The following is a 72089-nucleotide window of genomic DNA, read 5'->3' on the forward strand; positions in this document are numbered from 1 at the left end:
AATAGTGAACATTCTGTGTTCTAAAAATCCAACACCATATATTTTTGTAATTTACATCTTAAATCATTTCACCTGAAAATCATCCATATATAGAAATACATCTTAACATTTAGAAGGTGCACCGAAGATGGGTGCAACCACTACTTTCCCTAACATTTATCTATGCTGGACTAAGCACAGTGTGCCATGCTGAAAATATTTGAAGTTTTTGGTTTGTCCTAATCAAACTTCTTCAGATTTGATCAAATCTATACAAAAAATATATCAACATCTACGACACTAAATTACTTGCATTTGATTCATCATAAAGTATATTTTCATAATATTTATTTGAATTGCCGTACTAGTAAACTACTCCCTCCGTCCCATAATTTAGTGTCAAAAAACGTCTTAAATTATGGGACGGAGGGAGTAGCATGTACATGTCGTTTGAGGCCATCATCCCAATATATAGCCAAACAATCACTACAACATCGATGGACAAGCCGACAATCTTGCTTGACACAAAATATGCACCGTCATAGCCTGCGATCGGTAGACACAAAACATGGTAATAAAGCCCGCGGAAACAACTTAGAACCCAACACGGAGACGGAGGAACCAATCTGCAGCAACTCGCCATTGTTTAGGAAAGTGTATGCTGTTGAAAGGAAGTCTCGATCGAAAGTACCTGTGCCCATCGATCGACTCGTCTACATAAGCCCACGAAGGCCCTCCCTCGTCAGCCATAGCCATTAGCCAGTGCCAGCCATGGAGATGGATGAGCAACAAGCAAGGACGCCACCTCCGCCGGCAATGAAGAAGATGGATGCGGCTGCACCTGGCGTGGTGGGACGAGGAGGAGGAGGAGACCCTTCGCGCTGTTTCCTATGTGTTGTCTTCTGCGGCCTCATCTTCTTCACGACATGTCTCACACTCTTGGGGATGTGGGCGGAGATGACGTACAAGGACCCAAACTACTCCGTCGCAATCGCGGGGGTCTCGGGCCTCGACCCGGCGACGGACCTCGGCCACCGGCCCGTGCTGGACCCGGAGTTCAACATCACCGTCCGCGCCGCGCTGCAGAGCATAATGATAGTACGCCCCTGCAACGGGCTCGCCACAACGGTGCAGGTGAGCTACCACGGCTTCCAGCTCGCCTGGGCGACCGCGCCGCAGGTCTGCGAGCTCGCGGGTGGCGAGCAAAGGAGCACGACCGTCGTCGCGCGTGGGACGCGGGTGTGGCTGCCGGAACCGGTGCTGGATAGCCTCGCGGCGGATATGCATAGCGCGGCTGGGGTTTTCGACGTGCACATCACGGTCCCAAACGATGCGTACGCACGACGGCGGCACGCCGATGACGGGCTGCTGGTGTCGTGCAGCGGGAGGGGCGTCGGCGACGACGGTAGCGGGGCTTTCTGCGATGTGTGTCCGGTCTACTACCAGAGAACTGAGCTTTGACATGATTTTTTTGAGACGCACTCTGACAAGACTTGCTTCAGTTCGTGTTGTCAATAGAATACTCACGGTGCCTCGTGGGTTAAATTTTATCTGCGCCTGCAATAAGCATGGAGCGCCATGCTTTCTCCGTTTCAAAATTATTTAGTGTTTTAGGTTTTTCTAAGTCAAGCTTCTTTAGGTTTTTGATCAAATCTATAAAAAAAATCAATATCTACACCACTAAATTACTTGCATTAGATTCATCATAAAGTATATTTTCATGCTATATATATTTGAGTTCATACTGCATGTACATATCGTTTGAGGTCATCCTCCCAATATAGCGAAACAATCACTACAACATCGATGCACAAGCCGACAGCCTTGCTCCGAAAGACTCATAAGAAGAGGTTGTCGAAGAAGATATGCCTGTGCTAAAACTATGGCAACATTGGACGCAGCCAATTAAGGACATGGTTGTACATGTGTACACCCATTAATTTAGGAGAAGAGGTCAAAGAATTAAGAAAACCTATAAATTAGTGAGTAAAACATTTGCTTCAGGCTCCCTGTACACCCAGTACAGCAAGCCTGCTCCTGCCAATTGCAACATCAGGCTTGCCCAAGGCCACATCAACACCCACCTCCAAGCATACCCTCTCCGGTGGATATTGGGTGCCCCCTTTGCGATGTGCCACTATAATAGGTCGTTCATTTGATCTTTGGCTTCCCTCACGCTCGCCAATTCTGGTTGATGTTTACCATGGCTCTCCCCAACGACGCTCATTTTGATGAGTCAGACAATGCAACCAACATGGTACTAATTTGCAACAGACAGACTGTACCTCCTGATGCCTAACATTTAACCATTTAATTGGACGAAACTGAATGTAACCATTTAAAATTTAACCATATCTATCTACTATAAAGTTACTAAGCTTCATAGGAATGCTGGGCTGTAGTGGCTTGGAACTTTGGGGGTCATTGGTGAAAACCGTTTATCAGAGCACGCTTCACTTCCTGAGGGTATGGGTCTACTCACAAGTACTCGTGGATCATGTGAGCACCGCTGTTGGACACCGGTGATGCAACATGTAGCAACATCACAACGACCCACCCAACAGTTCTCTCCACAAAGAACATGACATACCACATATACCAAGTAAGGCCATACTGATAAAAAGAAACAACACAACCACCCAGTACAGCTGAAACACACGACAATCCAACCATAATTGACTACACATAGAATAAAAATGTCAGAGTTAACTCACAAATGAAGACCCCATGACAAGGTGCGCATCCCACTGTAGTTAAGATAATAAGCTCCTTGATTTTCGAGCTTCCTGGTGCGTCGGAGGTTGTGGGGTCGCTATAGGTTTCTCTTGAGAAGGATGTGGCTCTCTGGTTAAGAGTAACATACCTATATAGCTGTTATGAGTCAGCCTGTTTTCTCAGTTTTAGGAAGGTTCTAGAAGGTATTGTTTTTTCCATTCATTTTGTGTTTTCTCTACTGGTTTTACTATTTTTCTTTTCCAGTCAGCTTTCCTTTTTCTTTGATCTCTTTTATTTTATTGGTCCACATGTATTAAACTTCATGAATATTTTAAAAATCATTAATATTTTTTAAAATCCAAGAATGTTTTTAAAGTTCATGAACATTTTGAAAATTCCAAACTTTTAATAATTTGACGAACACGATTTGGAACTCATGTGTATTTTTTAAAATTGGAAACATTTTATAAAATTCATGGTCTTTTTAATTAAGAAGATTTTCCAATCCAATATTATTTAAAAATTAGGAAACATCTTTTGTTTTCATTAAGTGTTTCAAATAAGAAAATGACAATACGTTTTATTTTAGCTAGCAGTGGAGCGAGTGAAAAGAAAAGCTAACGAGCGAACCGAGCAGGGAATCGAGTTAAGCAAGTGGGAACTTTGTGCCGACGCATGTAAGCGTTATATCAGCAATTCCACGGTTTCACCACGTAAATAGGAGCTTTCAAGGGTTTCACGACGAATATGTAAGGACTACACAACCAGAGAATGAACAACTCCACTATATATGCTCTTAGAACAAATACTGTCTCCAACAACAGCCCAACGGGATACATGACTGAATAAACACCGAGATCACAATTAAAACGCAAGTCAATGCAGATAAACCAAAACAAAACAACCTACTGCAATAACCTACGGACTGGGGTGGGTAGCCGTTAGAGGGGCAACAACCATGGAAGTCATGGATCCATCACCAAATCCATGGACTGGGGCGCCGGAACGAAGCGGTGCCCATCGCATCGTCGGCGTGGACAAGGGATGGACAGAAGTGGTCACAGATGGAAATACATCGATGGAGGGGAGGCGACAGTGTGGGCGACAAGAGCAACATGATGGGGGTAATGTCGCTCGTGCCAAAACCGTCCTCAGATGAGGGTGCACAAATATCCCCCACATCCGCCAAATATGAGACTAGCATGCTTGATGGCCTCCAAATTTTATGTTGATCGTGTGTGGGATGGCAACTCTACTAGACCACCCTTTTCAGCCAAAATTGCCAAACACAAGGATATTATGGCGATCGACCACTTATGACGACTCTGCTATAGTTCCTGATAGGTCTTTGGTTTAAAAATAACAATTTCTCATTAGAGTTGCACAATGTTTTTTGTGCAACACAGAAAAATTAATAAAAATCAGATAGAAGTTATAAAAAACTCAGATGACAATTTCAATATCAAAATCACCTTTTCTCCTGTTACTACGAAAATACTTCCTCCATTCCTAAATATAAGTCTTTTTAGAGATTTCATTGCGAACTATATAGGGAGCAAAATTAGTGAATCCACACTGTAAAATATGTCCATATACATCCGTATGTAAGGTCTTATTGAAATCTCTAAAAACACTTATATTTAGGAACGGAGGCAGTAACAGCCAAGCAGTGTAATTCTCTATTGTCCCATAATACGAGATGTCAAGCAGAGTATGGACTGCCTTGAACAAATATACCGCAAGAGCATGGATATATATGCTCCGCGTAGTGGTGCGATAACATGGCAAGTACCCGCACGGAAACAGCCTCGTATCGACCCCAACGCGGAGCAATCAATCCTCGACGCGCAGTTGATCTATCTCTCTGGAAATAGGAATGTATTTTTGAAATTAAGGAAGGCGTCGATTTCCAACAGAACCTGTAGCTCTCTCTCTCTCTCTCTCTCTCTCTCTACATATAGACTAGACCGCAGGGAGATTATCATCGTGTCTACGGCGCCCCTGGAGATGGACGCGCCTCCTCATCCGGCAACGGAGATGGACACGAGCGCACCTCACGTAGGAGGCCCTTCAGAGGCACCCGGAGCGGCGGAAGGTCAACAGCCGGCCGGTAATTGCTTCACCCGTTGCTGCAACTGCAAGATCACACCATGCAAGATGGCCATGATCCTAGCGGTGTGTTGTATCGTCGGCCTCGCGATCTGGTTTTGTGCCACGTACGAGGACCCGAACTACTCCGTCGTGATCGCCGGCGTCTCCGGCCTTTGACCGCCGGCCTGCGATGGAGCCGCAGTTCAACCTCACCTTCAGCATCACGTTTCGGAGCTCCTTCGGGCTCGAGTGCGACGACCTCGCCACGACGGTGCAGGTCAGCTACCATGGCTTCCAGCTCGCCAGCGCGGGGGCGCCGCAGGTCTGCCAGACTGCCTGCGACCACGCAAAGAAGGGCAGGACGGCGCGGGTCGGCGTTGTCGCGCGGGGGACCCGAGTGTGGCTGCCTGTACTGGATAGCCTCGCGGCGGACCTGCGGCGCGGGGCCAGGGTTGTCGACGTGGTGCTCACGCTCCGGGATACGAGGCGCGGGCGTGGCCGAGACGAGGACGGGCTGCTCGTGTCGTGCATGGGAAGGCCGGTCGGGGACGCCGGTGACGGAGCTTTGTGTGACGTGCGCCGGGTGGAACGGAGCCGCTGACTTACGTACGTGCATGATGCAGCACGTACGTCCAGGAATGAATTAAGCTTAGATTTGTGAGGCCAATTAAAGCTTTATACACTTTAAATAATCTCTATTTATTGTGTACTCCCTCTGATTCATAAGACCATAATAAGTGTCGCATTTTTGAACTAAGGTTGAACTAACCTTAATTCAAAACCGCGACACTTATTTTCGATCGGGGGTGTACTTTTTTTCAGTCTCTAGTTACTAGTAAACTTGCACGTGCAACACACGTCTCAAACGTTGACCTCATGAATGGATACATAGTGTTTGGATGTCACTCAAATTGTATTTTCCATACCGAGACATCACTATGATCATGTTGTTGCATATAGAGACAAATAATATGTTGTTTCTGTGATGAATCAATGTATGAATAGTAACTGATTGCTTTATTGATCGATGGACTACATGCATATATATCCCCTGAAGGGACACGCCCCACAGATGCGACGTTTGGCAGAGACGCATCCAAGCGTCGGTTGCCCAAAGAATAGGAGGGGACGTGTGCAGGCACAACACGTCGGTTACCTGTGGGGCGTGTCCCTTCAGGGGATATATATGCATGTAGTCCATCGATCAATAAAGCAATCAGTTACTATTCATACATTGATTCATCACACGTTATCAGCACATGATAGACTCTACCACGAGAGCGAATTTGGCGGCGCTTGACTCCATCACGCACACTGGTGGAGCAATTTCATCGTCCAGCCAAGACGGGTGGCGCGCGGGCCTATCCCGGCGACCTCCGGCGTGGCTGCCCGCGACGTATGGCCCTTAGGAACAGCCGCGGCATCTCATGGTGCGTGGCACATTTATAGTGATTTTGGGAATACTTGTTCATCAGTCCACATTTATCCAAAAGATTGTTGAAAGTTCAACATGGATAAGTCATATCCATAAAAAAAACTGTGGTTTTGAGATCTTTGGATTACTAGAGATAAGGACCCATTAAGTCCTAACGACACTGATGAAGAGATATTCGGACGTGAGTTTCCATATCAGGGTGCAATGAGAGCACTGATGTATCTAGCAAATTGCACTAGGCCTGGTATGTCATTAGCAGTGACTTTATTGGCTAGATACAATGCATCACTGATTAAAAGGCATTGGGTTGGTGTGAAGAATATTTTTGCATATCTTCTGGACACCAATATCTTGGTTTATTTTATGATAGAAATCAAGATATGACCATGGTTGGATATTGTGATGCTAGGTATATATTTCATCCCCATAATCCTAGATCATGGACTGATTTTTGTCTCCTCGAATGAAGGTGTGACCTTCTCTGGGAAATCGAGAAGACATATTTTAGTGCCTGCATCCACTAGTCATTCTGAAATCGTAGATTTGTATGAAGCATCACATGAATGTATGTGACTTCACGGAATGATGAACTTTGTTGAAAGTTCAAGTGAGATTGGTTGGTAGGAACCACCCACCATTATCTATGAAGATAATATTGTTTGTATTACACAGATACAGACAGGTTATAAAGAGCAAAATTAGAATGTGTATTGCTCCAAAATTATTTAGCCCCATAAGTTGGAAAGATATGGGGGAGCTAAATATCTTGCAAATAAAGTCGTGTGATGATCTAGATGATTTGTTCACGAAGTCTTTATCAAGTTCTTCATTGTAGAATTATGTTAATGGATTTGCTATGACATGACTTTGTGAATGCAAGATTCAGGGGGGGTGTACTCCCATATGATAACATGTTTAGAATATTTGGATCTTAGATATTGTAGATATTGTACTATTTTCCTTTATGAGTTTTTTTCCTGAATGGTTTCTCATAGAAGGTTTTTAATGAGGCAATAGTAATACAAGCATTGTGATATGTCATTTTCTCCTTATTTTCCCACGGGGTTTTTGGAAGGAGTTTTTCATGGCATGTTATGCATATCTCCTCATATTTTTCCCGCAGGGGTTTTGGAGGAGACTATTTCAAGGATGATCAATCACAAAGACAAGCGAGGATTAGGGGGAGTGTTAGGATTTAATTAATGTTGTAATTAAGGAGATAATCCTCTCTTTGTGTAACTGCACGTGAGTTGCCAATCTAGCGACAGTCACGACAATTCCCTCACTCCCCATCGAGCGGGCGCGGCTGTTCACTTGCGTCCCCTCCAGTTGTATATAAGGATTGGTCATCAATGAAATTGATAGTGATTTTGGATTCATTTGCAGTCTGTCTTGTAACAGTTTCATTCACTCAGTGTTCTGATACGTTGTAAAAGAAAGAGAACAGGTTATTATTGGAAATCAGCCTTGCATTGTGTTCCGTCTGTACAGATGCAATACTGCAATTGGTCTTGATATCATGGTGTAGGCAATTAACAACTAAAATGAGGGAGATAGAGAAAATCAAGGATAGTTAGATCAACGAATAGTTCATACTCCCTCTGATTCTTTATATAAGGTGCATTTGTTTCTTTTGATAAAATTTCGCAATGTAAGGTGCATTTCTTCTAATTTATCATAATTCGTTTTAGCCCTCTAGAAGAAAAAATAGTATCACTCTTTCGATTGCATGTACATCTTCTTCTAGAGGAGAGAATGAGAGTATATCTCTCCTAATTGCCAGTATCTTCTCCTTTACTAGCCGAATTGATTTATTTGTCATTAACCACTGAATTAATCGAGGGTAATTTCGTCCTAAATTTTCTATAATTTTATGACTTGGTCACCGTGCCAAAACAAATACACCTTACACAAAGGAACGAAGCGAGTATATGAGATTGCTGGTATATTAACCTGCATGCCTTGACAATGTACTATGATCCCCGCAAAAAAAATGACAATGTATAGGTTGCCTCTTGGTTTGCGATAGGGTGCCAATCTAACTTTGGACAATACTGAATCCGGCAGTGTAGGAGCGGTGGCCAGGGATGATGTGGGGAGATTCATGGCGGCATGCAATGAGAGGGTCGTATATGCAATTGATGCGGCAACAACTGAAGCTATGGCTGTTAGACGTGGACTGACATTGGCAAATGAGCTGGGTCTAAACAGAATTATAATCCAATCGGGTTGTCTTGAAGCCATCAAGATACTTCAGGCTGGAGGGTTCTCTTCTACATCGGCTGCTCTATATTATGATGATATATGCATTCAGGCTACTATTTTGGCAAAGTTTGTTTTAGTTTCTGCAATAGGGATGCTAATTATGTTGCTCATCATCTAGCTAAAGAGGCTGAGATTAACCCCTGTGTTTGGGTTGATGAGCCTCGTAGTTTCATAGTACCTTTTCTTGTGGATGATGTAACTACCATTTGAGTTCAATAAAGTGAGCCATGATGGCATTCTCTAAAAAAAATTGGTGTAGTAAAGAAGCAGCGATTTCTATGCTCCTCCACAATGCAAGAAAAAAAATCACGGGGAAAATCTAGGGTGCTCGAGAGCAAGAATTGAAACCAAGGGAGTTTACCCAGAGGTGGAACGATTCGCGATTGGCTAGTACGCTTTGGGGCAAATGAAGCACGATGGAGGGGCATGGTGCTGCTCCTCAGGAAATGGTGGATAAGGGACGACTGCATAGGGAAATCAAGAAGCACAAGGCACGTTCGGTAGCGGCGTTCTTACTACTGGCGGTGGAGACTGGAAGAATCAGGAGAAACCATGCCGCCGATGCCCCGCCACCTTGCACGGGGACGAGCTTCTCCTCGATCGCACGCGGCCTCCGCGTGTGCCCCCATAAGCCGTCGCTGATGACCCGGGCGAAGAGGAGATGGAGGGAGGGGGGCGCCGGCCGGGAAAACGGCGATGGGCAGGGTCCGAATGTGGGCGCAACCGGGGTTCGGAAGATGCGCACGGCCGGGAGGATTTTTATACTGGAGTAGGGCGGCGAAGCGGTTACATGAGGTTTGACCAGACACATGGAAAGGAGAGGGGATCATGAAATATCTGCAACCGATCAGCTGAACCGACGTAAAAATATTGAAATGTGGCCATCAAAGAATTCACCAGTCAAAGGCATGGGAACGTGCGTCTCACGGAGACCAAACCCACATAAACCGGCAACCGCCAGATTAGCGTGCAAAACGCCCGACCGGGTAAAAAGGATCAACCGTATTTTTTTTCCTTAAAAAAACAGGGAATTTGAGCCCTTAATGGCCTAAAGTCTTAGTTATTTGCATGTGCTACTGCATGTGAGAAATTGAGAATAAGGGTGGATCTTATTACTACTCCCTCCGTCCGAAAAAACTTATCAAAATGGACAAAAAGGGGTGTATCTAGAACTAAAATACATCTAAATACATTTCTTTTTATTCATTTTGATGACAAGTATTTCCGGACGGAGGAAGTACTAAAAAGGCTAAGAGTTTTGTGTGCTTCAGCAATGATGTACCTCCCGATGCAACATTTCAACCACTTAACAGGAACTGAACGGAACTGGGTGTAGCAAAGGTTTTAATGTACGTACGTATCTAATCAGAAGTCCATGCTATACAAATCCAAGCGTGGATGCATGCAGCATGCACGGCCTTTCCTCACTTGATGGTGGGGTCAAGGACGTGCCCCGCGAACAGGATCACACCGGACTCCTCGACGACGAAGAAGGCAAAGGGATGGTCAGCAACAAAGTCCACACGCGGCGCTGGGTTCCCTGCGCATCCGTAGCCCATCGTGTAAGTGGCCGCCGTAGCCTCGGTACCTTCCTCGTTCACCTCGATGACGGCCCTGTGGATCACCTGCTCCAGCGCCAGCTTCCTCCTTGCACCGTCCTCCGCCATGCATGTCGGATAGGTCGGCCTTCCCCAGCTCGAATGCCTCCTTGACGCCCATGTCCCGGAGAACGTCGTTCATCGACATGCCAAAGCTGGCCTTGAACTTAGGCAGCCGGAAGTCGCCGGCCTGGACCTTGCTGGTCGGCAGGTGCTCGCGCACAAACTCGGGGTTGCACGCGATCTTGTCGGTGAGCCGCCACAGCCCATCGCGCGCGTCGGGGAGAAGACACACATCGAGTAGATCGGCGCCGGCGTCCGCACTAGCTGGGGCGGCAAGAGGCGGCGCCCTTCCTCGTAGCGGAGCTGGAGCACCTTGAAGCCGTCGTGGCAGGCAATGCTGTGTGTGCCGAAGCCGCGCATGAAGGGCGCGTAGACGGTGCTGCCGTCGAGGCGGTGGAACTTGTCGTCCTTGGTGTCCTTCTTGTCGAAGGGCTTCGCCCACTTGCCCTTGAAGTAGATGGCGTTGGCGAGCACTAGGTCGGTGAGGTTGGACAACGCACCCCGGCCGACGAGGGAGGGGATGAGGCCGTTCGTCGACGCCGACACCCATGCGTTGATCTGCTCCCTTGCCTCCTCCGGCTGCACCACCAGCATGCATGCACGTTGGCGGTGGCATTGATGATCGATTGTATACAGAATTATAGATCACCGAATACAGATCGGTCATGGGGAAAACGGAAGATGCTGTTGCACTGACCTTTTCGTGGAAGTTGACGGCGCGGGCGACGGCCTTGAAGGACTTGGCGGCATCGCGGTAGGCGAGGCGGATGGGCATGGTCCGGTCATGCCACACGCCGCACGCGAAGCTGACGCGCGGGCCGCCGGTCCGGGACCGGCCTGCGAGGACCTGCTTGGTGAGCGCCCGGACGTGGCCGGCGAGGAAGTCCCGCGACGGCGCGCCGAGCACACCAAGCAGCTCGTCGAGGGTGTGGTCGCGGGCACCAGCGGCCACCAGGGAGAGCGCCGCGTAGACGGACAGCGGTGAGAAGACCAGGTTGCCGCTCCTGCCGGCATCGTCCGCGAGCCGCTTGTTCACGCCGAGGGCGAAGGCCGTCGCCGGCGGCGGCGAGGTCGACCTCGGCCTCCCTGCGGAACCATCGGCCTAGCTTCTGGAAGCGGCGCTGGGCGAACTCCTTCACAGATTCCATCATTGCCTTGCGTTGATGCTTGCGGATGGGGATTTATTTCTCTTGCGTTTTGATCAAGTCATGCAGTACTTTATAGCCTGACACTAGAGCCAGTTTGTGCCTTGGGTCATAAGTCATAACATAATCGAGCCCATTCTGACACTAAAATTTTAAGAAAACACAGCTCAAGAAATTAAAACAATAAATTCAGCAAAATGTTAGACTTAGGGCATCCCCAAAACCGACATTTGTGTCATCCAACCCGGGTCTGTATTGATCCGCCGAATGGTCTTGATATACTTTTTCCCGCAATCCCGAGACAAACTATAGGGGGCTTTTCAGGCATCCGGAATGCTGACACGTCTGCTCCTGACCGCCCTGGCCCAGCAAAAAAACCTTCATCGCTCGTGCTCGTTTCCTGCCCGAAATGTTCAGTGCTGCTGCATTCATGCCCAGCCAGAGCAGACGCGACCTCTCGCTGCCGCCGGCCGCCGGCACTGAAGCGATGCGTCGGCCGAGAGAGCGTCGCCCGCGCCGCTTCCTGGTGTGCGCGACCGCTCTGTGTTCAAAAGACACCATGGCCGTCTGCCACCCACATTAATGACATGTGGTTTTCGAGGAACATATTCCAACCCCACCCGTCTGTTTGTCTGCCGCCAACCATCGCCATTCGACCATAGCCGCAGTCATCCTCCTCTCGTCCTTTTCTCCTCTCCACACCACCCCCACCGTGGCCTCCTCGCGCTCCAAAGCTCTCTCGAACGGATGATCGCCGAAGCAGAAGAAGGAGATGACCGCCATTGCTACCTACTGGCATGACAACCGGCGGCTGATGACGTCCCAATGGAGGACACGACTGAGAACGAGTCGGCGTCACCATCCTCACCGGCGTCACCCCCACTGGTGCATTGCACCATGACCATTACATGGACATGATGCGGGAGGAGCAGTTCCGGGAGGCGCAACCCAACACGGCCTACAACCTCCAGCTCCTCCACAAGCACCAACAGGCGGATGAGCAGCTCGCCGCCGGCAGGGCGATCGCGCCGGACATGGAAGTGGAGGAGCAGGTGGCGATGCTCGAGTCCTATCAATCTGCCCGCGAGATCCGGCTCCCCCACTGGTGGTACCACCAATGCCAGGAGGAATTGAAGGCTGACTAGAAGGAGTTTGATGAGGCGATGGACGCGGTGTGGGGTAAGACCGACGACGAGGAGGACACCACCAAGGTCGCGCACCGCCGCCACGACCACAAAGCCGGCACGTCCGCGGGCGCCGCCGACAGTGAGTAAGAGTAGTGCATGGTAGGTCGCCGCCGCTCGGGTTTGAAGAAGCCCTCTTCTCTTCCCCTCCGCCTGAAGTCAAACTTGGCGGGCTGACAATCATCAGCCTATTAGTCACTCAAGCTGCGGTGGCGATGATTGCGAAGGCAGAACTGGAGAGCGCCGAGGTGCAGCTGAAGAAGGCGAAGGTAAGTGCCGGAGCTTCAGTTCTTGGGGCTCATGGCCAAACATGGGAAACTAGTGTTTACTTTTAAGCTCACGTAGGTGTAGCAAAACTCTAAACTCAGCCCTTCGTGTTAATGGGCCCAAAGCGCAGCCCAATGAAAATAAACACTATTTTCACAAAATGAATTATCTGTTCTTTTTGTTCTTGAGCCCGTCGAATTAAAATTATAAAATGTATGTTCATACCTCCAAGCTAGATTATTTTCAGATTTTTCATAAGTCTTAACTTGTCCCTTTCACTTTTTTGTGCCAGCTAGCTCAACATATTAGTAGTAAATTAGTATGCACTAGATTATCCACTCAAAACCCTTGTGAGTAAATTTGCATAACCCATCACAACAATATTTGTTGTTCCATCAACCAAACACAAGCTAAATTTTGAGTTCATCAATCACACACCACACCAAGTTGATGCAAACCCAACACGATCTAATTATAAGCAAACACGAATTAAATCAACGTATATCAACTAGGTTCCATGTTGGGAGGGGCAGTTCCATGTCTTCGACTAGGCATGCAACTACATGTGTCTCTCCCGACAGCAACAGAATGTCTTCCACGCGGAGTGCAACTTTGTGGTGTTATTTCGGGGAGTCAACAGTTGCATGTCTGCCACAAGGCACACAACTGCAAGTGTCGCCCCCGACTACAACTTAGTGTGTTTGAGCGGGAGGTTCGTAATTGCATGTCTAAGTTTAGGCATGCAACTGCAAGTGTTGCCCTGGACTGCAATCGTATGTCTTCAACGCGGCTGCAACTCAATCCTGTTTTGTTTAGTGAGGGGAGGGGGTGCAGTTGCATGTCTGCCTCTAGATACACAACTACAAGTGTTGACCTCGACTGCAAATAAAGGTGTTTTAAGGTTTTTTTTTTATCTAGGAGAGGAGGAGAGCCATTGCATATTTGTCACTAGGCACACAACCGCAAATGTCGTCTTCGACCGCAACCCTATGTTGTTTTGTTAGGGTAGTTTCATGCTTGTCACTAAGCATGCAACTGGAAGTGTTGGCCCCGATTGTAGATGCATGTCTTCAACAGGATTGCCACTCAGTGGTAATTTGGGACGGTTGCATGTCTGCCACTACGCACGCTATTGCAAGTGTCATTTCCGGCTGCAATGACATGTCTCCAACGCGACAACACCTCAGTGGTCTTTTTGTCGAGGGAAGGCGGGCAGTTGCATCTCTACCACTATTTCTATTTTTTGTTTTTGTTTATTAGGTTTTTATATTTTCTAAATAACAGTGTTTTTTGTTTTAAAAAATGTCCCACCTAATTGCGCATCGTTGACATATACAACTGCAGTTGTTGTAACTGCATGCGACACTAGTAAGCGTGACTAGGGATGATTCGGTGTTGAGTTGTTTGGACGGTCCGATATGTGTGTTTTGAATTTTTCATGTATTTATATTCTATTTTTTCTTTCAAATTTATTTTTGAGTTTTGTATTTTGTGCTTTTTTCATAAATAGTGGTACTTTAGATTTTGCTTTTCACAGCGCCGTCCGGTTGCTCACATGTTTGTTGCACGGGGTTGAATGTCCGTCAGACACGCGCAATTACATGTAATCCGCGTGCAACTTACATTTTTTTCCCTTTCAAAATAATTTTTAACCAATTTGCATTCTCGTCCGCCGCACATCGTTGCAAATCCGTCTGCAACATGCAACTAAATTATTTCCTTCTTTTCATTTTGTTATTTGTTTATTTTAGACTTTAAAAATTCATTTTGTTTTTATAAAATATATGAAATGATTTTTGAAAGATTTTTTTTTTGACTAAAAGAGGTTTTCCCCTCCGATTTCCATTAGAGAAACCAAGCCAAAGGTTCAGAGCTAGTAGTCTATGACATGCCAGCCAGCAACCAACACAAACGATTTATGATAGAAATGATAAAAGAAAAGAGGAAGCAGGATGACACGAAGGGAAGGAATGAACCATCAGTGACGCTAGTGACAAAATCGGAACACTTAGTAGTTGATTAGAAAAAGCAACATGAAAATTAGACGCACAAGAACTCAGCCAATGACAGACAAGCCATATATAGAAAGCAAAAGACCACAGAAACTGAGCCTACAAAAAGCCAACAAAGAAAAATCACAAATGATAGGGCAGCAAACGTGCCGACGCATGCATAGTCTCAGTGAGTAATGCCAGACATACGAAAGGCTAGGTTTGGAAGTGGGGGGTGAAGGCGCCCACCCACTGTAAATCAGGAGGGGAGAAGGTTTAGTTGTTAGAAAGTTACGTAAAGCTTTGTAAAATCGTTCGTAGGTCTAGTATTATCAAGTCTCAATCCACTGAGCCTTAGACGAGTAATGCCACACATACATAGGTTTATACGGGTTTTACAAGCATGTGGGTTTTGATTGGAGATCAAGAGAGAGGAGGGGCCCATTCCTATGAAAATCAGGGGTTAGTTAAAAAAGGAATTCGAGTTTACGTGTAATTATGTGTAACTCTTTATACGTTTAGCATTACAAACCCTAAATCAAAAAAGCCCTCCATCACTTGATGGTGGGATCAAGGACGTGCCCCGCGAACAGAATCGCGCCTGACACCTCCTCGACGATGAAGAAGGCAAATGGATGGTCAGCCACGAAGTCCACACATGGTGCAGGCGGCCGCGAGTCCGGTGTGCATCCAAGACGCGTCATGCAAGTGGCGGCCGCCGCCTCTGTGCCTTCCTCGTTCACCTCGATGACGGCCCTGTGGATCACCTTTTCCAGCGCCATCTTCCTCCTTCCGCCGTCCTCCACCATGTCGGACAGGTCTGCCTTCCCCAGCTCGAACGCCTCCTTGACACCCATCTCCTGGAGAACGTCGTTCATCGTCATGTCGAAGGTGACCTTGAATTTAGGCAGCCGGAAGTCGCCGACCAGGACGCTGTTCCTCGGCAAGTGCTTGCGCAGAAAGTCGGGGTTGCACGCGATCTTGTCGGTGAGCCGCCACAGCCCGCGGCGCGCATCGGGGAGGAAGACGCACATCGAGTAGATCGGCGCAGGCGTGGGAGCTAGAGCCGGCAGCTGGGGCAGCAAGGGGCCGTGCCCTTCCTCGTAGCGGAGCTGGAGCACCTTGAAGCCATCGTGGCAGGCGATGCTGTGGCTGCCGAGACCGCGCATGAAGGGGGCATCGACGGCGGTGCCGTCGAGGCGGTGGAACTTGTCGTGCTGGGTGAGATACCCGGCGAATGGCTTCGCCCACTTGCCCTTAAAGTAGATGGCGTTGGCGAGCACCAGGTCGGTGAGGTCTGACAGCGCGCCCCGGCTAAGGATGGAGGGGATGAAGCCGTTTGTCGACGCCGACACCCATGCGTTGATTTCCTTCCTAGCCTCCTCCGGCTGCACAAGGAGCATAGCATGCATGCACGTTGGCAATGACATTAATTCATCGATCGTATGCAGATTACTTACAGGTCAGTCATCATGGGAGACGAGAACGGAAGATGGCGTTGCACTGACTTTTTGGCGGAAGTTGACGGCGCGGGCGATGGCCTTGAACGACTCGGCGGCATCGCGGTAGGCGGGGTGGATGGGCATGGTCCGGTCATGCCACACGCCGCAGGCGAAGCTGACGCGCGGGCCGCCGGTCTTGGACTGGTCGGTGAGGGCCTGCTCGGCCAGCGCGCGGACGTGGCCGGCGAGGAAGTCCCGGGAGGGCGCGCCGAGGACACCGAGCAGCTCATCGAGGGTGCGGTCGCGGGCGCCCGCGGCTACCAGCGAGAGCCCGGCGTAGACGGACAGCGGCGAGAAGACCAGGTTGCTCCTCCTGCCGGCGTCGTGCGCGAGGCGCTTATTCAGGCCGAGGGAGAAAGCCTGCAGGCCATCGCTGGGAACGGCCTGATCGGCGTCGGCGTCGGCCTCCGTGCAGAACCATCGGCCTAGCTTCGGGAAACGCCGGAGGGCGAACTCCTTCATAGATTCCATCTTATCTAGCGTCGATGCTGGCGCATGGGGAATTGATTTGCGTTTTGATCAAGTCATGCAGTACTTTATAGAGGCTGTTTGCCTGCCTTGGGTAATAAGCCACGACAACATTGGGCCCATTTTTTGAAACTAAAATTAAAAATACAGCTCAAGGAAAAAAAACAAGAAGTTCAGCTCGCATAGTGTTAAAGGGCTAATCCACAGCCCAATAAAACTAAGCACTATCCATGAAATAATTTTGAAATGTCTCAAAAGAAAATGAACTAATTTTGAAGCCCATAAGTTGGCTAGGCTAGGTGTCACCCTCCCTCAGGGTAGGCATACTTTTTTCCGATAAAGCACGCTTTTATTAACTCATAATGCAGCATCAAGAGGGTACAAATTATGATGAGCAACACCCGGCCTCTGCATAGTTATGATGCACACAACCAAACACAAACAGTCTGAAAAAACCCAAAAAAAAACTAACATATCGGCACTAGTAGAGTCAAATAGGACCGTCACTATGCGTATGTCGAAGGAGGTGATGGATCGATATGAAGGTTGTGCTGCCAACCATGTTGGAAAAATCCCCTCCATGGCCACTCGCTCCAATTACGTACACACCACTTTGAACAACGCTTGGATCTCCGTACGGTGAAACATAGACCGAGTACGAAGTGATTGTGTACAATGGAAAGTAACCTGCAACAGAGAAGAGTTTTTGTCATTAAAAATTAGATCATTTCAACATAGCCAAAGCGAACATAATAAGGCATACACTCCCATCCTTATTTGCGTTTTGAATCTATAAGGAATACCGTCCAGCCAATGACCAATAATATTGGCAACACCTATGGGTGGATAAAGCTTATATGCTATTTTAATGATTGACCACATAGAACGCGCAAACTTGCACTGAAAAAAGAGGTGTCTAATTGTCTCGTCATGAGTACAAAAGCTGTAGTTCTTGCTTCATTGTCAGTTGCGACGGGCGAAGTTATCTTCATTTTGCAGGTAATTTGTTGCACCCTCTTGCGTTTGGTGAACCCCGGCACAAAGGAGGTCATTTATAGCTTGATCTTACAACCTATGAAGTGCTTCATGCTGCCTATGTTTGCAAAGTGTGTATGTGTTGCAACTTGCATGATGAATAAATTGTTTGCTTGGGGTACCTCTCAACATGACACCATTCTGGCCCCTCCCAGTTCTTGGATCCTTTGGAGGAATATCAATGAGGATGGAATTGTCATGCACATCGAGTAAATTAGCAAGTACAAAAATAAAATCTCGCAAAGATTCATCACCATGCTTGTGTGTGAAAAGTATATCACACAATTTGAGCAAGAGTACCAATGAGTATGAAAGTGCTTTCTCATTCAGTGCCCCGAAGAGGAATGACATTCCCAAGAAGCACCGTCATGTTGATCGTCTGATGAAGGGGCTCAAGATGCTGGGAAGACCTATCATGGTGGATGAGCTCTCCCTCATCCGGGTGGGACCGGTGAGGATGAAGTTTGGATGCAAAGCCCCTGACAAGATGAACGGTTTCGTGCAAGTCTGGTTTAACCATGAGGGATTCGATATCAGGGTTGAGGTGGAGAGGCTCCCAAAGCGCCCTGGAGACGGGCCAGTGGTGCCTGGCTCTGGCAACGCACCCTCCCACCCGGGCGACAAGAGTGTTGGCCCGCCTGGTTCGGGGACCGGGGGGACGGCTGGGCAGCAGCGGACTGATCCCGGGGCCCAGGGAGGGCAAAACATTGGCAACGGTGGCCGTTCTATGGATGTGGACATGGCCTGCCGTGAGGACGATCCTGAGGACAGTATGCCGGACACGTCGATTGACACGGAGGCTTGGAATCAACTAGGCATCAAAGAGCTAGTGCTCTACGCGGGGAAGGAGGGCGCTGAGCCTGAGTCGCTTGCGATTTCGAACACGGCTAGGAGCAGTCCGCCTCCGTCCCGCGCTCTGGTGGGGGTTTTCAATCAGGTTGGTACGTTGGCGCTGCCTGTCGCTGGTCGTGATGTTTCTGCGGTCGCCCCGGCCTCCCCCAGTCAGCTAGGCTCTGACACGGGCATGGTGCTCAATGAACCTTCCATTCGCACCCCGCTGTAAAGCCGCCGTAGCTCGGGGGGCTCCGGACGGGCACCCAAGAAGTCGGTCGGGCGGAAGCCATTGGCCAACCAAGCTGTGATGTCCCTCCCTTCGCCTGTGGCGCCAGCGTGCGTGGATTTGCAGGCTGCGCTGGGTGCTGCGGGCACGTTGACCAAGGCAAGGCGCTCCCGAGCCTCCCCGGTCTCTCAACGTGCTCCAAGTGCTCGGGCCAAGGCGGCGCTGGGTGACCTGTCTTCCCTGGAGAGTGCGCAGCTCCGCCTGGCGGACAAGAATCTTGAGACTTCAGGTAACCCCCTCCCTCCTTTAAGATTTTGAACGCGTTTACAGATCCAAAACTTGTTTCTATCCTAGACGACAGCGGTTTTGAGATAGGTGCGGAGCGTGGTGAGCTTGTTTCCCTTATTCGCGCTCACGAGGATGCCCAAGTGGCTCTGGCTGAGGCAGCTGCAGTGGCCAAGGCCAGGGAGGCCAACGCCACGGCGCTGTCGGCCCTTGGATCTTCAGGGATTGTGACCAACTCCATACCGTTAGTCTTGTCGGAGGGGGCTGCTGAAACCAGGGAGGATGACGCAGCGCCCTCGACGAGTCGCGCCCCGCCTAAAAAAGGTGTGGCAAAACCGGTGACCCCCAGAGGGGTTCGCCTCCGCAATCGTATTATTTGATGCGATACCTATTCTGGAACATTCGGGGTTGCGGGCACTCGGGTCGCCGCACGCAACTAAAAGAGTATATTGCTCGGGAAAGGATTGACGTAGTGGCGCTTCAAGAAACGATCAAAGCTGATTTTTCTTATCGAGACCTTGCGGCATACGCCCCCCTTCATCGTTTCGTGTGGGGCTGGGTTCCCTCCTGCGGCCACTCAGGCGGTCTTCTTCTGGGATGTAATTCTGATGTGTGTGGTGTTGTAAGTTGGGACATGGGCTCGTTTTTCATTTCTGTAACGATCCAGCATAGGGTTTCTTTGGCTACTTGGGCGATTGTTTGTGTTTACGGCCCGGCAGACCACTCGCGCGCGGCAGATTTCTTGGGTGAAATCCAAGACTTGGTCGGGGCCAAGCAAGCCACTGATATCCCCATCGTTCTTGGGGGCGATTTTAACCTTATCCGCTCGGGCACGGATAAAAACAACCGCAACATTGACTGGCCTAGAGTTTCTCTCTTTAACAATGCCATTGCGGCTTGTGCATTGCGGGAAATTGCTAGGACAGGTGCTAGATATACATGGACTAACAAGCAACTCGCTCCGGTGTGCAATGTTCTTAACCGAGTGTTTGTTACGGCAGATTGGGAAGTGATCTTCCCCATGTGTACGTTGGTCGCTGAAACGCGCATCGGATCGGACCATGTGCCGCTGATCTTGGCCTCTGGGGAGGATAGGATCAAGCGAAGCCCACGCTTCTACTTTGAAACTGGGTGGTTCGAGGTAGAGGGTTTCGGCCCCATGCTCATTGCGCGCTGGGAGCAAGCAAGGGCTGCGGCTGGTCGCTCCAGGAGTCCTCTAGACACTTCGGTTTCGGCGGCCGGTGCGCTGCGTGGTTTCCTCTGAGGATAGGGTGCAAATCACGGGAGTGAAGCTAAACGCGCAAGGGAAGCTATTATCGAGGAAATTAAAGCCCTAGACGTGCAAGCTGACTCCAGAACCTTTTCGGAAGCAGAGTGGGCTAACCGTTACGCCCTCGAAAACCAAGTGCTTGCCATCCTCAGGGAAGAGGAGGAATATTGGCGTCGTAGGGCGGCGTCAAGTGGATTACTAAGGGTGATGCGAATACGGGTTATTTTCATGCCTTCGCCAACGGCCGCAAATGGAAGTGCTCGATCTTGAGATTACAGTCTGAGCATGGGCTGCTGGTCAGTCAAGCCGAGATTTCGGCCCATATCTATGGCTTCTTCCTTAACTTGTTGGGAACAGCGGAGGAGAAGTCCATGCGCCTTCGTGCTGACTTCTAGGGGGAAGAGTCACGAGTGTCGCAAGCCGAGAACGATGCCTTGGCCTTGTCCTTTTCCATTGGGGAGATTGACGATGCGCTTGGCTCGATGAAGATTGATACTGCACCTGGGCCGGATGGTTGGCCTGTGGCTTTCTTTCACCGCTTTTGGCCTGCGCTCAAGGAAATTTTCTACGATATTATCAACGGCTTTGCGCTAGGTACGGTAGAAATCTCGCGCCTTAACTTTGGTGTCATCAGCCTCATCCCAAAAGTTAAAGGGGTCGATTCTATCAAGCAATACCGTCCCATTACTCTTATTAACGTGCCGTTCAAAATTTGCTCCAAGGCCTATACGACGAGACTTGCCCCGATCGCACAGCGCGTGATTGATCGTAGCCAGTCGGGCTTCCTCAAAGGCCGCAACATTCTCGAAGGACCGGTAGTATTACAAGAGATTGTCCACGAGCTTAAATGCACAAGGCAGCCGGCCGTGCTCCTTAAGCTTGACTTCGAGAAAGCCTATGACCGAGTGAACTGGGAGTTCATTCGCGAGGTACTGATTCGGAAGGGATTCGAGTCAGGTTTTGTGCACCGTATCATGCAAATATTCTCGGGGGGCCAGACTGCGGTGTCGATCAACGGAGAAGTTGGGAACTTCTTCCGCAACAAACGAGGTCTCAGGCAGGGAGATCCTTCCTCGCCTTTGATCTTTAACTTTGTTGCGGACGCCCTTTCGGCCATGGTGAACAAGGCTAAGGGCGCCGACAACATTCGTGGTGTGGTGCCTCACCTCATCCCCGGAGGGATCACGCACCTCCAATATGCGGACGATACTCTGTTGCTCTTCGAGCTGTTGACTGATACGTCCATTTTGCATCATGCTTTTATATTGATATTTATTGCATTATGGGCTGTTATTTCACATTATGTCACAATACTTATGGCTATTCTCTCTTATTTTACAAGGTTTACATAAGGAGGGAGAATGCCGGCAGCTGGAATTCTGGGCTGGAAAAGGAGCAAATATTAGAGACCTATTCTGCGCAACTCCAAAAGTCCTGAAACTCCACTGAAGTGATTTTCAGAATATATAAAAAATATCTAGCGGAAGAAGTTCACCAGAGGGGGCCCCACCTGGTCAGGAGGGTGGGGGGCGCGCCCTACCCCCCTGGGTGCGCCCCCTACCTCGTGGGCCCCCTGGTGGCTCTCCGATGCCCATCTTCTGCTATATGCGGTCTTTCGTCAAGGAAAAAATAGGAAGCAACCTTTCGGGACGAAACTCCGCCGCCACGAGGCGGAACCTTGGCGGAACCAATCTAGGGCTCCGGCAGAGCTGTTCTGCCGGGGACACTTCCCTCCGGGAGGGGGAAATCATCGCCATCGTCATCACCAACGCTCCTCTCATCGGGAGAGGGCAATCTCCATCAACATCTTCACCAGCACCATCTCATCTCAAAACCCTAGTTCATCTCTTGTATCCAATTCTTGTCTCCAAGTCCGGGATTGGTGCTAGTAGGTTGCTAGTAGTGTTGATTACTCTTTGTAGTTGATGCTAGTTGGTTTATTTGGTGGAAGATCATATGTTTAGATCCTTTATGCATATTATTACCCCTCTGATTATGAACATGAATATGCTTTGTGAGTAGTTACGTTTGTTCCTGAGGAAACATGAGAAGTCTTGCTATTAGTAGTCATGTGAATTTGGTATTCGTTCGATATTTTGATGAGATGTATGTTGTCTAGCCTCTAGTGGTGTTATGTGAACGTCGACTACATAACACTTCACCATTATTTGGGCCTAGAGGAAGGCATTGGGAAGTAGTAAGTAGATGATGGATTGCTAGAGTGACAGAAGCTTAAACCCTAGTTTATGCATTGCTTCGTAAGAGGCTGATTTGGATCCACATGTTTCATGCTATGGTTAGGTTTACCTTAATACTTTTGTTGTAGTTGCGGATGCTTGCAATAGAGGTTAATCATAAGTGGGATGCTTGTTCAAGTAAGAACAGCACCCAAGCACCGGTTCACCCACATATCAAATTATCAAAGTACCGAACGCGAATCATATGAACGTGATGAAAACTAGCTTGACGATATTCCCATGTGTCCTCGGGAGCGCTTTTCCTTATATAAGAGTTTGTCCAGGCTTGTCCTTTGCTACAAAAAGGATTGGGCCACCTTGCTGCACTTTATTTACTTTTGTTACTTGTTGCTCGTTACAATTTATCCTATCACAAAACTATCTGTTACCACTTATTTCAGTACTTGCAGAGAATACCTTGCTGAAAACCGCTTATCATTTCCTTCTGCTCCTCGTTGGGTTCGACACTCTTACTTATCGAAAGGATTACGATAGATCCCCTATACTTGTGGGTCATCATTGACCATAGTGTAGCCTCGATTAAGCTCATCCTCCTCGCTTTCGAGATCATCTCAGGCCTGAAGATCAACTTTCTAAAGAGTGAGGTGGTAGCCATTGGGATGGACTCTCCCCTTGCCACCCGTACTGCCAACCTGCTCAACTGCAAGCTAGGGAGCTTCCCAATTAAGTACTTAGGTCTCCCCATATCGGACAAACACATTTCGATTCTAGAGTGGGAACCTTTGTACGGCAAGGTGGCGAACCGGGTTAGCCCTTGGCGCGGCAGGTTTCTATCTTCAGCGGCCAGGCTAATTCTGACAAACACTAGTCTGTCCTCTTTACCCATGTTTACTATGGGCATGTTCTTGCTGGCCGACGGGGTTCACGCCAAGCTCGACACTCCTCGTTCCAAGTTCTTTTGGGAAGGAACTGGGACAAAAAAGAAATACCACCTGATCAAGTGGGCGGCCTTGTGCTGCCCCAAGAAATTTGGTGGCCTAGGGATCCTAAACTCCAAACTCATGAATGTTGCGCTCCTCACCAAGTGGATTTGGAAACTTTCCCAGAACGAACAAGGGCTTTGGGCGGATATCCTACGTGCTAAATACTTTCCCGTGGGGAATTTCCTCACCTCTAAGGCTAAGGGATCGCCTTTTTGGAACGGGATCCAGGCCGTTATGCCTGCCTTCACGTTAGGAGCCAAGTTCCGCGTTAATAATGGCAACTCCACGAGGTTCTGGCTCGACCATTGGCTCGGTGCGGAACCTCTTTGGCGCAGTCATTCTGTCATTTACCAATTAGCCACTAACGTTGACATTCTTGTGGCCGATGCGCTTAGAACAAATCCTTCCGCCATTTCTTTCAAAAGACCACTCCTCGTCCACGAACGGGCATGTTGGACGGGCTCCTAACTGCTTTGGATGGGGTGGCTCTTTGCTCCGAGGCCAACACGGTCTCGTGGTCCCTTTCGAGCTCCGGGAAGTTTACAGTTCAGTCTTTATACAACAAGCTAACTGAGGGACCGACCCTGGACATAGCTAGGGGGCTATGGAAAGCGTCTATTCCACTGAAGATCAAAGTTTTTCTTTGACAAATGTTTCGTGACCGCCTCCCCTCCTCTAACAACATCGCTATAAGGCACGGCCATTCTGATGGGACTTGTGCATTAAGTGGGGCGCACGAAGATGCTAACCACATCTTCTTCAAATGCCACCTTGCCTGATTTGTTTGGAGCACCGTTCGCGAGGCGTTTGCGCAGAATTGGAACCCGTAATCGGCTTCGGACCTTCGTGGGATCCTTCTCGCTCATAGGGGTCGTTTTGGGCGGGTTCTGTGGAGATGCGTAAGGGCGCTGTGCTGGGCCTTATGGACCACTCGAAATAAGATGACTATTGAACACAAGTTTCCTACTCACCCTGCTGACATTATCTTCAAATATCACTTGTTTCTCCAGACATGGACACCATTGGGGAAACGGCGTGATGCAGACCGGATGACGGAGGCCATGGAGCGGATCCGCATAATTCAGATTGAAGCCTGTCACTAGGATGCTGCTAGCTGTGTTATTTTGGACTGGTTGCTTGGGAGCTGTAGTTTCTTCTCTATCTTTAGCAGGCTCAGTCCGGTTGCATGTACCGTACTTTGGCTACGGCCATTCTCTTCTATTGTAGTACTGCGTTGAACTTGTTGGATGCTGCCTATTGGTGGGCTTTATTAATTTAAAGCCGAACGCTCCCTGCGTTTTCGTTCTAAAAAAAAGAGGAATGACATACATCTTCTATGCGAAAAGTAGATCACCTAGGATTTTATCAGCTTCATTTGTTCCTGAATCATAACAAGACTGTTTGACAGAGGTAGACAGGTCGTACACAACTTATCATGTATGTACGACCTGTGAAGTTGGTGGACTTTGCAATCGGGTCTAATCAGTCAATGTCGGTGGCTGATTAGCAGCGTGGCTGCACACTCCACAAACTTATGTGACTAGTCACGCGCACTTCTCAACATATGTGACAACTTGTGAGACCACAGGTTCCAATATGGCATAACATTATGGCGGGTGATAGGCGCCGGCGGACCGGCCCAAATTTGGGCCGGTCCGCTTACAGCCATACGATTTGGATGATGCTAACCGTACGATGCACTTAGTCTTGATTAAAAACGGGCCGGTACAAAAAAGATTCCCCTACATCTCGTTGCTCCTTTCGTCTGGCCAGCCGCACAAGCTCTCTATTTGCTGTCCTCACCTACCGCCTCGTCGCCGGCCATCTCCCTCGCCGGTGCCGGCTGTCACCCTCGCCGGCGCCGGCCCTCGCCCTCGCCGGTCTTCCTGGTCGTTGGTTGCAGCATCAAATGGTGGGAGAAGTAAAAAACACGGTGGAAGCAAAAACCTGCGCCGGTTCCAGCAAAACAAAAACACGCTGGCAGCAAAAAATGGGACACTTGTTCTAGCAAAAAACATAAAATGTGTGGAAGCAAAGAAACATGAGATGCCGTTCCAGCAAAAATAAAATATGGTGGAAGCAAAATGAGACGCGGTTCCAGCAAAGCCAAGACGGTGGTAGCAAAAATTGGGTTGGTTCCAGCAAAATCTGAAGACGGTAGTAGCAAACATTTGCGATGGTTGCAGCAAAAAACAAACTAGTTCCAGCATTGCACTTCGCGGTGTAGCACCTCCGTCAAGTCGTGGTCACCGCCGCCGGAATGGCCTCCCGCTGGTTGCAGCTTCGTCATGCGTGTTTGTAACAAATCACATCAAGGTTGCAGCTCAGCATCGTTGGAGTGTTGTCGAAAGCACGAGCAAACGCTGGTTCCAGCACCTGAGATTGCCGGTTCCAGCTTCTTTGCATGCGGTTCCAGCAAATGTGACGGCCGGATGCAACACCGCTGGTGAGCAAAAAAAGCACACCAGTTCCAGCAAGTCGCCGCTCCTAGCTCGCAACCGCGCGGGAGGGGGGGAGGCGAGCATAGGGACAATAGGGACAGCCAATGCCTCCCAAGTTGCAAGCAACCATGGCCACAACGGCGGAAAAAATTGACGCCGATGGGGTTTGCAGCACCCAGTGCGTCGCTCCCCGCCGACGCTCGCAGTAGCACGCCGGCGACCGGCAGCTCTCGCATAAAAATCTCAGTAGCGCTTGTGAGGTGAGAGGTTGGGTGAGATGTTGAATGCGGCGTGGTTGGGGGAAGAAAAAAGGATTGGATCTGATGCTAGGTGGAAGAAGATTGTGAGGGAGATAAGGATGGAGCGGTGGGGCAGCTTGTGGGCCACAGGCTCACGTGACGAGCGACGCGAGCGACAGGTTCACACAGTCGTGCGACCGGCGGAGTATTCGTCCGGTCGACCGGGTATAAACATTACCCTAACATTATTCATAATTTCAAATAGATAAATACAGTAAGCGACTACAGAGAACTCAAACTATAAAAGGAACATGGAACCCTGACAATGGAAGCTATGGGAGGACGTACCCAAACCAAAGCTATCTTATTCTTGGCCACATAGGAAGCTGCGCCAACGTGTTCTAATATAGAGGAAAACAAGCGCGGCCTTCAAATAAATAACATAATGGACAAACATGAATCCTTCTCTAAACTGCGATGGGACCATGGTAAATGCGAATTGCATCAAGTGCACCACTAGATCTGCCAAAGAAGCCCACAACACATGTATTTGCCGGCACCATGGCATCAAAACTTGTGCCCTGCACACTTCCGTAAGGCCCATACTTTCTGATGTTGGTGACGAGAACAAGAGAAGTTATAACAGTTTCAGTCACAAGGTTGTCAATTGTCCCAGATATTTGCTTCACAAACTCTTTAGGGCCTAGCTCACACTAGTAGAACACTAGTAGAAAAGGGGGCAACAGTTCAGGCCGGGGCAGCCCATTAGTCCCGGTTCAGTCTAGAACCGGACCAATGGAGGCATTTGTCCGTTCGTGAGCCCAGGGGGCCGGCCGGGCCACGTGGGCCAGTCCCGGTTCATCAGGACCTTTTGGTCCCGGTTGGTGGGACGAACCGGGACCAATGGGCATGGCTCCTGGCCCACCACCATGGGTCCCGGTTGGTGGCCTGACCCGGGACCAAAGGCTTCCCTTTAGTCCCGGTTTAAGCCACGAACCGGGACCAATAGTGCTGCCTATATATACCCTCGCCCGCGAGCAGAGCACTCCAGTGCTCTGTTTTTTCTGCCGGCGAGGGGAGGGGTTTGTGGTGCTCTAGCTCACCTCCTATGCACATGAGGTGTTCGATGAATGCCCGAGCCACACTAGTTAAGCTTTCTCCTCTCGAAGCTCGACCTCAAAGCTCCATTTTCCTCGAGATTTGTCTAGATTTAGCGGTCCGTCACGCCCCACCCCCGTCTTCACCGCCGTCGATCACCCGCGCCGATCTCATCACCGACACACCGTGGTTGAGCCTCTTGTTCTTATCTTCTTTCTGAAAGGAAAAATATTGTTACTTGTATGTTTAAGATAGATACTTGTATCATTTCTTACTTATAATTGCATCTTATATAGGCGATGTAGTGCGATGGTTTTGGTATCCGCCCCCGTCGGCCCTCGTCCTGTCTATGATTCGGATGTGGTATATATATTAATCTTTATAACTATTGGTTCATTTATTGTTTATGAAAATTATGCGGACCAACGTGACATAGATTTTATTTATCTAGGATGTATGTGAACCGGAAATTCCAACCGACCCTATTATCGAGAGGTTAAATTTAGTTGAAGAAGAAAACAATTTCTTGAAGGAAAAGATAAAAAAAATTGAGGAGGAGAAGATGATATTGGAGTTGCATGTTGCGGATGTCGTCGATGATCACAAGATCAAGATGGATGCAATGCGCTTGAAGATTAGAAAGATTAGAAAATATGCCATCCATACCGAGGCTTGGTATCATTATGCCGTTGGAACAATTGTTACCTTGGTTGCGATTATGATCGCCTTTGTTTTCGCATTAAAATGTTTTACATAGTTTCAATGTATGGTTTAATTAATTAGATGCTCTGGAGAGCTATATGTTGTTAGATGAGAACTATGCATGTACTTTGCTTTTAATGTGATGATGAACTTCTATTAATTTGGACACTTAATTATATATAATGCACGCAGATGAACCGGCAATGGATGTACGGTGACAGACACACCTCCGAGTACATTAAGGGCGTGCATGAGTTTCTCGATGCGGCTGAGGCAAACAAGCAGAATGGTTTTATGTGTTGTCCATGCCCTGATTGTGGGAATACGAAGTCTTACTCTGACCAGAAAATCCTTCAAACCCACCTGCTTTACAAGGGTTTCATGCCACACTATAATGTTTGGATGAGGCACGGAGAAATAGGGGTTATGATGGAAGACGACGAAGAAGAAGAGTACGATGACAACTACGTGCCCCCTGAATACCGTGATGCTGCAACGGGGGGAGCTGGTGAAGATCAAGAGGAACCAGACGATGTGCCCAATGATGCTGCAACGGGTGAAGCTGCTGAAGATCAAGAGGAACCAGACGATGTGCCCGATGATGATGATCTCCGCCGGGTCATTGTCGATGCAAGGACGCAATGCGAAAGTCAAAAGGAGAAGCTGAAGTTCGATCGCATGTTAGAGGATCACAAAAAAGGGTTGTACCCCAATTGCGAAGATGGAAACACAAAGCTCGGTACCGTACTGGAATTGCTGCAGTGGAAGGCAGAGAATGTTGTGCCTGACAAAGGATTTGAGAAGCTACTGAAAATATTGAAGAAGAAGCTTCCAAAGGATAACGAATTGCCCGACAGTATATACGCAGTAAAGAAGGTCGTATGCCCTCTAGGATTGGAGGTGGAGAAGATACATGCATGCCCTAATGACTGCATCCTATACCGCGGTGCATACAAGGATCTGAACGCATGCCCCGTATGCGGTGCATTGCGGTATAAGATCAGATGAGATGACCCTGGTGATGTTCACGGCGAGCCCCACAGGAAGAGGGTTCCTGCGAAGGTGATGTGGTATGCTCCTATAATACCACGGTTGAAACGTCTGTTTAGAAACGGAAAGCATGCCAAGTCGATGCGATGGCACAGTGAGGACCGTAAGAAAGACGGGAAGTTGAGAGCACCCGCTGACGGGTCGCAGTGGAGAAAAATCGTGAGAAAGTACTGGGATGAGTTTGCAAAGGACCCAAGCAACGTATGGTTTGCTTTAAGCGCGGATGGCATTAATCCATTCGGGGAGCAGAGCAGCAATCACAGCACCTGGCTGGTCACTCTATGTATGTATAACCTTCCTCCTTGGATGTGCATGAAGCGGAAGTTCATTATGATGCCAATTCTCATCCAAGGCCCTAAGCAACCCTGCAACGACATTGATGTGTACCTAAGGCCATTAGTTGAAGAACTTTTACAGCTGTGGAATGGAAACGGTGTACGTACGTGGGATGAGCACGGATAGGAGGAATTTAACCTAAAGGCGTTGCTGTTCGTGACCATCAACGATTGGCCCGCTCTCAGTAACCTTTCAGGACAAACAAACAAAGGATACCACGCATGCACACACTGTTTAGATGACACTGAAAGTATGTACCTGGACAAATGCAGGAAGAATGTGTACCTGGGCCATCGTCGATTTCTTCCGACCAACCATCAATGTCGAAAGAAAGGCAAGCATTTCAAAGGCGAGGCAGATCACCGGAAGAAGTCCGCCATGCGTACCGGTGATCACGTACTTGCTATGGTCAATGATTTACACTACGTAATCTTTGAAAATGGTCCCGGCGCAGTGGCTGTTCCAAATGACGCTGAGGGACACGCACCCATGTGGAAGAAGAAATCTATATTTTGGGACCTACCCTACTGGAAAGACCTAGAGGTCCGCTCTTCAATCGACGTGATGCACGTGACGAAGAACCTTTGCGTGAACCTGCTAGGCTTCTTGGGCATGTATGGAAAGACAAAAGATACACCTGAGGCACGGGAGGACCTGCAACGTTTGCACGAAAAAGACGGCATGCCTCAGAAGCAGTATGAAGGTCCTGCCAGCTACGCTCTTACGAAAGATGAGAAAGAAATCTTCTTTGAATGCCTGCTCAGTATGAGGTCCCGACTGGCTTCTCGTCGAATATAAAGGGAATAATAAATATCCCAGAGAAAAAGTTCCAGAACCTAAAGTCTCATGACAGCCACGTGATTATGACGCAACTGCTTCCGGTTGCATTGAGGGGGCTTCTACCGGAAAATGTTCGATTAGCCATTGTGAAGCTATGTGCATTTCTCAATGCAATCTCTCAGAAGGTGATCGATCCAGAAATGGTACCAAGGCTAAGGAGTGATGTGGCGCAATATCTTGTCAGTTTCGAGCTGGTGTTCCCACCATCCTTCTTCAATATCATGACGCATGTCCTAGTTCATCTAGTCGACGAGATTGTCGTTCTGGGGCCCGTATTTCTACACAATATGTTCCCCTTTGAGAGGTTCATGGGAGTCCTAAAGAAATATGTCTGTAACCGCGCTAGGCCAGAAGGAAGCATCTCCATGGGCCATCAAACAGAGGATGTCATCGGGTTTTGTGTTGACTTCATTCCTGGCCTTAAGAAGATAGGTCTCCCTAAATCGCGGTATGAGGGGAGACTGACTGGAAAAGGCACGCTAGGAGCGGACTCAATAATATGCAGGGACGGGCATTCTTGGTCTCAAGCACACTACACAGTTCTATAGAACTCTACCTTGGTGACCCCGTATGTCGATGAACACAAGAACAGGCTGCGCTCCAAACACCCGAAGCAGTGCGACGACTGGATTACATGTGAACACATTAGGACTTTCAGCAGTTGGTTGGAAGCATGTCTCAGAGGTGACAACACTGTTTGTGATGAGTTGTACTTGTTGTCCAGGGGACCATCTTTGACTGTATTGATTTACAAAGGATACGAGATAAATGGGAATACATTTTACACGATTGACCAAGATCAAAAGAGCACCAACAAAAACAGCGGTGTCCGCTTTGATGCAACAACCGAGAAGGGAAAGGACACATATTATGGTTACATAGTGGACATATGGGAACTTGACTACGGACAAGATTTTAAGGTCCCTTTGTTTAAGTGCAAATGGGTCAATCTGTCAGAAGGCGGGGTACATGTAGACCCACAGTACGGAATGACAACAGTCGATCTGAAAAATCTTGGGTACACTGACGAACCGTTCATCCTAGCCAATGATGTGGCACAGGTTATCTATGTGAAGGACATGTCTACCAGACCGAGAAAAAGAAAAGATAAGGAAACGAATACATCATACGATGAGCCAAAGTGCCACATAGTTCTTTCAGGAAAAAGGGACATCCTGGGAGTGGAGGGCAAGACAGACATGTCTGAAGATTATGAAAGGTTTCATGAAATTCCTCCCTTCAATGTCAAGGCTGACCCAAGCGTCCTGATAAAGATGAAGATTATCCATGGTTACGGCGCAATAAGCAAATGACACAAGCGAAGAAAAAGTGAAGACTTTCTCCCGCAACTATTATGATGATACCATGCCAAATTTTTAACAGACGAGTATGCTATGCCAACTTTTTAACTATTCGAATTTGAGTTTATAATTTTTCTAAAACTAATGGCACTAACAAAAAGTTTATAATTTTGCTGACCTAAAAGCAAAAAGAATTAAAAAATAAAGCAAAAAACAAAAGAAAATAAATAATAAGAAAGCAAAACAAAAACAAAAGTCCGTCCCTCTCTGCGTTGTTGAGCTCCTCTCAAAGTGAAAAAAATGCCGATAATATTGGTTATGACTAATTAAAATTACCAAATTGAGTATAATGATAAAACACAGTAATATTAAATAGCAGGAAAAACAATGACTCAAAAATCAATTTTTATTGTAAAGTTATTCATAAACTAGTGATTCACACAAATTTTAAAAAATTCAAATTTAAACTATTCTAATTTTAAAACTAATTGCACTAAGAGAAAGTTTATAATTTTTGTGACATAAAATAAAAAAGAAAGTTTATAATTTTTGTGACATAAAATAAAAAAGAAATCACTACAAAACTATAAGTATTTAGTTCTAAGTAGAAATGAAAAAAAGCAAAAAAATGCCACCTACTGGGCCACCACGGCCTGAATACGACTAGAAACCCAACCATGGGCCAGGATTCAGGCCCGCAGCAGGCCCAGTAGGCCCACAGGCATTGCAGTGACAGATTAGGCCCGAAAGCCTGCAGTTGAGAGGAGCTCGAGAGGGTGGGCGCAGCAGCGCTTATAAACCACTCCCGAGCCCTCTCAACTAGCGAGGTGGGACTAAACTTTTGGGCGCGGGGCAGCACAAGGCCATTGGTCCCGGTTGGTGGGACGAACCGGGACCAAAGGGCATTGGTCCCGGTTCGTGGCACAAACCGGGACCAATGCCCCCTTTAGTCCCGGTTGGTGCCACCAACCGGGACCAAAGGCCTGCCGCTTCCCGCCCTTTGGGCTGCTGAAAAGAGGCCTTTGGTCCCGGTTGGTGGCACCAACCGGGACTAAAGGCCTGGGTATATAAGTAGCACTTAGGAAAATTTGACGAACTCATCGCCAGTTGCCCCCAGGCCCGCCCGAACGATGCCGAGCACATCGACGCCGCCAGGCTGCCCCGACGCCGTCCGCCGCCCCTGCCGTCGCCCCCGACCGCGCCGTCGCCGTCGCCCGTGCCTCGCCGTCGCCATCGCCGACGTCGTCCCCGAGCCCGCGCACCCCTGCCCTCGCCCCCGAGCGCGCGCCCTCCGCCGTCCCCGAGCCTTCCTCGTCGCCGACGCCACCTCGCGGTGAGCGCCGCCCCGTTCCCCTGCTCCTCCCCCTGTACTGGCCGCCGACGCCGCCGCGCGCTGCCATCGCGCCGCCGCCCCTGCCCTTCGCTGCCGCCGCGCCGCCCCTGCCTCGCGCGCCGCCGCCGCCCCTGCCCTGCGCGGCCGCCGCGCGCCGCCCCTGCCCTTCGCTGCGCCGCCCCTGCCCTTAATTTTTTTAGTTTATTTTTTTCATATGTGTATGTATAGTGTATGTATAATGTATATGTGTATGTGTATGTATATGTGTATGTATATGTCTATGTGTATGTATATGTGTATGTGGTTAGTTTAATTTTTTTTCATAGAAATTTTGTTCATATATATATAAAGTTTTTTGTTCATAGAAAGTTTTTTGTTCATATATAGAAAGTTAGAAGAAAATTTAGAATATGCTAAAATTTAGAAGAAAAAGAAGGATAGGAAAGAAGAAAATAAGAAGGGGAAGAAAGAAGAAGAGGAGAGGAAGAGAGGAGAAATAAATAAGAAGAGAAAAAGAAGAAAAAGAAGAGGAGAAGAAGAAAGGAATAGAGGAGAAGAAGAGAAAAATAGAATATTTCTATTTTCTACTTCGACATGAGGGGCGGTCGATATATATACCCCCTCTCGACTGTGATAATAACTTATACCACGGGAGCACCCCCCGACCCTCTCGCTCGACCAAAACTCTCGAGGACACCCAAACCCTAGAAAAAAACGATGTCGGTCTCCTACCCCCTCCCGCCGCGCCCCTACCCGACAAACTCTCTCGAGGCCACCCCAAACCCTTGAAGCGTTGTCGAGGCCACCCCACCCTAGAGAAGCAGCGTCGAGGCCACTAATTAATATATATGATTCCTTACTATATGATTAGCTAGCTAGTTCTATGTTTGCCACTAATATATCCATTTGTCATGTTTGAATAATAATTGCCATGTTGTAAATATTTGTAGAAACTATGGACACCGCCCGAGACGAAGCAAACGAAGCGATATTGAGGGACATAATTGCGCAAGGAAGTGATGTCGTCTCGTTGTATCTCAACGACACCGATGGTACTGTGGAAGGAGAGGGTGAAGAAGCTGGCTCTGGTGACCTAATGCTGGTGCAAGAAGAAGAACGTGAGGATGGCTCTGGTGACCCAATGCCGGTGCAAGAAGGAGACCGTGATGACGGCTCCGGTGACCGAACCGAGTCCGGCCAGGTATATATATAGTTAAGCCTGTGCTGACTAGCTAATTGATGCATTCATTGTTTTGGTATGTACACATATTAATTAAGTCTTTGCTCTTTTTTCTAGCCCTCCGGATCGAGCACAACTGAGGTAAAGAGACGAGGCCCGAAGAAAAAGTTAAGCTCTGATGAAAGGTTTGAGATCATAGCAATCGCGCCTGACGGCCAACCTATTGAACCCATCCGAACAAAGAAGGCATTTGTTGCTCAGTGCGGGGTTTTGGTTAGGGACAAGATCCCGATCAGCATCCAGCAATGGTTCAAGCCGGCTACAGAAGACCCTGAGGTGTCTTACGTCAATGATATGCAGAAAAATGATCTTTGGACTGAGCTGAAGACAAATTTCACCCTACCGCCAGAGGATGATCCGGAGAAGCCAGTTAAAGAGCGATTAATCAAGTCTTTTGCTCTTAAGAGGATGGCAGACCTATTCAGGAGGTGGAAGAATGACCTGAATAGGTTTGTCGAGAAAAATGAGACACCAGAATTCAAGGGCATATATGAGAAGATCAGAGATGACTGGCCTGCATTTGTGGCCTACAAGACATTGGAAAAGAGTTAGAAGATGTCGGCGACAAACAAGAAAAATGCTGTGAAGAAGAAGCTTCACCATCGCACGGGGTCAGGTGGCTGCCTCGTAGCCCGGCCTAAGTGGGCCAAGGCTGAGAAGGATCTGCTTGATAAAGGGATTGAACCAGAAACAATGAGCTGGCCAGACCGTTGCCGGACTTGGTTCTTCGGGGCTGGCGGAACCTTGGACCCTGTAACAGGGAAGTGCATTTGGACGGATGAGCAACTTGACATACCCTTGAAGAAGCTTTGGTACTATATCGCTGCAGCGCAGAAAGGGACGTTCCTTCCAGACAGAGAGAACGACGAGCTCAGAAAGGCCCTCGGAAATCCTGAGCACCCTGGACGGACACGAGGCACGCCAGGCTCCATTCCGTGGAAGGCTGGGTTTCCGGACGCAGGCGGTTACAAAAGCCAGGAGAGGAGGAAGAAAGTGCAGCAGTCCGAACTGTAGGCGCTTAAAGTAAGGGTACTCGGGATAGAGGAACGAGAAGCAAATCGCAGCAAACGAAGTGCCGAAGCTTCCCCTGAAGCTACCCCGCCATCTCAGCGGAGAAGCAGCGTGGCTTCCACCGAGCTGCTTTAGCCGGAGCTTGTCTTGACGGCTCCTGCCAGCTATCCCGTGGATGCTATCACGGAGGCTCAAATTTGCCACCTTATGACGCAATGGATGAATATGAAGGTCAAGGCGGCTGTTGGCTCTGTTTTTCCTAATGAACCCGACGCAACTTTTCACTGCCAGCCGATTCCAGAAGGATATGCTAAGGTGATGGTGGATGAAATAACGGAGGGATTTGAGGACCTCCCGCTTGACCACCCTACCGGAGAAGGGGAGACTCGGCTGGGTTCTGCTCTGAAGACTCCATGCCTATGGCGGAAGGAGCTCATCAACCTTCCAAACTGGACGCCTCCACCTCCTCCTCCTCCTCCGGCGAGTCAGGGCACTCCGCCTCCTCCACCGCCTCCTCCTCCGACGAGTGACGGTCAGGGCCCTCGGCCGGCTCCTTCTCCGGCGCGTGGCGGCACTCCGCCTCCTTCTCCGCCTGCGCCGGCACGCCCGAGCAGCCAGCCTCCTCCTTCTCCGCCTTGTCAGCAAGGGCGGAAGGGACCCGCCGCCGCTTCGGCAGCTGCTCCGGCGCGTCGTAGTCCTTCTCCTCCGCCTCGTAAGCAAGTCAAGAAGACTGCCGCTCCGTCTGCTCTGCCGGCGTCTAGCACTACAGCCAGAGGCGGGAGGAAATACAGATTCGGTCTTTCTCTGAAGACTCCAGAGAAGTTATCATATGAGAGGACCCTGGAGGAGAACGCGAGGATCGCGCAAACCGAGGTGGATGACTGGTTTCAAGGGTTGAAAGCAAAGAGAAATCCACCTCCGAAGGAGAAGCTAGATCCAGTGAAAGTGAAGCGCACTCTGACTGCCCTGGCAAAACCACCCAAGTCTCCGCCGAAAGGCAACTATGAGCGCATTATTTCAAAGACATGGGCCGAAGCGGAGCGGTCGGGAAGTACTGTCAGTGATCAAAGGATGAAAGAACGACGAGCTGGGAAACAAATTGCCCAGCTCGGCGAACAAGCAAAGCAATCGTGCCCCCCGCTCAAGGTGCCTAGCGTCGATCCGAGGATGGTGCCCGGTTATAACAATCTTGACGATTACCTGCCCGACGCTGTACATTATGATTTCCTGGATGTGCAGATACACAGATACGAGTACGGGAAGCCTCCCGTCAAAGATGAAAAATCTCTAACAACGATGATGCGAAGATTGCATGATTGGTACTTGAAAATCTGCAGAGAGTCTGGAGGGAGGAGTACTTTGTATGCGAGAGTTAAACCGGAGCATGACCTCGTTGGAATTGAACTGTTGCCTATTCCATTTGAGGAGTTCTATCAGTTTTTCAATCAATTGGCCCTCGATAAAGCAACGGTCACCTGCTACTGTCTGTAAGTACTACTACTTCTGTCATTAAGTCTTTCTGTATAGCTCAGCTCTTTCATTGCATGTATTTATAATTATCCTCACTATATTATGCAGATTGAAGATCGCCGAATTGAAGAAAAGACAAATCGGTGATATTGGGTTCATTAACACAAATCTCATAGATGCAGTTCAGGTTAAAGATCATGCCGCAGAAACCGAGGCCAACTTGCTACAATCATTCAAAATAAATGAACACAAAGATATAATACTCTTTCCTTACAACTTCAAGTCAGTGCTGTCTTGTGCATATTCGGTTTCCCTTATATATTAGTCCAGGTTATAGTAATGTAATTGATGAGTTATGCATGCGTGCGCAGTTTCCACTATATTCTCCTGGAGATTAGGCTTGAGCAGGGAGTAGTAACTGTCTTGGACTCGAGACGAAAAGATCCCCAGGAGTATGCGGACATGACTTTAATCCTCAAGAAGTAAGTTAAATCGATCATTATCCACCATATCAGCAAATTTGTTCATTTCCTGATATCAAGTAATTGTTTTCTTTTGTCTGGCAGGGTTTGGAGAAAATTCAGCACAAAATCCCCGGGACTCCCGAAGGAGCTGCAATTTAGATACCCGAAAGTAAGTACATATAGTACCATGTTCCGCGCGTCTCCTAGCTATTGATTCAAGCGCTAGTTTCATCAATACCATTTGGCATTCTTGCTTATCTGTTTGATTGACCTCTATTTCTTGTAAAGTGGTTGTGGCAGGAACAAGGGAATGATTTCTGTGGATACTACATCTGCGAGTCCATCCGCCACACGACCTGTGAGCGGGGCTACTCTGACAAACAATATGAAGTGCGTAAGAAATAATATTCACAATTTTTGTTTATTACCATCATTTGTGTTGAGTTCCATTCATTCATATATATATATATATATATATATATATATGTGTGTGTGTGTGTGTGTATTGACCCCCTTCTTCAAATTAGATGTTTCGGTAGCGGGATGAACTCCTGGAACCAGATCGCATGCGAGCAATTCAAGAGGAATTGGCGGCATTCTTTCTTGACCACGTGATCGCTGAAGACGGAGAATACTATGTGGACCATGCGTCCATAATGTAGGAGATTATATTTGTAAGAGATAATTATTGTATATATGTAGCCGGTAGTGTCGGACGATAGATATACGAGAACTTGTTGTTCGACCAATCTCTCGGAGAAGGAGAGGTGGTCGATATCACTTCTCTCTGTATGCATATATGTCCATGACGATCTTCTGTTTCCTTCGTTTGCTTACTAGCTAGTTAGCGTGCCTAGTCCTCTCTATACGTATGTATAGTATGTAGCGTCGACCAAGCACGGACATAAGAGAGGACACTTCTCTCTATTAGCTAGCTAATAACAACCTAAAAATAACCCCCTAAACCCCTAAAACAGCCACTTTTTTTTAAAAAAAGAAAAACCTCAGCTCCAGCCAGCTGCTGACGCGTGGAAGCCTTTTGGTCCCGGTTTATGTCTTGAACCGGGACCAAAGGCCCCCCTGCCTAGGCTGCCGGCAGCGCCCACGTGGAGCCCCATCTGTCCCGGTTCTGGTTTGAACCGGGGACTAAAGGGTGAGGGTATTAGTAACGACCCTTTAGTCCCGGTTCGGGAACCGGGACTAAAAGCCCTTATGAACCGGGACAAAAGGCCGGTTTTCTACTAATGTCAATCTGCAAAAAAAAACAGCATATAAGGAAATAAATTAAACCACATCATTGGCCATTCATATATGACAAAAGAAAAATAAGGAATCTCAAATAAGCTCACAGTCTGATAGTTCCCTCCGCTGCTGCCACCCCATGGACCTTCAAAGCGCACCTTCCCAAGTTTGTCGACATAAGAAAACTCAAGCGAAAAGATGCGTGAGCCACTGTTTATTCTCATACTTTTTAGACACAACCGCTTTGACGAAAAAGTTTCCACCGTTTTATATGTAAAGCACCACATCGATTACAACCGATAGACCGAACAATACACACAACGCACACACCCAAGACAAGATACAAAGGTACGGGACACCGACACACCACCCCACCGGCAACAATAGAGAGGTGAACCGGACAACAATGAAGCCAGGCCTCCAAAGCGATGCCTCCAAGAAAGGTACAACCATGGATAGTCGCCACCGCCCGATCCGTGAAGATCAGGTTTTCACCTGGAGCAAGGCGGTAAGAGTGGGAACGCCGCGACGGAGCCTTCAGAAAGGGTATGGCGTCAATTGCCGCTGCCACCGTCGGCCAGTCAGAGGACTGGGCAAGTGGTGTACCCTGACGCCCACACCCCACCGTCGCACCCTAACTCCGTCAACCACCCGCAACCACGCCACCCGCGAGGCCATGGATGCCTGCCCGCACCTGAGACGCACGCTCCGCCCGCAAACGCCGCGCCTCCCGTCGCCAGAACCGCCGCCCTGCAACCAGACAACCCCGAGACCTACACAAAGGCCCCGGCTTTGGACCAACCGACAGCCCTCGACCGACAGATCCACCCGCAGACGCTCTGCTGGAAGACCTACGCCAACCCGTCCGCGGCCGAGGAACGGGGGAGAAAGGGGAGCGGACGAATCCGGACCGGCACATCCCGTGCCAGCGACAGGTGACGCGACCGCATCGAGGCCACACATCCCTCCAACCGAGCTCCCCGCCGAGCACGAGGAAAGGAGGAGAAGGAGGAGCGGATGCATCCGGGCCAGCAAACTGTGCCAGCGACAGGTGGCGCGACTGCATTGAGGCCACCCGTCCCTCCTACCTAGCTCCCCCGCGGGCGCCCCCGTGACGCCCCACCATGGTAGCTAGCACATATCTCCGCGAGGCCATCTGCAAACGCGCGCCCGCCGAGGAGGGAAACCAAATCGACCCGCCGCCGTAGCCTAGGAATCTCACCAGGGAGGCCCTCCCGCGCCGAGCACCGCCGTCCAGGCGCAAGGGCCTGCCTAGACGAGGGTCGCCCATCTCCACCGCCGCCGCGCCGCCCCCTCACCATCGCGCTCCGGCGAAAGGGCCGCCCGCAGCCCGCAGCGTCAGGGGCGGATCCGGACGCGCCGCCGCGCCGTCACCACCCGTTGGCCTGCAGCACCCGCACTGCAGCGCCGCCACCCCCCACCAGCACGGCAGAGGGCGGCCACCCGCAGCCTAGAGAGCCCCCGACCGCGCCTCGTGGCGACCAGATCTGAGCGCCGCCGCCAGAGACACCCACGCCATCCCCGGCCAGCACGAGCGCGCCACCACCGCGCCGCCTGTCCCGTCGCCAGCTTGCACCGCCGCCACACCTCAACGCCGATGAGCAGCCACGCCGCCGCGCCCGACGCCAAGCGCTGCGTCCCCGACCGGCCGCCGCATCCCGAGCCGAAGCCGCCGTGCGAGGAGACAAGGAACCCCGCCGCCGGCGACGACGACCGGGGTTCGCCAGGCCGCGCCCTCGGGCGGTGGCGAGGGAGGAGGAGAGTAGAGGGGGGAGACCCGGCGGCGGCGGCTAGGGTTCCCTCACGGTTGCGCGCGAGGCGACGCGAGAGGGAACAGAGAAGGGTTCACGATTGGACTTGTAATCCAGGGCTCACACAACGGCTTTCCTGCGGTCATGACTTGAGGGAAACCTCCATTTTCGCCCCATGGCCCCATCTTTACAGGCTGCGTTGCTAATGTGTTTTAGAAATTCTCTCAGATCCATGTATGAACTGCAAACAAAAAGTATAAGTATATACCACTGAAAGGGACGATGAGAAGTTGAGGCACAAGGCACGGATCTGAAGCTCCTTGAACAACTTGTGCGTAGTAGGCTTGAAGGTGACAACACCTTGTGCATAGGCAAACTCACCCGTCCCACCCAGGATTGCCCATTCACCTTCTAGTGGCAAGCCACAATTTCCAAGCACCTTAAGGCTGGAACCACGTAACCTGAACAAATGGAGTTGATATACTTATTAGTCCATGCATCACACACACACACACACACACACACACACACACACACACACGCACGCACGCACGCACGCACGCACGCACGCACACACACACACAAAATGTTCAAACAGATGAGCTTGGAATTGGCGCATACCTCTCATCGACGAACACCATGTTGAAACAAAAGGACCAGGTTCCTTCAGTTGAACCAACCCCCATACTTGACCCCTGTGCGCGTGCAACAAGCTTCTTGTCAGGGCCAATGCCATCATATATTTCATAATCAGTAACCGCGGTGATGCCAAACTGCATAGGAAGGCCTGGGTTCACTATGAAGGCCTCGTTCGGATTCGGTACTCCTTGGGAGCGCTGCTCCATGAACAAGCCGTCCAAGAGGAACTCCTTGTGCTGTAATACTTCCTGGCTAACAGGAGCACTCTGTAAATACTTAGCCATGGCTACAACAAGGAAGCTTAACTACGCTATCTAGAGGCTCTTGTCTTGTGTGTGGGTGGGTAAATGGATAGAGCCGTAGGGGTAATTTATAGGCCGGAGCTGCATCCGTGTATTTCTAGTATCTATTATGTATGTACACAAGTTGCATCAGTGCTAGTATTACTTAGGTAAAAAATCCACATATTCCAATTTAGCCTCCCGCGTATTTGCAAGTAGTCCATACATGCACACAAGTTGCACCAACTAGCTATTTTTTACTACATAATCTGATCTAGCTCCTGGGTAATTACACAAGGTACATAATTTAGTAGTCCATGCATGTACACAAGTTGCACCACTAGCAACCTATCGCCCATTGGATCCATCAAACTTGCGATTATACTGGAGAGAGTATGCAGTTTTTAAGGCTACTCGATACTCTATTGACGTTGGCGATGCCACATTTATTACATGGAACCCGTTGATCGCCTTCTCGATGTTGACTTCATGCTTCTCGCGAGTGAAGAGTATTTCTAGGAGGACTAATTTAACTAGTTTCTTTTTTTTAGTTTGATGCTCACCTCTCTTGACTATACCGTATATTTGATAGTATCTCTTTCTGTATACTCTCTGCATTCTAGAATACATTGTGTATTATATTTTATTAGAATAAACACCAACCAAGAATTACACTCTGAATAATCGCAAGTTTTGGAGCTGAGGAAGTACTCAGTATGCAGTTTTTGTAGGAGTGAAACAAATGAAATTATAATAAACAAATAGAATTACACTCGGAATTACGTTAGTTGCTGTTTAGTAGTAGTTGGTGCTTTTTGTTTTATTTGTGCTTTCTAGGCGCGCTCAGGTTGCTACTCACATCCATAAGCTCTGGACATGCTTGTGTTTGTGACTTGTGATTAACTCATTTCACACTTGAGTACATGGGACAAAGCCGTTTGATACAATTCATTTGACTTCGTAATAAGAATTGATGTTCGATTATGTGTTGTCTTGTAGTTCTCTGGTGGTGATGTGTGAACTTCGACTGTATATTAAGTCACCATTTATGTGTCTAAAGTAGAGCATGGTGTTTTATATTTGCCATATTTTTTTCATTGTATTGATTGTGGATTTCTGTCTTGGTGAAGGAGGACACAAAATGATGGACGACATCAAACAGAGATGCACTGGAATAGCTTCTGAATGAAATACAAGTTCTTTTCACTTTGGGATTGCCCCATTATGGCTGCCTTGACAGCCCATAAGCTCTGTCAGTAATGGTCTCTACTACTTGTGTTTTCCATTATCTTTTGTTCACCTATTGGTGGAGTGTTGGGAGTGCTTTTCTTCCTTTTTATGTGCATGAGGTGGACCTTTTGTAGGTGATGGCTTCTTTCATATAACCGGGGTACCTTTTTCTCTACAAAAATATTTGCACATGACTCATGACTTTGGCCATTGTATATAATTATATGCACAATATTTGTGTAATATGCTTTGTGATAACAAGTTAATTTGTACACATGCAGTAGAAAATTGATCATTCTAAGATCAGATTCCCACTCCGCAGGACACATTGAATTAACCTACATTTCATTCCATGATGGAGTGCTCTCTTTGAGTTCCTAGGACGAGGGAATAAAAATGTATCCATGTGCACAATAAATCCGTGAGCATATCAGTTTCATTATTTCACTAGAAAACAATCTTGCATCACTTTATTTATTGCAGATAGAATATAGTAGGCGACAAATTAAACAAAGTACTCTCGCACTAGAGCGACTTGGATCATACACGTACGGAGGACCCTAGCCATGTTATTATTGAAAAACAAATGGTGAAACTAACACACTTTTCCTTGAAATAAACTAGCATGAGATTGCCAAACACTAAAGCAAAATGCCAATGAATCCCATTCAAACCATGATGGGGCCATGGTAAACACCAACGGCATCAAGAGCATTCCCAGTCCTGGCAAAGAATCCCACAACACATGTGTTTTCTGGCACGGCGGCGCTGAAACGATTGCCCTTCTCATGCCCAAACGGCCCATACTTTTTCATGTTTGTCGTGATAACAAGTGACGATATGACATTGTCAATTGTCCCTGATATTTCCGTCACATATTCTTTAGGTCCGAACTCGATCTGTAGTCAATAGAAGATAAGAAACCACATTAACTCTTGAGGAGACGTACGAGTATGCATCAGAAGGCAAATTGATCTCTAAAGTGAACTCACAGTTTGACTGTTCCCTTTGTCAGGACCCCAGGGACCTTCGTTGCGCCTCTTCCCAAGTTTGTCAATATAAGTAAATGCAAGAGAGACAATCCAGCTGCTCTCACTGCTGAGTGTCACACTTTGCAGGCGCATCGGGGTTCCGGTGGTGATGTCTTGAATGGAGCCTCCATTTCCACCCCATGGCCCCATCTTCGTAGGCTGCATAAGTTATTCCTATTGTGTATTAGCACTGCCCTTATATCTATAGTATACACACACTATGTAATACGGAGTGCATGCTAGGGTGTGCGTTTGCATGACTGAACTAGAAAAAAAAAGATTGTACCATTGAAAGTGACGATGGAAAGCTGAGGCAGATGGCACGTATCTGAAGCTGTCTGACCCTAGTGCTTCCGTCCTGGACTTTCTTGAAGGTCACCACACCTTGTGCATAGGCAAACTCTCCTGTCCCACCAAGGATTGCCCACTCACCTTCTACCGGCTCTTCAAAATGTCCGAGCACCTTAAGGCTGGAACCCGCAAACCTATCGCAACAACGGAGTGCATATACATCCAAATTTGGTATCACTCGGAAAATACACATATGTACTTAAAATGTTACAAAAATGAACTAATGTACCTCTCATCGACGAACACCATGTTGAAACATATGAACCAGCTTCCTTTGGTTATACCTGCCCCCATATGTGGCCCTTGTGCGCGTGCAACAAGCTTCTTATCGGGGCCAAGGCCATCATATATGATCCAGTCATTAGCCACGGTGCAGCCGAACTGCAGAGGGAGGTTAGGATTCACTATAGTTTTCTGGTTCTGATTTGGTGATCCGTCAAGGTCCTGGTGCATGTACAGGCCGTCCAAGAGAATCTCCTTGTGCTTCAGTGCTTCATTGCTAACAGGAGCACTCTGGAAATACTTGGCCATGGCTACAGCTAGGAAGCTCAACTAAGCTACGGTAGCTAGAGGTTCTTGTGGGTATTGGGTGAGAAGATGGATAGTGGTAGGGGTAATTTATAGGCCGGGGGCTGCACGCATATACCTAGAGAGCTGGTAAATTCTGCATTACTTACCATTCATTTTTCCATATGTGCACACAAGCTGCACCAGTAGCTATTTTTCTTAGTCTGACTTAGCTCCCCGAGTAGTTAGCAAAATAAATATAAGGTATACACAATAAAAATAATATCATTGAAAAGTATAGTCAAATATGAATTCAACAACATATTTTTTTGTGACATGCATTAATATTCTGCTAGTCAAATCTATAGTTAAAATTTGACACAAAATATAAAAGGGACCAATAAATTAGGACAGAGATAGTAATTGCGACTTCGCGAACCATACGTAGCCAACACACTAGTACTACTAGCTGATCTAATAGTTTTCTTGATAAGTCGATACTGAGATCGGCCATGTTCATAAATTGCACCATTCCAATCCATAAATTGACCTAAGAGTGGCCTATTTACGGTAACCGATATACAGGACAACTTGCGTCATTCCAATCCATAAATTGCATGGAACCTGTTGACTACCTTCTCTCTGTTGATGATGGCCATGTTCCATCCGAGCGAAGAGAATATTTAGGAGAACTAGTTTAATTATTAGTGTCCTTCTTGTGTTTGATGTCTATCTCATTGATAGACGAGTACTCCCACTATACATGGCCTAAGGCTGGTCATAGTGGTGAGTAACTTGGACTAGTAACATGTTGACTTCTCGATGTTGACTTCATGCTTCTCGCGAGTGAAGAGTATTTCTAGGAGGACTAATTTAACTAGTTTCTTTTTTTTAGTTTGATGCTCACCTCTCTTGACTATACCGTATATTTGATAGTATCTCTTTCTGTATACTCTCTGCATTCTAGAATACGTTGTGTATTATATTTTATTAGAATAAACACCAACCAAGAATTACACTCTGAATAATCGCAAGTTTTGGAGCTGAGGAAGTACTCAGTATGCAGTTTTTGTAGGAGTGAAACAAATGAAATTATAATAAACAAATAGAATTACACTCGGAATTACGTTAGTTGCTGTTTAGTAGTAGTTGGTGCTTTTTGTTTTATTTGTGCTTTCTAGGCGCGCTCAGGTTGCTACTCACATCCATAAGCTCTGGACATGCTTGTGTTTGTGACTTGTGATTAACTCATTTCACACTTGAGTACATGGGACAAAGCCGTTTGATACAATTCATTTGACTTCGTAATAAGAATTGATGTTCGATTATGTGTTGTCTTGTAGTTCTCTAGTGGTGATGTGTGAACTTCGACTATATATTAAGTCACCATTTATGTGGATTGAAGAAATCGTATTCCTTCGATATCTTTCGGTGGCCATAGCGTGAATTTTTTTTTGAATTTTCCTCCCCAACCTTAATGCTTCGGATTGTGCAACGTTGTTTCCAATAAACATATTGCCAGTGCAAAATATCTTGCAGATGCAACTTAACTATTCGTCTGAAATTGAATTCAGGCCAACTTAATGGCCGGATCTCCTCCAGCTCATCAAAGTACAGAATGACTTTGTTACAATCAGAAATTAGCGCCTTAACTGTGCCATTGCTTTAATGCATGTCTAAGCGCTTTGAACTTAGCAGATATCGTTAAAGCAGCTGTAGATTTACGCGCCGTGCTGTCCCAAACCTGTGCAACACACTCATGAAAGCCAGGTAAGTCAACCCAGTAATTTTCAAAGCGAAAAACTCTAGCCTTGGGGATTGCCGTGGCAATTGTGACAACACAAGGAACATGATCTGATGCCGATCGGGCAAGAGGCAAAACCAAAGTGTTAGGATGGTCGGAGGTCCAAGCAACCGAAGTGAAGAACCAGTCAATTTGTTCAAGAAGGGGCTGAGACTGCATATTAGACCAAGTGAATTGCCTTCCCTTAATTGGTAGCTCGATAAGACCCAAGTGACCTATGATTTCATTGAACAAAAAATGTCGTTGACATTACCACCAGGCAAGTTACGGTTTTCAAGTGACCTCATAAAGTTAAAATCACCCAAAAGAAGCCATTTGTCATCACAATTAATGTCCAGATTATATAACCACTGCACAAACTCATCACGTGCAGGACTCTGACAAGGGCCATAAACGGTCACTAGTTTCCAAACTTCAGATGTATGTTTGGAAAGAAACTCCACAATAATGCCAAAAGGTTTGGCCTCAATTAATTTGCCCTCAAAAAAGGAAGAATTCCAAATAATAACCATACCAGCAGAAGCACCGACCGAAGCCACATATGCAAAATTGTCAAAGCGTCGAGGACAGAACTTTCTAATGCCTTTTTGAATTATACAAGTGTTGCTGGGCACCCTGAATGCCCAGCAACAATTCTAAAGACCGCCACCGATTGCCCGCAATCGATGGCAGTCTCGGGGACTACACCCAGTGGATGCACTCAACATGCTGCCACTGAAAAGTGACTCGTGTTGAGCTAAAAAAATGGTAAACAGCCCCAGGGCGAAACAACTACAAGTTGTAAGACTACCACCGACTACCTCCAGTCAATGGTAGCCTTGGGGACTACACCCAGTGGGTGCACTCAGTGTGCCCCCACTGGATCGTAATCACTCGGATACGCCCTGGCTAGACCCCTAGTGAATGCGACAGAAAAACACAAAAAGTTCGAAGACTAATGCCGATTGAATCCAGTCAACAAGAGACTATACCCAGTAGGTGCACTCAAAGTGCCCCCACTGGATCATGAACACCCAGTGGGTGTGCTCCGTGCAAACCCACTGACAAAGACTACCACAGAAAAAAGAAAAAACTTCGACTGGAATTCATACTCACAATGGTACTTACTCGGACGTTGGTCTACAACGCCTCGCTGGCACCACAAGCCTCTTTCAGTCGGCCATACATCAGCCCCACCTACATCAGAGCCTCCTTGCTCGCCCTGTTGGGGAACACAGTAATTTCAAAAATTTCCTACGTGCACGCAAGATCATGGTGATGCATAGCAATGAGAGGGAAGAGTGTTGTCCACGTACCCTCGTAGACCGTAAGCGGAAGCGTTATGACAATACGGTTGATGTAGTCGTACGTCTTCACGATTGACCGATCCTAGTACCGAAAGTACAGCACCTCCGTGATCTGCACACGTTCGGCTCGGTGACGTCCCACGACATCACGATCTAGCAGAGTGTCGAGGGAGAGCTTCGTCAGCACGACGGCGTGATGACGATGATGATGAAGCTACCGGCGCAGGGCTTCGCCTAAGCACTACAACGATATGACCGAGGTGGATTATGGTGGAGGGGGCACCACACACGGCTAAGAGATCAATGATCAACTTGTGTGTCTATGGGGTGCCCCCTGGCCACGTATATAAAGGATGGAGGGAGGAGGAGGCCGGCCCTCATAGGGCACACCCAAAGTGTGGAGTCCTACTAGGACTCCCTAGTCCTAGTAGGATTCCACCTCCTACATGGAATAGGAAAAAAGGGAAGGGAGAAGGAGAAGGAAGGAAGGGGGCGCCCCCTTTCCCTAGTCCAATTCAGACCAGTCCATGGGAAAGGGGCGCGGCCACCCTTGAGGCCTTTCTCTCCTTTCCCATATGGCCCATTAAGGCCCAATACGAATTCCCGTAACTCTCCGGTACTCCGAAAAATACCCGAATCACTCGGAACTTTTCCGATGTCTGAATATAGCCTTCCAATATATCGATCATTACGTCTCGACAATTTCGAGACTCCTCATCATGTCCCCGATCTCATCCGGGACTCCGAACAAACTTCGGTCATCAAATCTTATAACTCATAATACAAATCGTCATCGAACGTTAAGCGTGCGGACCCTACGAGTTCGAGAACTATGTAGACATGACTGAGACACATCTCTGGTCAATAACCAATAGCGGAACCTGGATGCTCATATTGGCTCTTACATATGCTATGAAGATCTTTATCGGTGAAACCGCATAACAACATACGTTGTTCCCTTTGTCATCGGTATGTTACTTGCCCGAGATTCGATTGTCGGTATCTCAATACCTAGTTCAATCTCGTTACTGGCAAGTCTCTTTACTCGTTCCGTAATGCAACATCCCGCAACTAACTCATTAATCACATTGCATGCAAGGCTTATAGTGATGTGCATTACCGAGAGGGCTTGGAGATACCTCTCCGAAAATGGGAGTGACAAATCCTAATCTCGATCTATGCCAACTCAACAAACACCATCGGAGACACCTGTAGAGCATCTTTATAATCACCAAGTTACGTTGTGACGTTTGATAGCACACAAGGTGGTCCTCCGGTATTCGGGAGTTGCATAATCTCATAGTCAGGGGAACATGTATAAGTCATGATGAAAGCAATATCAATAAAACTAAACAATCATTTATGCTAAGCTAACGGATGGGTCTTGTCCATCACATCATTCTCTAATGATGTGATCCCATTCATCAAATGATAACACATGTCTATGGTCAGGAAACTTAACCATCTTTGATTAACGAGCTAGTCAAGTAGAGGCATACTAGGGACACTCTATTTTGTCTATGTATCCACACATGTACTAAGTTTCCGGTTAATACAATTCTAGCGTGAATAATAAACATTTATCATGATATAAGGAAATATAAATAACAACTTTATTATTGCCTCTAGGGCATATTTCCTTCAGTCTCCCACTTGCACTAGAGTCAATAATCTAGTTAAAATCGCCATGTGATTTAACACCAATAGTTCACATCTTTATGTGATTAGTTCACATCTCCATGTGACTAATACCCAAAGGGTTTACTAGAGACAATAATCTAGTTCACATCGCTATGTGATTAACACCCAAAGAGTGATCATGTTTTGCTTGTGAGAAATTTAGTCAACGGGTCTGCCACATTCAGAACCATATGTATTTTGCAACTTTTCTATGTCTACAATGCTTTGCATGGAGCTACTCTAGCTTATTGCTCCTACTTTCGATATGTATCTAGATCGAGACTTAGAGTCATCCAGATCGGTGTCAAAGCTTGCATCGACGTAACTCTTTACGACGAACTCTTTGTCACCTCCATAACCGAGAAACATTTCCTTATTCCACTAAGGATATTTTTGACCGCTGTTCAGTGATCCACTCCTGGATCACTATTGTACCCTCTGGCCAAACTTATGGTGAGGTACACAATAGGTCTGGTACACAACATAGCATACTTTATAGAACCTATGAATGAGGCATAGAGAATGACTTTTCATTCTCTTTCTATTTTCTGCCGTGGTCGGGTTTTTGAGTCTTTACTCAACTTCACACCTTACAACACAGGCAAGAACTCCTTCTTTGACTGTTCCATTTTGAACTACTTCAACAACTTGTCAAGGTATGTACTCATTAAATTTTTTTATCAAGCATCTTGTTCTATCTCTATAGATCTTGATGCTCAATATGTAAGCAGCTTCACCAAGGTCTTTCTTTGAAAAACTCCTTTCAAGCACTCCTTTATGCTTTCCAGAAAATTCTACATTATTTCCGATCAACAATATGTCATTCACATATACTTATCAGAAATGTTGTAGTGCTCCCACTCACTTTCTAGTAAATACAGGCTTCACCACAAGTCTTTATAAAACTATATGCTTTGATCAACTCATCAAAGCGTATATTCCAACTCCGAGATGTTTGCACCAGTCCATAGATGGATCGCTGGAGCTTGCACACTCTGTTAGCACCTTTAGGATTGACAAAACCTTCTTGTTGCATCATATACAACTCTTCTTTAAGAAATCCATTCAGGAATGCAGTTTTGACATCCATTTGCCTGATTTCATAAAATGTGGCAATTTCTAACATGATTCCGACAGACTTAAGCATCGCTACGAGTGAGAAAATCTCATCATAGTGAACATCTTGAACTTGTCGAAAACCTTTTGTGACAATTCGATCTTTGTAGATAGTAACACTACTATTAGTGTTTGTCTTCCTCTTGAAAATCCATTTATTCTTAATGGCTCACCGATCAACGGGCAAGTCAATCAAAGTCCATAATTTGTTCTAATACATGGATCTCATCTCAGATTTCATGGCTTCAAGCCATTTCGCGGAATCTGGGCTCACCATCACTTCCTCATAGTTCGTAGGTTCGTCATGGTCAAGTAACATGACCTCCAGAACAGGATTACCGTACCACTCTGGTGCGGAACGTATTCTGGTTGACCTACGAGGTTCGGTAGTAACTTGATCTGAAGTTTCATGATCATCATCATTAACTTCCTCACTAATTGGTGTAGGAATCACTAGAACTGATTTATGTGATGAACTACTTTCCAATTCGGGAGAAGGTACAATTACCTCATCAAGTTTTACATTCCTCCCAATCACTTCTTTCGAGAGAAACTTCTTCTCTAGAAAGGATCCATTCTTAGCAACGAATATCTTGCCTTCGGATCTGTGATAGAAGGTGTACCCAACAGTTTCCTTTGGGTATCCTATGAAGACGCATTTCTTCGATTTGGGTTCGAGCTTATCAGGTTGAAACTTTTTCACATAAGCATCATAGCCCCAAACTATAAGAAATGATAGCTTAGGTTTCTTGCTAAACCACAGTTCACATGGTGTCGTCTCAACGGATTTAGATGGTGCCCTATTTAACGTGAATGCAGCTGTCTCTAATGCATAACCCAAAAACGATAGTGATAAATCGGTAAGAGACATCATAGATTGCACCATATCTAATAAAGTGCAGTTATGACGTTCAAACACACCATTACGCTTTGGTGTTCCAGGTGGCGTGAGTTGCGAAACTATTCCGCATTGTTTCAAATGAAGACCAAACTCGTAACTCAAATATTCTCCTCCAGGATCAGATCGCAGAAACTTTATTTTCTTGTTACGATGATTTTCCACTTCACTCTGAAATTCTTTGAACTTTTCAAATATTTCAGACTTATGTTTCATCAAGTAGATGTACCCATATATGCTCAAATCATCTGTGATGATCAGAAAATAACGATACCCGCCGCGAGCCTCAACACTCATCAGATTGCATACATCAATATGTATTATTTCCAATAAGTCAGTTGCTTGCTCCATTGTTTCGGAGAATGGAGTTTTAGTCATCTTGCCCATGAGGCATCAAATGATTCATAATCAAGTGATTCCAAAAGCCCATCAGCATGGAGTTTCTTCATGCGCTTTACACCAATATGACCTAAACGGCGGTGTCACATATAAGTGTTGGGTTTCGTAGTAATTTAAAAAAAATTCCTACCCACACGCAAGATCATGTGATGCATAGCAACGAGAGGGGAGAGTATTGTCTACGTACCCAACGCAGACCGACTGCGGAAGCGCTGACACGACGTAGAGGAAGTAGTCGTACGTCTTCACGATCCAACCGATCAAGCACCGAAACTACGGCACCTCCGAGTTCGAGCACACGTTCAGCTCGATGACGATCCCCGGACTCCGATCCAGCAAAGTGTCGGGGAAGAGTTCCATCAGCACGACGGCGTGGTGACGATCTTGATGAACTACAGCAGCAGGGCTTCGCCTAAACTCCGCTACAGTATTATCGAAGAATATGGTGGCAGGGGGCACCGCACACGGCTAAGGAATAGATCACATGGATCAACTTGTGTGTTTCTGGGGTGCCTCTCCCTCAGTATATAAAGGAGCCAAGGGGGGAGGGGGCGCCGGCCAGGAGGAGGGCGCAGGAGGAGTCCTACTCCTTCCGGGAGTAGGACTCCCCCCCCCCCAATCCTATTCCAACTCGGATTCCCAAGGGGGGAAAGAGGGAGAGGGGGGCCGGCCACCTTCTCCTAGTCCTAATAGGACTAGGGGAGGGGGAGGTGCGCGGCCACCTTGGGCTGCCCCTTTCTCCTTTCCACTAAGGCCCATGAAGGCCCATATGGCTCCCGGGGGGTTCCGGTAACCTCCCGGTAATCCGGTAAAATCCCGATTTCACCCGGAACACTTCCGATGTCCAAACATAGGCTTCCAATATATCAATCTTTACATCTCGACCATTTCGAGACTCCTCGTCATGTCCGTGATCACATCCGGGACTCCGAACAACCTTCGGTACATCAAAATGTATAAACTCATAATATAACTGTCATCGTAACCTTAAGCGTGCGGACCCTACGGGTTCGAGAACAATGTAGACATGACCGAGACACGTCTCCGGTCAATAACCAATAGCGGGACCCGGATGCCCATATTGGCTCCTACATATTCTACGAAGATCTTTATCGGTCAGACCGCATAACAACATACGTTGTTCCCTTTGTCATCGGTATGTTACTTGCCCGAGATTCGATCGTCGGTATTTCAATACCTAGTTCAATCTCGTTACCGACAAGTCTCTTTACTCGTTCTGTAATACATCATCTCGCAGCTAACTCATTAGTTGCAATGCTTGCAAGGCTTATGTGATGTGCATTACCGAGAGGGCCCAGAGATACCTCTCCGACAATCGGAGTGACAAATCCTAATCTCGAAATACACCAACCCAACATGTACCTTTGGAGACACCTGTAGAGCTCCTTCATAATCACCCAGTTACGTTGCGACGTTTGGTAGCACACAAAGTGTTCCTCCGGCAAACGGGAGTTGCATAATCTCATAGTCATAGGAACATGTATAAGTCATGAAGAAAGCAATAGCAACATACTAAACGATCGGGTGCTAAGCTAATGGAATGGGTCATGTCAATCAGATCATTCAACTAATGATGTGACCTCGTTAATCAAATAACAACTCATTGTTCATGGTCAGGAAACATAACCATCTTTGATTAACGAGCTATTCAAGTAGAGGCATACTAGTGACACTTTGTTTGTCTATGTATTCACACATGTATTATGTTTCCGGTTAATACAATTCTAGCATGAATAATAAACATTTATCATGATTATAAGGAAATAAATAATAACTTTATTATTGCCTCTAGGGCATATTTCCTTCAATAAGTTGCACTATCATTATTAACTTTGCATCTTTTGGCTTCAATACTATGAATATGTGTATTACTACGATCGAGATTCAATAAACCATTCACCTTGGGTGTATGACTTCAGAAGGTTTTATTCATGTAAACAGAATAACAATTATCCTTGACTTAAATGAATAACCATATTGCAATAAACATGATCCAATCATATTATGCTCTACGCAAACACCAAATAACATTTATTTTAGGTTCAACACTAATCCCTAAGGTAAAGGGAGTGTGCGATGGTGATCTTATCAACCTTGGAATCACTTCCAACTCACATCATCACCTCACCCTTAACTAGTCTCTGTTTATTTTGCAACTCCCCTTTCGAGTTACTACTCTTAGTAACTGAACCAATATCAAATACGGAGGTGTTGTTATAAACACTAGTAAAGTACACATCAATAAAATGTATATCAAATATATACTTTTGTTCACTTTGCCATCCTTCTTATCCGCCAAGTATCTAGGGTAGTTCCACTTCCAGTGACCATTTCCTTTGCAGTAGAAGCACTCAGTTCCAGGCTTGGGTCTAGCTTTGAGCTTCTTCATGGGAGCAGCAACTTGCTTGCTATTCTTCTTTGAAGTTCCTCTTTCTTTCCCTTTGCCCTTTTTCTTGAAACTAGTGGTCTTGTTAACCATCAACACTTGATGCTATTTCTTGATCTCTACCTTCGTCGATTTCAGCATCGCGAAGAGCTTGGGAAATACTTTCTTTATCCCTTGCATATTATAGTTTATCACTATGTTCTAATAACTTGGTGATAGTGACTAGAGAACTTTATCAATTACTATCTTATTTGGAAGATTAACTCCCACTTGATTCAAGCAATTGTAGTACCCAGACAATTTGAGCACATGCTCACTAGTTGAGCTATTCTCCTCCATCTTGTAGGCAAAGTACTATCATAGGTCTCATACCTCTCGACTCGGGCATGAGTCTGAAATACAAATTCCAGCTATTGGAACATATTATATGTTCTGTGGTGTTCAAAACATTTTTGAAGTACCGGTTCTAAGCCGTAAAGCATGGTGCACTAAACTATCATGTAGTCATCATACTGAGCTTTACCAAACGTCCATAACGTCTGTATCTGCTCCTGCAATAGTTCCATCACCTAGCGGTGCATCAAGGACATAATTATTCTGTGCAGCAATGAGGATAATCCTCAGATCACAGAGCTAGTCCGCATCATTGCTACTAACATCTTTCAACATAGTTTTCTCCAGGAACATATCATAAATAAAACGGGGAAGCTATACGCGAGCAATTAATTGATCTACAATATAGATATGCAAATACTATCAGGACTGATTAAGTTCATGATAAATTTAAGTTCGATTAATCATATTACTTAAGAACTCCCACTTAGATGGACATCCCTCTAATCATCTAAGTGATCATGTGATCCAAATCAACTAAACCATGTCCGATCATCACGTGAGATGGAGTAGTTTTCAATGGTGAACATCACTATGTTGATCATATCTACTATATGATTCACGCTCGACCTTTCGGTCTCCAGTGTTTTGAGGCCATATCTGCATATGCTAGGCTCATCAAGTTTAACCCGAGTATTCCGCGTGTGAAAAACTGGCTTGCACCTGTTGTATGTGAATGTAGAGCTTATCACACCCGATCATCACGTGGTGTCTCGGCACGATGAACTGTCGCAACGGTGCATACTCAGGGAGAACACTTATACCTTGAAATTTAGTGAGAGATCATCTTATAATGCTACCGCCGAACTAAGCAAAATAAGATACATAAAGGATAAACATCACATGCAATCAAAATATGTGACATGATATGGCCATCATCATCTTGTGCCTTTGATCTTCATCTCCAAAACACCGTCATGATCTCTATCGTCACCGGCATGACACCATGATCTCCATCATCTTGATCTCTATCAACGTGTCGTCACATGGTCGTCTCACCAACTATTGCTTTTGCAACTATTGCTATCGCATAGCGATAAAGTAAATCAATTATATGGCGCTTGCATCTTATGCAATAAAGAGACAACCATAAGGCTCCTGCCAGTTGCCGATAACTTTAACAAAACATGATCATCTCCTACAACAATTTCTATCTCATCACGTCTTGATCATATCACATCACAACATGCCCTGCAAAAATAAGTTAGACATCCTCTACTTTGTTGTTGCAAGTTTTACGTGGCTGCTACGGGCTGAGCAAGAACCGTTCTTTTCTACGCATCAAAAAACCACAACGCGGTATAGTGATTGCTTTTTGATCTTCAGAAAGAACCCTATTCATTGAATCCGATTCAACTAAGGTTGGAGAAACTGACACCCGCCAGCCACCTATGTGCAAAGCACGTTGGTAGAACCAGTCTCATGAACGCAGTCATGTAATGTCGGTCCGGGCCGCTTCATCCATCAATGCCGCCGAATCAAGAAACTACTAGTGAAGGTAAGCAATATGTATATACCCATGCCCACAACTCCTTTGTGTTCTATTCGTGCATATAACATCTACGCATAGACCTGGATCGGATGCCACTGTTGGGGAACGCAGTAATTTCAAAAAAAAAATCCTACGCGCACGCAAGATCATGGTGATGCATAGCAACGAGAGGGAAGAGTGTTGTCCACGTACCCTCATAGACCGTAAGTGGAAGCATTATGACAACGCGGTTGATGTAGTCGTACGTCTTCACGATCGACCGATCCTAGTACCAAAGTACAACACCTCTACGATCTGCACACGTTCGGCTCGGTGACGTCCCACGAACTCACGATCCAGCAGAGTGTCGAGGGAGAGCTTCGTCAGCACGACGGCATGATGACGGTGATGATGAAGCTACCGGCGCAAGGCTTCGCCTAAGCACTACGATGATATGACTGAGGTAGATTACGATGGAGGGGGGCACCGCACACGGCTAAGAGATCAATGATCAGCTTGTGTGTCTATGGGGTGCCCCCTGGCCACGTATATAAAGGATGGAGGGAGGAGGAGGCCGGCCCTCATAGGGCGCGCCCAAAGTGTGGAGTCCTACTAGGACTCCCTAGTTCTAGTAGGATTCCACCTCCTACATTTTTTTTGAGAATAGGATTCCACCTCCTACATGGAATAGGAAAAAAGGGAAGGGGGAAGGAGAAGGAAGGAAGGGGGCGCCCCCTTTCCCTAGTCCAATTCGGACCAGTCCATGGGGAAGGGGCGCGGCCACCCTTGAGGCCTTTCTCTCCTTTCCCGTATCGCCCATTAAGGCCCAATACGAATTCCCGTAACTCTCCGGTACTCCAAAAAATACCCGAATCACTCGGAACCTTTCCGATGTCCGAATATAGCCTTCCAATATATCAATATTTACGTCTCGACCATTTTGAGACTCCTCGTCATGTCCCTGATCTCATCCGGGACTCCGAACAAACTTCGGTCATCAAATCACATAATTCATAATACAAATCGTCATCGAACGTTAAGCGTGCGGACCCTACGAGTTCGAGAACTATGTAGACATGACCGAGACACATCTCCAGTCAATAACCAATAGCGGAACCTGGATGCTCATATTGGCTCCTACATATGCTACAAAGATCTTTATCGGTCAAACCGCATAACAACATATGTTGTTCCCTTTGTCATCGGTATGTTACTTGCCCGAGATTCGATCGTCGGTATCTCAATACCTAGTTCAATCTCATTACTGGCAAGTCTCTTTACTCGTTCCGTAATGCATCATCCGCAACTAACTCTAGTCACATTGCTTGAAAGGCTTATAGTGATGTGCATTACCGAGAGGGCCCAGAGATACCTCTCCGATAATCGGAGTGACAAATCCTAATCTCGATCTATGCCAACTCAACAAACACCATCGGAGACACCTGTAGAGCATCTTTATAGTCACCCAGTTACGTTGTGAGGTTTGATAGCACACAAGGTGTTCCTCTGGTATTCGGGAGTTGCATAATCTCATAGACAGAGGAACATGTATAAGTCATGATGAAAGCAATAGCAATAAACTAAACAATCATTTATGCTAAGCTAACGGATGGGTCTTGTCCATCACATCATTCTCTAATGATGTGATCCCGTTCATCAAATGACAACACATGTCTATGGTCAGGAAACTTAACCATCTTTGACTAACGAGCTAGTCAAGTAGAGGCATACTAGGGACACTCTGTTTTGTCTATGTATTCACACATGTACTAAGTTTCTGGTTAATACAATTCTAGCATGAATAATAAACATTTATCATGATATAAGGAAATATAAATAACAATTTTATTATTGCCTCTAGGGCATATTTCCTTCATGCCCCCACTTTTCAGGGACATGGTACTAGGGCGAGGAGGTGGCTGGGGCCGACGGAGACCCGGATGTGGGCCTCGGAGCCGGAACCACCGCCGACCCGCTTGGAGGAGCTGGTGTAGACCCTACGGCCAGGATCGCTGTAGTCGAAGATGCCGAGCCGCCCTGGGCCAGAAGACTCGGCTCCATAGCTCTCGCAGCGGCTTTCGGCGGAGAAACGCGAGCCACTCGGGAGGGTGGGTGTCATCCCGCATCGGCACGACGACGCCCGACGCGTTCTCCTTGATAGCCTCTGGGTTGGGCGGGCTAATCCTCTCCTCATCATCCAGCTGAATGGTCTCTGGTGGAGCTGCACGAGTACACGTACCAGAAAAATCAGTGATGATTAGTCAGAAGAATCCTGACCGTCCAAATCAGTCAGTACAAAGTACCTCTAGAGGTGGCGGCGTCCGCAGCGTCAACATCACCCGAACCCTGATTGTGAGCTTGCGGATCCGCTCACATCATCGAGGTGTTTTTGCTATAAAGATCGAGCAGCACTCGGTCAGCTACCGAGTCAATGCAAAGAATATGTAAAGAGATACAAGAACACTCATATCGATGCCACAGGCACAGGCACCCTGATCTGGGGCACCGTGGCCTTCCGGGGCTTAGCGGAGATCTGCTTGGGCAGCTTGGGCTGCTTCTCAGCCGAGCTCTCGGCTTTGGCGCGAGCACGCTTGGAGATGCGAGTCGTTCACCCCAAAGCAGTTGGCTGCGGAGCCCCACCCGCCTTGCCACTCGGATCGTGTTGTGCCTTCGTGCAGGGTACCCCGCGGGCCTCGTAGGAAGGAGAGGACTCAGCCTCCTCCCCATCCTTAGAGGTCTTGTCCTCATCGCTCTCCTCTTCGCCGCCGTCGTCGTGCTCTTTCGAGTAGTGGCGCTCAGTGTCACTCGCCACATCCTCAGGCGACCAGTCAACCGCCGGGATGTTAGAGATCATGATCTGGAATTCCTGAAGCGCAAACACATACCTGCGAGTCGATCGAACAGAAGCACTTTACCTTAGCAGTCGGCGGGAGTTCTTTGGAGTAGGGCGGCACCAGCCTGGCTCCCTACGGGTTGTCTCGCGTGCAGGTGATTGCCTTGATCTTGGACCCGACATCCTTCTCGCCGAGCTCCTCCGGGTGCACTCGGGTGGGATCATTCAATCCCTCGTACAGCCACATGGGGTGGGCCCTGGCGTGCAGTGGTCGGATTCGCCGAGTGAGAAAAGTCTCCAGTAGATCCATGCCGCTCATGGCACGTTCACAATTCCCACCAGGGCGGTGGCCAAGATGCCGACCTCCGTCTTCTCCTCCTTCGCCATCGAAAGGGACTCGGGAGCCCTCAACCTCTCCGCCGAGTATGATGGGAGGCCTGACTGGTTGTGGGCACTGGGGACATCCCTGCAATAGAACCATGTCCCCTGCCACCCCTTGACGGAATCAGGAAAGCTCATCTTTGGGAAGGCACTCCCCTTGACTTGGATGCCCAAGCCCCACGCAGCTGGGTGACATGGGTCTTCGTGCCGGCCGACGAGTCCTTGACGGTCATCGAATGAAAAGTGAAGATATGCTTGAAAAGCCCCCAATGGGGTTGGCTACCGAGGAAGTTCTCACAGAGGGAGATGAAGGCCAGAAGATAGATGATAGCATTTGGAGGGAGATGGTGGATCTGCGCGCCGAAGTAATTGAGGAACGCTCTGAAAAAGGGGTGATGAGGCATAGAGAAGCCATGCTCGATGTGGGTGACTAGCAGGACAGGCTTGTCCTCCTGCGACGCCGCCTCGACCTCCCCCGCTGACATGGGTCCAGTGACCGTCAATGTGTGGCAAAAAGAGTGGTTCTATATCACCGAGCCAAGGGATGTTTCCATGACGGCGGCTCCCGTATTTAGATCCGGACTTCCTACTAGACTGGCCTCATGGACCACAAAAAGTCCGGACTGGGGGTCCGCTGCCGATGTGAAGGCGCTGCAGAAGCGCGTCGTTAGCGTGATGGGGACCAGCGCAAAGCTTGCCAACGTGGCCCGGATTATGATCTGATACGTCCATTTTGCATCATGCTTTTATATCGATATTTATCGCATTATGGGCTGTTATTACACATTATGTCACAATACTTATGCATATTCTCTCTTATTTTACAAGGTTTACATGAAGAGGGAGAATGCCGGCAGCTGGAATTCTGGGCTGGAAAAGGAGCAAATATTAGAGACCTATTCTTCACATCTCCAAAAGTCCTGAAACTTGATGGGAGCACATTTTAGAATATATAAAAAATATTGCGTGAAAGAAGTACCAGAGGGGGGGCCACCCTTCGTCCACGAGGGTGGGGGGCGCACCCTACCCCCCTGGCGCGCCCCCTCCCTCGTGGGCCCCCTGGCAGCCCTCTGATGCCCATCTTTGGCTACATGGAGTCTTTCGTTGAGGATAAAAATCATAAGCAAGCTCACGGGACGAAACTCCGCCGCCACGAGGCGGAACCTTGGCGGAACCAATCTAGGGCTCCGACGGAGCTGTTCTGCCCACGAAACTTCCCTCCAGGAGGGGGAAATCATCACCGACGTCATCACCATCGATCCTCTCATTAGGAGGGGGTCAATCTCCATCAACATATTCACCAGCACCATCTTCTCTCAACCCTAGTTCATCTCTTGTATCCAATCTTTGCCCCAAAGCCTGAGATTGGTACCTGTGGTTTGCTAGTAGTGTTGATTACTCCTTGCAGTTGATGCTAGTTGGTTTACTTGGTGGAAGATCATATGTTCAGATCCATTATGCATATGAATACCCCTCTTATTATGAACATTAATATGATTTGTGAGTAGTTAAGTTTGTTCATGAGGACATGGGAGAAGTCTTGCTATAAGTAGTCATGTGAATTTGGTATTCGTTCGATATTTTGATGAGATGTATGTTGTCTTTCCTCTAGTGGTGTCATGTGAACGTCGACTACATGACACTTCACCATTGTTTGGGCCTAGAGGGAGGCATTGGGAAGTAATGAGTTGATGATGGGTTGATAGAGTGACAGAAGCTTAAACCCTAGTTTATGCGTTGCTTCGTATGGGGCTGATTTGGATCCATATGTTTCATGCTATGGTTAGGTTTACCTTAATACTTCTGTTGTAGTTGCGGATGCTTGCAATAGGGGTTAATCATAAGTGGGATGCTTGTCCAAGGAAGGAAAGTACCCAAGCACCGGTCCACCCACATATCAAATTATCAAAATACCGAACGCGAATCATATGAGCGTGATGAAAACTAGCTTGACGATAATCCCCATGTGTCCTCGGGAGCGCTTTCCTTTATATAAGAGTTTGTCCAGGCTTGTCCTTTGCTACAAAAAGGATTGGGACATCTTGCTGCACCTTATTTACTTTAACTATTTGTTACCCGTTACAAATTACCTTATCACAAAACTATCTGTTACCGATAATTTCAGTGCTTGTAGAGAATATCTTGCTGAAAACTGCTTATCATTTCCTTCTGCTCCTCGTTGGGTTCGACACTCTTACTTATTGAAAGGACTAAGATAGATCCCCTATACTTGTGGGTCATCAAGACTCTTTCCTGGCGCCGTTTCGGGGGAGTCAAGCGCCTTTGGTAGGTGGAATTTGGTAAGGAAAAAATTTATATAGTGTGCTGAAAATTACTGTCACCTGTTACTATGGAACATAATCCTTTGAGGGGCTTGTTTGGGGTATCTTCACCCTGACCAGTAGAGCAAAGAGTTGCTCCTCAACCTAATGAACCTACTGAAAATGTTTACTTTGAAATTCCATCAGTATGATAGAGAAACTGCTAGCTAATCCTTTCACAGTGATGGAACATTACATCCCGATTTGCACCTAATCTATGTGGATGAAGTTTGTGGATTATTCAAGCTTGTAGGTATGTCTGAGGATGTTATCAAGAAGAAGGTCTTCCCTTTATATTTGAAGGGAGAGGCATTGACATGGTTTAGGCTATGTGATGATATGGGATCATGGAAATACAACCGATTGAAATTGGAATTTCATCAGAAGTTTTATCCAATGCATCTTGTTCATCGTGATCGTAATTTGATATACAATTTTTGGCCTCGCGAAGGAGAAAGCATCGCTCAAGCTTGGGGGAGGCTTAAGTCAATGTTATATTCATGCCCCAATCATGAGCTCTCAAAAGAAATGATTATTCAAAATTTTATGCTCGGCTTTCTCTCAGTAATCGCTGCATGCTCGATACTTCTTGTACTGGTTCTTTTATGATGAAGACTATTGAATTCAAATGGGATTTATTGGAGAGAATTAAACGTAACTCTGAAGATTGGGATCTCAACGAAGGTAAGGAGTCAAGTATAACACCTAATTTTGATTGTGTTAAATCTTTTATGGATACCAATGTTTTCCGTGAATTTAGCACTAAATATGGACTTGACTCTGAGATAGTAGCTTCTTTTTGTGAATCCTTTGCTACTCATGTTGATCTCCCTAAGGAGAAGTGGTTTAAATATAATCCTCCCATTGAAGTAAAAGTAGTTGCACCTATTAAATTAAGTTGAAGAAAAGACTATCACTTATAATGATCCCGTTGTTCCTACTGCTTATATTGAGAAACCACCTTTCCCTGCTAGAATAAAGGATCATGCTAAAGCTTCAACTATGGTTCGTAAGAGTAATACTAGAACACCTACACCCTCTGAGCAAATTAAAGTTGAACCTAGTGTTGCTATGGTTAAAGATCTCTTGGCCGATAATATTGATGGGCATGTTATTTACTTCTGCGATGAAGCTGCTAGAATTGCTAGACCTGATACTAAAAATAAACATAGACCTATTGTAGGCATGCCTGTTATTTCTGTTAAAATAGGAGATCATTGCTATCATGGCTAATGTGATATGGGTGCTAGCGCAAGTTACAAAGAAATTATGCATGATATTGCACCTGCTGAGTTAGAAGAAATTGATGTTACAATTAAGCTTGCCAATAGAGACACTATTTCACCGGTTGGGATTGTTAGAGATGTTGAAATCTTGTGTGGGAAAGTTAAATACCCTGCTAATTTCCTTGTTCTTGGTTCCCCACAAGATGACTTTTGTCCCATTATATTTGGTAGACCCTTCTTGAATACTATTAATGCCCAGATAGACTGCAAAAATGATGTTGTTACTATTGGTCTAGGGGATATGTCTCATGAGTTTAATTTTGCTAAATTTCGTAGAAAACCCCATGATAAAGAATTGCCTAGTAAAGATGAAATTATAGTTCTTGCTTCTATTGCCGTGCCTCCTAGTGATCCTTTAGAACAATATTTGCTAGACCATGAAAATGATATGTTTATGAATGAAAGAAGGGAAATTAATGAAGTATTCTTTAAACAGGGACCTATTTTGAAACACAACTTGCCTGTTGAAATCCTAGGGTGTCGGTGTACAAAAAGAGGGGTACACTTTTTGTACCCCTATAACTGTGCACGGGCAGTCAGAGCCGCGCCCGCGACCACACCAAGCAAGGCAAGGGAGGTGAGCCAGGGTAAGACCGAAGCCCAAGGTAACTAGAACAACGCCAAGGCCAAGACCACGAAGAGCAAAGGGACGACGCGGGCTCCCCCGGCAAGATCCTTGCCGGGGTCAGCTTTAGCAGCCTCGGCAAGACCCTTGCCGCGGCAGCTCGCCCCACACCTACGGAGCGATTCACCCTTGAGTCCACGGCCCCCACCATGGTCCACTGTGTTGGGGCAAGGGCTCGGGAGACACCTCTGAGGTGGCATGCAGATCTTTGTGAAAAAACATTCAAGATCAGATGAGCACTAGAAGACGACGACCCTTGGCAAGATCCCAGCCAAGCGAGACCACGAGACCCCCGGCAAGCGCCTTGCCGGAGACGACAGCAGGCGCCGCGACAAGACCCTTGCCGGGGGCCTGGCAAGGCCCTTGCCAAGGACATCTACAGGGCCACCATCAGGCCCACGCTGACCAAGTCCGGACCGCCATTCGCATGCAGGTGCCGACCCAACCAATTGGGCAGGCACCTGCATGGCGGCATGCAGATCTTCGTGAAGATCCCACCACCGTGCCACCTCAGCTACCTGCCTGCCTACATGGCACCACGGGCATCGCTGGCCAGGGTGCGTGTCGACACGAGGAGGAGCGGCGACGGACGGAACGGACTTCGCCCCCGTCCCCGATAAAGCGAGAGGACACCTAAGAAGACGCATTAAATGCGCCTTGTCATGTAATGCGAGGGATAACCTCGCATCACTGTACCCTTTCCACCTCCTGTGTGCCACTGTGGCAACCCCTTTTCCCTATAAAAGGAGGCCCGAGGCGACCAGGAGAGGGATTCGGCTTTTTGGAGCTCCTCACGCCACATAGCTAGCTCAAGAACACAAATATACATCCACCAAAGTAGGAGTAGGGTTTTACGCATCCTCGCGGCCCGAACCTGGATAAACGAACCGCGTGCTATCAGTTTGATCCGCTCTTCTCTCAACCCCGCGCCCCGCTAACCGTAGTAGGGATTCTTATGATCCCATAGGTGTCGTTTCCACCGACATCTTTGGCGCGCCAGGTAGGGGGCGTAGTTGTGAGAATCGGCTTTAGCAGTTAGTCCAGCGCTTCTTCATCTTCGTGGCTCTTGAAGAAGGAAGGGGGCCAGAAGATCAGCGCCAGAGCGACTGAAAATAGAAGCTAAGTCACACCAAACCCTGACCTGTTCTATCATTCTTATATGAGGTTATTTCCCTCGGAGATGTCATGCCTTTGTATGGGAAACCTGCATGCCTGGGGGCTCTCCCGCAATCGGCAACGCCCTTGCCCTGTTTCGAGTCCGCTCAACAGCTCAAGCGGCTGCGTCGAGAACGGCAGGGTAGCCTTCCGCGATCAACAACGCTCTCGATTCTGACTCGAGTCAAACTCGACAGTTTGAGCAGCCGCGTTCAGAACGGTAAGGTGGCTCACCCGGCAGCACGCATACCCGGCAGGCCAATGGGGATCCGTCCCCAAAACGCCGCTTGGGGCTTCCGCGCCGGCGAGCCTGCCCAGTTGGCGTAGGGCACGCATACAAAGGGGAATTGAACAGGGAAATAACATGCACGAAAATTAAAAGTACTGCGGAAGTTATGTTACATCACATCATTGCTGCGGTTCTAACTAAAGATAAAAACTATCTTGGTCGTGAACCTGCAGCGGCGATGAGGAAAGGGATGCCTAGTCCCGGCGCTGGCCTTCCACCCTCTTGATTTCGCCGATACTGCTGATGATGGGCTTGATGCGCTCCTTGAGCACTGTGAGGTCTGTACCATTCGGCAAGCTATCCATCGCGGCTTCGAAGTCGAGGTCGGGATTCCAGTACGCCATCTTGGTGAGGACCTTGGTCATGGCCCCCCAGCAAAGCCGCCGGGCCTCCTCGGCCAACATGGCCGCTCTGCTGGAGTGAAGATATGCCAAGGCTCCAAGGACGCCCTCGAAGAACTGAGTCAGCTTGGTGTTGACGGTCCCGCTGTGCTCGGGGGCATACCTCACGTTTGGCATCCCCATGGTGGCCAACTGCAAGGTGACCCTGCCGGCGACGTCCTCCAGACGGTTGATCCAACGATTCTCACCCGCCACATAATCCTGGTGGGAGGCGCCCTCGTTCGCCCGCAGCTGCTTCTCCTCCTCCAGGCCCCTGGTCAAGGTCTCCTCCTGAGCCGTGCTCTCCGACAGCATCTTCTCGAGATCCTGCAGCTTCAGCTTGAGATGTGTCACGGATTCTGTGCTTCCAGAGCTCCCCAGCTCTGCTGATGACCGCTCCTTGCGCCTCTATCAAGGCGCTGTTGAGCGTGCTCTTCTCTTGGGACAGCTTGAGGGCCGGCTCCTTCAACCCGTCCCGCTCTACCTCCAGCTCCGTCACCTTGCCGGCGTGGGCTAGAGCCTGGGCATCGAGCGCCTCTTTGTACCTCTGCTCCAGCTCGCGAGTCCGTCACACGACAAGGGCTTCAAGCTCCTCATCCTTGCCGCAAAGCGTTGCGGCAAGCTTCTCCTCGCACGCGGTGAGGTCCTCCTCCTGAGAATCCAATGCGGCCTGGTGCTGAGTCCGGGCGGCCTCGGCCGCGGCAGCCATGTTCGCCACCGCCTCCTGGGCCTTCTCGATGTCAGCCAGCTTCATGGTGAGCTCCACATTGCGCTTGGCCAACTCTTCCTGAAAGGCCCTCTGCTCCTCACCAGTCTGGCGGAACCAGGTCTGCGTCTCAGCAACGCGCGCCTTGAAGTCCACCTCCGCCTTGTCCACTGTCGCCATCCTGGATTTGGCCTTGTCCAGACGGGCACGGTGGAGCGTTTGGAGTTTCCGGAAATTGGCCCCCATGGCGCAGAGAAGCTGCTCTTCTAGGGAACCATCGTTGCCGACGCTCGGTTCATCAACCACCTCGAGCCCGGTGGCGGCAAGCACCTCGCCGTCAAAGACCTCCCCTTCGGCGGGCGCTCGGGAACTTGACACCCCTGGAAGATGGACGAAAAGTTCATCACCCACCTTCAAGTATCTGCCAGAGCCCGAGGTTGTGGAAGAAGAAGGTTGATCATCGACCACCTCTTCCTCGGCTGCAGCCTTGCCGGCCTCCCCGACAGGCCCACACTGGCCTCTCCGGCAGAAGCCTCACCAGTCGCCCCGGCAGCCCCCGTGGCGGCGGTCTTGTCCGCATCCTTGGCGGCCTTCTCAGCGGCAATCCTGTTGGCCTCCACCACGGCCTCCTCGGCAATATTCCCAATAACAGTATCCACATCCTCCATATCTACCGAAGGAGGACCTGGGTAATAAGGGAGGCGATGAAGCCAAGAAAAAGAATAAGGGAAGAACAGAGACGGAGAACAGGCGACTCACCAGTGCCTGGCTGTGAAGCAGAAGTCCCCTTCCCGCTGGTGTTTGGCGCCGGGGCAGAGTCACCAGCGCCCAAGTTCCCCTCTTCCTCCATGAGTGTGGGCTTGGTGCTTGGCGCCCTTGCCAGGGACGCCCCTCGCGGCGGCGTGGTTGATGGGGGTGGTGTGTTGGGGGTAGCCCTATGTGGCTCCTCCTGCTGCCGCCCCCCTCCTACAAACCCGAGAAGGTCAGCACCATAGCATCGAACTCCTACCACATGTCGATAAGAGGAGGGTGATGAACTTACGCTGGGGGCTGTGCCGGGGGCTGCTGTCCGGGCTGCTCAACACCACCAATGGCGCCCTCGAAGCACCAGCCGGGGGCTGGCTGCCCACCGAGGCCTTGGCCCTCTTCGCCCTCTGGGCCAACGTCTCTGCGTCCCTGCAAAAGTAAAAATGGATCAAGATAAGTGGCATAATTCAGGGGAACGGAGATGGCAGTAAGAAACAGAGTACTTACTCATCATCCATCTCCTCCTCTTCCGCTACTTTCCTTTTCCTCTTCGGGCTAAGAGGCCCGAGATCAGAAGTGACCCCCGCGTCGACATCTGAGTCGATATCTGCCGGAGGAGGCGAAGAAGGCGGGGTTTGTACACGCCTGGATGAGGAAGGGGCGGTTGTCTTTTTCCTCTCTGCCGCCTTCGTCAGCCTCTTCGCCGCCGTGGCCCTCGTGTGACGCCCGGACCCCTCCAAGGTTAACTGAGGCCGCGCAGCCCTGCCGGGCCGGACCGGCTCGCCGGAGCCAGCTCGCCGCAGGACTCGCCCTCTTCCCGTGGCTGGCATCGGGCCCGCAGCCTCCGCCTCCTCCTCCGACGACTCGTCGGCCACATCTTCAACTAGAGGGGCCTCGGTGTCGGCACTGCTGACTTCCCCGGCAGCCGCCGCCCATCGGGCGAGCTCCTCCTCCTTCACAGCCGTCGCGGCCCTGTCCTCCGCACCACCAGCACTGCCGGCTTCCGTGCTTCGCCTCCCTTGCCCTGGTAGCAATGTAGTCCAGCTCCGCCTGGGAAGTGTCCTGGACAAGCAGCCGCTCGGCGTCAGCACTGACAAGCCCCTCATGCAGAGTGTTGAAGAACTCTTGCACTTGGGCGATGTTCGGCACGGCCCAGCTTTGGACGGGGCCGTGCGCATTGCAGTCCGGCATCATGGCAATAATGTTGGTCCGGCGTGAATTGTTGCACAACGGGACCACTCCTGCTGGCAACTTGAATAAAGGCCCCCTGACGGTCTTGCCGGCCTTTGCAGTAGCCCTCCCGGCCTTGCCAGTCCGCTCGATCTCGCCGTCGCGGCCCACGTCAAGCTGGAAGAGTCGTTGGCAGAAGTGAGCGTGCTGCATCATTGTGAAGTTATGATCAAGGCCAGGGCGATGCTGCATGATGTCTGCAGGGTTCGTAAAAAGCCAGGCCGGCCTCCCCTTGTTATGCAGCGGGGCGATCCGGCGCCGAATGAAGTCCGCCCCGATCATCTCAAGGGTGAGCCCGGCCTCGATGAGCCAAAGAATCCTAGTGGTGGCGGCAGTGAGCTTCTCATTGTCGGCATCGACATCACTCCAATCGTTGCCGCGAACCGGCGGCGCCCGGCGAACCTTGCAGAACGCCGGCGGGTCCTTCTCTTCAATCCAGCACCACCGGCCGCGCCATTCCTCCCACCTCTCCTTCATGGCACCATCCAGGTATGCCCCCTTGGATCTTGGGATCCAGGTGACGCAGCCAGAGACGGCACCTCCCGGCTGGATCCGAGGAAAGAAATAGTGGCGGAAAAGCGCCGTGTTGGGGTACACCCCAGCAAAGCCTTCGCAAAGATGCGCGAAGAGGGCCATGCACGCCACCGCGTTGGGAGTAAAATCCAAGAGACGGAAGCCGAAGGTGTGCATAATGTCGCAGAAGAAATCGGCAAAAGGAGGGCATAACCCGCAAGAAAAGTAGTCAACGAAGAAGGGATACCGATTTGGAGCAGGATCGGCGCAGGCGGCGGGGATGACACGCGTGGCCAGGTGCCCCGAATTCTCTCCCCCCGTCTTCACTCCCCACAGGGGCTTGAAGGAGGCCCGGAGTTCATGAACGTCGACCGTCGAGGGGAAGAAGAAGGCGGACTACGCCGTTGCCCCGACATCGCGCTCTCCGGCGGCTCCACAGTCCCAGCATCCTTGGCCATCCCCTTGCCCTTGGTGGATTTGGGCGCCATGGCGGCTGAGAATGTTAAAGGACTGGAGGAGGAGCGACGGAGATACGGCGACGGCAGGCGGTGGCGGAAGCTTAGGAAGGAAGGAAAAGAGGACGGCGGCTCTGAGATTGGAAGAGACACAAGGAAGGGGGTGAAAGTGAGCAGCGCGCCCGCGCTTACTCCTTTTTTATGGGGAAAACACGGGCCGCCTCCTTTCACATTAACTATGATGTGACGCATGCGTGTGAAAACCAACCCCACACATGCCGCCCATGTCACGCACACCCCTCCATGCCGCACCGCGCGCGTGGGTTGTGAGAAGCGCGGCGCGCGAAAAATCTTACCACGGTAAAAACCGCCCCGCCTACCCGCGCACCGTTCTGGGCCTAGCCAAACAACGCATTGCGCTTATGTGTGGCCCAGGCCCGGGGGCTCCTATCGGTGTACAAAAAGAGGGGTACACTTTTTGTACCCCTATAACTGTGCACAGGCAGTCAGAGCCGCGCCCGCGACCACACCAAGCAAGGCAAGGGAGGTGAGCCAGGGTAAGACCGAAGCCCAAGGTAACTAGAACAACGCCAAGGCCAAGACCACGAAGAGCAAAGGGACGAAGCGGGCTCCGCGGGCAAGATCCTTGCCGGGGTCAGCTTTAGCAGCCCCGGCAAGACCCTTGCCGCGACAGCTCGCCCCACACATATGGAGCGAGTCACCCTTGAGTCCACGGCCCCCACCATGGTCCACTGTGTTGGGGCAAGGGCTCGGGAGACACCTCTGAGGTGGCATGCAGATCTTTGTGAAGAAACATTCAAGATCAGATGAGCACTAGAAGACGACGACCCTTGGCAAGATCCCAGCCAAGGGAGACCACGAGACCCCCGGCAAGTGCCTTGCCGGAGACAACAGCAGGCGCCGCGACAAGACCCTTGCCGGGGCCCCGGCAAGGCCCTTGCCGAGGACATCTACAGGGACACCATCAGGCCCAAGCCGACCAAGTCCCAACCTCCATTCGCATGTAGCTGCCGACCCAACCAACTGGGCAGGCACCTACGTGGCGGCATGCAGATCTTCATGAAGATCCCACCACTGCGCCACCTCAGCTGCCTGCCTGCCTACATGGCACCACGTGCATCGCTGGCCAGGGCGCATGTCGACACGAGGAGGAGCGGTGATGGACGGAACGGACTTCGCCCCAGTCCCCGATAAAGCGAGAGGACACCTAAGCAGACGCATTAAATGCGCCTTGTCATGTAATGAGAGGGATAACCTCGCATCACTGTACCCTTTCCACCTCCTGTGTGCCACTGTGGCAACCCCTTTTCCCTATAAAAGGAGGCCCGAGGAAACCAGGAGAGGGATTCGGCTTTTTGGAGCTCCTCACGCCCCATAGCTAGCTCAAGAACACAAATATACATCCACCAAAGCAGGAGTAGGGTTTTACGCATCCTCGCGGCCCGAACCTGGATAAACAAACCGCGTGCTATCTGTTTGATCCACTATTCTCTCAACCCGGCGCCCCGCTAACCGTAGTAGGGATTCTTGTGATCCCATAGGTGTCGTTTCCACCGACATAGGGGATCCACCTCCACCTAAGGGTGATCCCGTGTTTGAGCTTAAACATTTACCTGATACTCTTAAATATGCTTATCTTGATGAGAAAGAGATATATCCTGTTATTATTAGATCTAACCTTTCAGAGCATGAAGAAAATAAATTATTGAAAACTCTGAAGAAGCACAGTGCTGCTACTGGATATACTCTTGATGATCTTAAGGGCATTAGTCCCACTCTCTGCCAGCACAAAATAAAATTGGAGAAATACGCGAAATCGGTTGTTGATCACTAACGACGGTTAAATCCTAAGATGAAAGAAGTGGTAAGAAAAGAAATACTAAAGCTTCTGGAGGAGGTATAATTTATCCCGTTGCTGATAGTTAGTGGGTAAGCCCTGTTCATTGTGTCCCTAAGAAGGGAGGTATTACTGTTGTTCCTAATGATAAAGATGAATTGATCCCACAAAGAATTGTTACAGGTTATAGAATGGTAATTGATTTTCGCAAATTAAATAAAGCTACTAAAAAAGATCATTACCCTTTACCTCTTATTGATCAAATGCTAGAAAGATTGTCCAAACATACACATTTTTGCTTTCTAGATGGTTATTCTGGTTTCTCTCAAATACGTGTGTCAAAAGAGGATCAAGAAAAGACAAATTTTACTTGCCCTTTCGGTACCTTTGCTTATAGACGTATGCCTTTTGGTTTATGCAATGCACCTGCTACTTTTTAAAGATGTATGACTGCTATATTATCTGACTTTTGTGAAAAGATTGTTGAGGTTTTCATGGATGATTTCTCTGTTTACGAAACTTCTTTGGATGATTGCTTAAGCAAGCTTGATCGAGTTTTGCAGAGATGTGAAGAAACTAATCTTGTCTTGAATTGGGAGAAGTGCCACTTTATGGTTAATGAAGGTATTTTCTTGGGGCATAAAATTTCTAAAACAGGTATTGTCGTGGGTTTGTCACGGCAGATGTCCTAGCGAAAGGACTTAGTCGTGGAGCCATCGCAACGGGTTAACTCGAAGGGGTTAAAGCGGACACAGGGACACAGAGAGTTTATACTAGTTCGGCCCCTTCGATGAAGGTAAAAGCCTACGTCTAGTTTGTGATGGAATTGATGGGGTTTCGCTGACTAGGGAGCAAACAAGCTTCGCCTAAGTCTCGAGTTGTGGTTGTCTATCTTTGAACTTCTATCGGGTCGTCCCCTTATATACATGGGTGACGCCCGTCAGTTCACAGAGTCCCAATCTCCAGTTCATACTCATATCCGGGTTGGTCTCTCCTTATTCCTAACTTACAATACAAGTTTACATACAAGCCGGTTTACGGCTACAAGTGTTAAACCGACTACGGCCTTGGGCCTTTACTTAGCTTCTTGGGCTTTAACACTCTTGAACTACTGATGAAGTTAATCCGGCCTAGGCAGGACGGTTTACGCCCAGTAGTAATATCCCCAACATTAGGCCCCAGATTGATTTGAATGTGTTCATGTCAATCCTTAGCAGAAATCTTCATCTTCAACATCTTCTTGTGATTGCTTAACCGTCTTGACGTCATCTTCTCCAATTGCTGTTAAACCGGAGTGACGTCATCTATCATAAAGAAAGTATCCATAATACCTCTTCACTTTAATAAGCTTTGTGAAAATCGAGGCGACAGCTCCGTTCCGTGACCCCTAGTTTGTCGCGCCTGACACATGTCTTTTGCCTTATAAAGAGGACCGAAGGGTCATTTCCTTTTTCTTCTTCGTGCCTTCTCCTCTTCGTCTTCCTCGCGTCATCAGCCTCGGAGCTCCGCCGCCGCCGTCGCCTCCAGCCTCGACCTTGGCCGCTGCATCGACCTGAACATACTAGAGAAACTGCGGTGACCGTCCACATCCTCCTCAGCTCCAGTAAGTCCTCTGTTCTTCTTAACCTAGATCTGTTCTAGGGTTCGCTGTTCTTGTGATGTTCATCGACTGCTCCTGTTTATGCATTATCCTCCATAAGGATCTGTAAATCCTGTACTAAATACCACTTAGTTTTTCGTATCC

General features: G+C 48.3%; 3 protein-coding genes and 1 pseudogene across 3 annotated transcripts; all 4 read right to left on the reverse strand.

Annotated features, from left to right (window-relative positions):
• Positions 1–9909: 9909 nt before the first annotated feature.
• Positions 9910–12074, reverse strand: LOC125534768 (annotated as a pseudogene).
• Positions 12075–15287: 3213 nt separating this feature from the next.
• Positions 15288–16706, reverse strand: LOC125534769 (serpin-Z2B-like). Its single transcript, XM_048697880.1, has 2 exons — positions 16242–16706; positions 15288–16121 (listed from the first exon to the last, which is right to left on the reverse strand). The coding sequence occupies exons 1-2, from the start codon at positions 16704–16706 to the stop codon at positions 15288–15290; spliced, it is 1299 nt and encodes a 432-aa protein (XP_048553837.1).
• A 21838-nt stretch (positions 16707–38544) lies between these two features.
• On the reverse strand, positions 38545–41033 carry LOC125540698 (dirigent protein 11-like). Its single transcript, XM_048704285.1, has 2 exons — positions 40695–41033; positions 38545–40534 (listed from the first exon to the last, which is right to left on the reverse strand). The coding sequence occupies exons 1-2, from the start codon at positions 40994–40996 to the stop codon at positions 40276–40278; spliced, it is 561 nt and encodes a 186-aa protein (XP_048560242.1). The 5' UTR covers positions 40997–41033; the 3' UTR covers positions 38545–40275.
• A 1632-nt stretch (positions 41034–42665) lies between these two features.
• Positions 42666–44190, reverse strand: LOC125540699. Its single transcript, XM_048704286.1, has 4 exons — positions 43835–44190; positions 43541–43739; positions 43216–43413; positions 42666–43122 (listed from the first exon to the last, which is right to left on the reverse strand). The coding sequence occupies exons 1-4, from the start codon at positions 44134–44136 to the stop codon at positions 42892–42894; spliced, it is 930 nt and encodes a 309-aa protein (XP_048560243.1). The 5' UTR covers positions 44137–44190; the 3' UTR covers positions 42666–42891.
• Between the last annotated feature and the right edge of the window lie 27899 nt (positions 44191–72089).

This window comes from Triticum urartu, chromosome 2, assembly GCF_003073215.2.
Source record: "Triticum urartu cultivar G1812 chromosome 2, Tu2.1, whole genome shotgun sequence".
Taxonomy (NCBI): domain Eukaryota; kingdom Viridiplantae; phylum Streptophyta; class Magnoliopsida; order Poales; family Poaceae; genus Triticum; species Triticum urartu.

Bases quoted from the DNA above. Each gene is read 5' to 3' on its own strand.
- LOC125540698 (XM_048704285.1), bottom strand. From the start codon at position 40,996: ATGGCTAAGTATTTACAGAGTGCTCCTGTTAGCCAGGAAGTATTACAG. The intron at 40,535-40,694 runs GTATGCGCCAAT...CCATTTGTTCAG, and splicing joins ATGGTGTTCGTCGATGAGAG to GTTACGTGGTTCCAGCCTTA.
- LOC125540699 (XM_048704286.1), bottom strand. From the start codon at position 44,136: ATGGCCAAGTATTTCCAGAGTGCTCCTGTTAGCAATGAAGCACTGAAG. The intron at 43,414-43,540 runs GTACAATCTTTT...TAACTTATGCAG, and splicing joins TTCCATCGTCACTTTCAATG to CCTACGAAGATGGGGCCATG. The intron at 43,123-43,215 runs GTGAGTTCACTT...TATTGACTACAG, and splicing joins ACAAAGGGAACAGTCAAACT to ATCGAGTTCGGACCTAAAGA.
- LOC125534769 (XM_048697880.1), bottom strand. From the start codon at position 16,706: ATGGAATCTATGAAGGAGTTCGCCCTCCGGCGTTTCCCGAAGCTAGGC. The intron at 16,122-16,241 runs GTCAGTGCAACG...CTCCTTGTGCAG, and splicing joins CCGTCAACTTCCGCCAAAAA to CCGGAGGAGGCTAGGAAGGA.